This window comes from Saccostrea echinata, unplaced genomic scaffold (assembly GCF_033153115.1).
Source record: "Saccostrea echinata isolate AGI-Se365-2 ecotype Australia unplaced genomic scaffold, CSIRO_AGI_Sech_v1 ptg000027l, whole genome shotgun sequence".
NCBI classification, from domain to species: Eukaryota; Metazoa; Mollusca; class Bivalvia; order Ostreida; family Ostreidae; genus Saccostrea; species Saccostrea echinata.
In genome coordinates, this window is record NW_026889776.1 from 3,263,806 (window position 1) to 3,335,894 (window position 72,089).

General features: G+C 32.1%; 3 protein-coding genes across 3 annotated transcripts; 1 reads left to right on the forward strand and 2 right to left on the reverse strand.

Annotated features, from left to right (window-relative positions):
• Positions 1 to 4,807: 4,807 nt before the first annotated feature.
• Positions 4,808 to 15,881, reverse strand: LOC133193108 (receptor-type tyrosine-protein phosphatase kappa-like). The gene is made up of 18 exons (XM_061329082.1): positions 15,701 to 15,881; positions 12,856 to 12,993; positions 11,903 to 12,105; positions 11,639 to 11,726; positions 11,252 to 11,325; positions 11,107 to 11,143; positions 10,821 to 10,918; positions 10,402 to 10,530; positions 10,161 to 10,306; positions 9,775 to 9,910; positions 9,410 to 9,550; positions 9,193 to 9,286; positions 8,934 to 9,007; positions 8,573 to 8,707; positions 8,135 to 8,260; positions 7,790 to 7,929; positions 7,267 to 7,402; positions 4,808 to 4,879 (listed from the first exon to the last, which is right to left on the reverse strand). Exons 1-18 carry the CDS (start codon positions 15,879 to 15,881, stop codon positions 4,808 to 4,810), a joined length of 2,148 nt encoding a protein of 715 aa, XP_061185066.1.
• An 8,600-nt stretch (positions 15,882 to 24,481) lies between these two features.
• LOC133193109 (perlucin-like protein) lies at positions 24,482 to 26,737 on the forward strand. The gene is made up of 4 exons (XM_061329083.1): positions 24,482 to 24,644; positions 24,758 to 24,837; positions 25,386 to 25,470; positions 26,478 to 26,737. The coding sequence occupies exons 1-4, from the start codon at positions 24,482 to 24,484 to the stop codon at positions 26,735 to 26,737; spliced, it is 588 nt and encodes a 195-aa protein (XP_061185067.1).
• A 533-nt stretch (positions 26,738 to 27,270) lies between these two features.
• LOC133193110 (receptor-type tyrosine-protein phosphatase kappa-like) lies at positions 27,271 to 42,160 on the reverse strand. The gene is made up of 17 exons (XM_061329084.1): positions 42,112 to 42,160; positions 41,452 to 41,654; positions 41,233 to 41,320; positions 40,546 to 40,619; positions 40,410 to 40,440; positions 40,138 to 40,235; positions 38,826 to 38,954; positions 38,571 to 38,716; positions 35,504 to 35,639; positions 35,170 to 35,310; positions 34,959 to 35,052; positions 34,698 to 34,771; positions 33,373 to 33,507; positions 32,775 to 32,900; positions 32,425 to 32,576; positions 27,702 to 27,837; positions 27,271 to 27,342 (listed from the first exon to the last, which is right to left on the reverse strand). Exons 1-17 carry the CDS (start codon positions 42,158 to 42,160, stop codon positions 27,271 to 27,273), a joined length of 1,884 nt encoding a protein of 627 aa, XP_061185068.1.
• Positions 42,161 to 72,089: the final 29,929 nt, after the last annotated feature.

The following is a 72,089-nucleotide window of genomic DNA, read 5'->3' on the forward strand; positions in this document are numbered from 1 at the left end:
ATTGTTACGTTGCCTGTTAACCCCTGCTAACATTATTCCGGATACCTCAGAAAATGGATTGGATTATTTTGTCAGTGAAGATGGTAAAAATAATTATCTCCCTGTCTCATTTCGAAAATAACCAAAATAATGGTGCCATAAATAAAAGTTTTGCTGTTTCTGTTTAAAAAATAATAATTTCAGAATGTAGTGACGGTTGGTTCCGGTTTGAGGACCATTGTTACTATAACAACTTGACGGACATTAAGTGGAACGAGGCTGAGGTAAATCTTTTAAGTTTATGAATGAGGAAAGCCAAAGTTTCGAAAGAATAAATGTTGTGAATTACTTGTGGTATTTTTTTTAAAATTAACATTAACATTTTTGTCTTCTTTTTGTCTTCATCTTATTTTTCTTAACTGTGAATCGAATAGAGTTATATGTCATCCATTATTGAAAGAAATCAAACAATTTTTATATATTTTTTCTTTTGAAGTCAGAGTCGATTTAGTAAATCTTTGTTATTCAAAGCTTCTAGAAAGGAAGTATAATAAATTATTTTTGCTATTCAATTTTACTTACAGTTAAGTCAATAATTTCTGAATTCCTTTGCTTATGAAAATTTCGTAGTGTCCTCTACAAAAAAATTAGAATTTCTGCAATTTAAATAATTATCTCATTATTCTTTAAATTTCGCCCGAGCAACACTCAGGCTGTACTAAAATAAGACCATGTAGAAACTATGAACATCCTATTTTTCGCTTCAAGACCTCTTTTTGAGTTCCCTGACGATGCCGCTCACGGATTCTGTCAGCCACGATTTGCGTTCTGTCTACGAGTCTTATCAAAAAGATTTGAGACAAACTCCAGCCAGCGTTTTAACTTTTAATATGGAACTGACAAATTTTTATACAGGTCGGTGCACTCGAGACGGCTGTCCGATTCCGAGTGATCATCCAAAACAAATTCAACAGCATATATAACAATTATGGTGTGACATGTGTAAAAATGTCGAATATGACATTTGGAAATTAATAGATAAGACTTTGATACATGAGTAAACCCTTAAGATAATTTAGCGTCAGATAATCGTCCTTTTGATGTTACTTTGCCTGAAGATAATTTAACAATATCAAACGATGACAGGTGTTAAACCCAATTAGCTTGGATTACCTGAAATCTCCGATGTTTTAATTCAATAAAGATTAAGAGTCGTAAATACAATAAAGAAAATAATATGAAAAAGCTTAAGAATTTAGGAAGAGTTGTTCTAAAAACACTAAACAGTAACTTAAATTTAGAAACTAGAAAAATCTCTTATAACAGTAAAATTTTCATAGTGATAGTAGTATTTCTTTTCATTACCATTTTTCTTGGAAGACGGTATACAGAGTTGAAGTTTGAAGTATTTCACAGTGTTCGTACTGTGCACTTCCTCTTTTCTGCGATTGAAAAAAAATGCATGATGTGAAAATTTTCAATAAAAGCTGTTCAAGGCAAGGGAGATATTTTACTGGTGGTCTAATTTCATACGAGTTTACAATATTTCTAGATTTTTAATTTTTTAAAAAATTCGACAAAACGAACTAAAGAAAATTGTAATAAATGAAACTGATACTTTATCGTTTTACAACAATTATTATTAAGTCTTTCTGTATTTTCATGATTAACGGATTTTTTTTTTCATGCAAATATTGAAGTTTGTGTTTATTCTTTTTTTTCCTTCGTTTATATGGTAGGGTCAATGTCTCTTGAAGATGTACAGAGCCAAGAACTACAGTACTGAACAATAATATGCGTGATAGGTGTATATCAGTTAACTATTTAAAGTTATTGTTTAAGACAGCAAAACTTTTTGAAAAATCTATTATATAATACTTTTTGTAGAGTGTTTGCAATCATCATGGAGCTTACTTGGTGGAAATAAATTCGAGCTATGAAAATTTATGGCTTGATAGGGAATTACCTAACGGTAAGTGAGGGTGATTCTGAATTTTTAAATGTATGCACTGTTTTGGGTAATTATGAAAAGCTCGTCGACCGAAGAGATGGATTGTTTGATTGTTTGTTTTACGTCCCATTCGAGAAGTTTTCACTCATTTAGAGACTTTACCATATACCGAGGAAGAGCTTCAAATGTAGTCCTTAATCTCGGTGAGTTTTCGGCTCGACTAGATATTTGGTCTGACGCCTTCACCGAATCTCAGAACAGTTCTTCATAATTTACCTCTTGAAATTCAGCCCCAACTTCGGCCGGCTATAGCAAGAATTATTCACCTAGGCGACATTGTCTTCGCTTCACTTAAGTCAATTAGTTGTTTAATTAAATCTCCGTCTCTATCATTTCCACATTGCTTACCGTCTAGGCATGTTAGTCTTAACATATATAAAAACATTTACTGAAATCTCCGTTCAAAATATGGCTCCCCTGACGTAATTGTTTAACTCCTCGCATTAAAGAGCTCCTTTATAGTCTGTTTTCATTTCTATAAAAAATACTTAAAAGCCACAGTATTACATAAAAGAAAAGATACTATTGGAACTCTTTAATGCGAGGAGATAAACAATTATGTAAGGAGAGCCATATTTTGAACGGAGATTTTAGTGAATGTTTTTCAAAATTGATAAATGCTAACATTTTTCTTGTTCATAGCTGATCTATTGTGGATTGTCAAATTTGATTCGAAACGCATAATTTCATTTTACCATATGATAAATCATCACAACCAACCACATGTAAGCTAGGGTTACAATTGAAATGAGATAATTCAATTTGATATACACATAGATAAGTATTGAACAACGTCTATTTTCTAAGTCATTTTAGAGAGCATATCTCTGTACAGATTTCGGATTTTATTTTCCTAGTCGAAATAGTAATCCAAAGTTCATGGTCGGACCATACAATTGAAATATGACCTGAGAAAAGACGGCCCTACCTTAAAACGTCAGAGAAATTGATAAATTCTAACAATTTGTATGCATGTCATAAGTGACCAACTGCTTCTCCACATTTTCCTTCGAAACATACCATTTTAATTCAAATTCATTTTAAATAAGTTTACCATTAAAATAGATAACTTCGGATTGCAAGTAGAATGTAATAATCAAGTTTTTCTTTTAAATACCTGTTTCTGATGTCATATCTCTTTTCAGAGGAGAGACACCGCTGGATTGGGGCTACAGATATACTGACTGAGGGTCAGTTCCTGTGGAGTTTCTCTAATACAGAGTTGAATTTTGAGAACTGGAGAAATGGAGAACCAAATAATGCAAACCAAAAGGAACATTGTGCCGTGATAATGAAGGGTGGACGATGGAACGACTTTAAATGTTACTGCAGTCAGGCTTTTATTTGCGAGAAAAATCTGTTTTAGTATACATTTCCATGAAATCAATGTCAATTACATATACCTTTAGTTACTAGTTGTACATGTATACTTAAAGTTTAGGGTAGAAACTTTATGCATGGACATTTTCGTCAATTTTATATATTTTTGCTCCTTTCGCCCTCATCTTGAGCGAATTAAAACCAGTCCGAATTTAAGGGACATCATTTATACATCTTTTCGAAGAACAGTGTCTGGACAAATTTAAAACGGCGCGAAACTGTATGCAAGAGTAATTCGGCAAAAAAAAAAAAAAAAAAAAAAAAAAACCTATGTAAACAAGTCTTTACTTATACTGAACACTTACTATCTGTCATTTCTTTGGCAATACTTTAAAAAGAGGTCCCTTTACTTTATTATGTTTAATTTGAAACTCTATGGCCTTCAGTGATATGTCCATTTACATACTGAATTTGATTCTTGTTGTATAACATTTGACTTCCAACTCAGTGGGATGTTTTGTCCACTACGAGAGTAAATATGTATTTTTTAGTTTATAGCGTGCAGATATCACAACAAACCTGAAAATAATATACGAGAAAAAAGCAAAATGATCAATCTCAATGGAACACATTTAAATATGCCACTTTCCATACACGAATGAAGTGAACAAAAATTCAAATGATGAATAACACCATAATTTGTTAGCAGGTTAAAACATATATGAACAAATATTTTTGTGACCCTTACCCCAAATTCACTTTTTGATGCAAATATATGAATTCTATTCAGGATCATACATTAAGTTGTACATATTTTACTTTAAGTCAAGGGCACATTTGGGCGGCTCGCTTATGATCCTGCAAATTCATGGATATCGTATAGATAAAATCATCATTTTAAAAAAAGAAAAAGAAATCTCTGTGAAACATCTTGTAATTTACGAAGATTTCAAAATTACAAGAAATTCACTCAAAGTATTCTGCATAAAATACGAAAATTATTTCCACAATTATTTTTTTAATGAAACGTGTTAAGAAGCATATACCTACAACAATACAGTGTTAAGTATACAAAGTTTTCTTGCACAAGACGCAAGGATAAATATCATTAAGCTGATCATATCTGTATTAATAGCATATTAATAATGTACCGATTGAGTACTTAACATGTACACGTTTTGATATAAAACACTGGAAATCGCAAAACTTTCTTCAAATTATAAAAATTATAAAGATATAAATGTTTGAAAAAAGGATGAAGATGGATTATCTTACCCAAAAGGCTTTGTGTCAGGGTTCATAAAATTAGAATTACGACAACAGAGTTAAAATAAACCAAATGATTTGACTTAAAATTGTTTGAGACATTGTAATAGATAATACCTCCTTGAGAAAAACTTTTTTTACTTCTTATATGTACAAATACAAAGCTTTGATAAGATATTGTACTGCTTTTCTGTTCAACTATCTAGTCAGTTGGTTTTCTTTCAAATTTTGTTAAATATTGGCATAAACACTGTCCGTATTAAAAAAATCACAAACAGCTCTGAAACAGAACTCATATTCTTCCTGAAAAAGAATGAGAAAACATTGAATGTTGTCAATTGAACGTGAATTTAAGAACAAGAGGCCCATGGCCCACATCGCTCACCCTAGACACTGGCTAGGAAGAAGCAGAAATCAGTTCAGTATATTAATAAGTTTTAAGGGGGGAACTTAAATTTATACTACCTCAGGATGCTTCATTATCAATATTACTAATCATGGCTTTGCTGTTCTTAAACAGAAGAATTTTAAAGATTTTTTTTTCGTATGTATTCCTATGTAAAACTCTGATTGGTCATTGTGACCCCACCCTATCCACCGTAAATTTGAACAAAATTGAATCTACACTAACCTAAGACTGCTCCTATAATAATATGACTAGCCATGGTTTAGCTGTTCATGAGCAGCAGATTTTTTCAAGATGATTCCTATATATTCTTATGCAAAACTTTGACCCTCTGCTGTGCCCAAACTCTTAGGAGGACATGATTTGAACAAACTTGATTCTACAATACCTAAGGTTGCTTCTGTATAAATATGACTAATAATGGCTTAGTTGTTCCTGAGAAGAAGATTTCAAAGATATTTCCTATGTAACGTGTATGATCAGGTTCTTACAAGGAATATAAAGGTTTTCTCTTTAATCTTTCTTAGTTAATGACTGGAAAGATTATTAAGAAAACTATGTCTAAGGGTATATCACATAATACTTAAATTTTCTCTTCTCTGGGGATTAAGTAAGGTTCTACTTGCTCCGTGTTTCTCTCCTAGGTTCCCTTTGACAGAAAAGAACCAGTTACCTCAATCTTCTTCAAATTTACTACACCCAGAACTTAAGTACTCAACAAAAATTGCATTGATGTCTATGGAGCAATCTAAAAAAAAAAAATAAAACTTCAAATAATAAGAATGTCAATAAATACTTTAGTGAAAAATGCACTAAAACAAATAAGAAATAGAATGACAATTGAAAATGATTTATTTTACCAGGTAAGATTTTTAAAATTGATTTTTTTTAATTAATTAAAAGCAGAGGGACATAACTCTTATAAAATTTAAGGTCATAAATTAGGACACATCCCACCCTTACATGCTAATATAATAAATGGGAATTATGTCTAAATATACTGAGTATTCAACACCAACACATCTGTTGTGTATTCAATTTCCATTAAGATGGAATACCTTAACTTCTTTATTGCTGATTCATCATCAAACTTCTTCTGCTACCTTCTGAATGCCTAACTTTCCCATAGCTTATATACCCTTAGGCTAGTCCATTCCAAGGGTTGTCAGGTCATTCCACTATTGGAAGTCTTCAATGCGTTTTACTCCAATGCCCCTTAACCATTACACCTATATATTCATATATTAACCTTGACCCACTGTTGTGGCCCCGCCCTACCCCAGGGGTCATGATTTGAATAAAATTTAATCTACACTACCTGAGGATACTTCTGTATTAATATGTTTAATAATGGCTTAGATATTCTTGAGAAGAAATTTTTTAACGATATTTTCTATGTATTCCTATGGTAAACTTTGACCCCCTTGTTGTGGCCCTGCCCCACCCTCAGGAGTCATGGTTTGAACAAACTTCAATCTACAATACCCGAGAATACTTCTATAATAATATGACTGATCATGGCTTTGATGTTCTTGAGAAGAAGATTGTTAAAGACATTCGTTATATATTCCTATGGTAAACTTTGACCCCCTCTTGTGGCCCCGACCTACCCCCGGGGGTTATGATATGAACAAATTTGAATCTAAAGTATGTAGTGAAGCTTTCACATGTTTCATCTTTTCTGCCTAGTGGTTCTTGAGAAGAAGATTTTGAAAAGATGCCACAAAATTTTCACGAATTCTTAATTATCTCCCCTCGAAAGAGGGTGTGGCACTTCTTGTGAACAAACTTGAATCCTCTTTACACAAGGATGCTTTGTGGCAAGTTTGGTTGAAATTGACCCAGTGGTTCTTGAGAAGAAGTCGAAAACGTGAAAAGTTTACAGACGACAGACGGATACCGGACACTCTTTGATCAGAAAAGCTCACCCGAGCCTTCGGCTCAGGTGAGCCAAAATGTGTGTTTTTTCATAAATTAACTATATTTCTTTGTATTTATTCACAGAACAGAGAGTTTGCATTAAATATTGATTCTCAATACACTGTGTTATTATTGCAATATATTTTATATCAAAATGAAACTTAAATATTTTTGTGTTCTTGTATACATAACAATTTGTAACAAATCTTGATTCACAGAACAAACTACCATGTGTATAACATTGTAAATATATTATAAATATATAATTGTCTTTTTTTCAACAAAAAATCTTTTTTCAAATATTATGACTCTTCAAGGCCATCAGAAAATAACATACACAATACATGGCAGCGAAAGTATATACCTTGGTGGAAATCATTTCCGGTCTGCAACACTGCAAATGCTGTACAATGGTACAGATGTCTACTTCGTTGTCCTGTTGTAGCTGTTCTATTGCGTTATATACAGCCATGAATACACCACAACATGTTGCTCCGTCCCTGTATTAAGACCAATGAATATATGTTTACAGAACAAAATACAATACGAGACAATGATATGGAATTATGGATAGTTTTTATTGTATGTTGTTGATCACACAGAAATCGAATCTGTCTATTTATCTGTTGAAAATATTTGTTTTTTATCTGACATAAACAAACTTTCGTTTTTTTTATGTTTATAGTATTTTTGCATTGTGCACTTGCATAGTACTCTTTTATAATTAGAAAGTATAAGGCAGTGACGTTTTATAAAAAATGACAAGTAAAATGACAATTATAAATGTTTATTTATTTACTTTAAAATAAATTTATTTGAGCAACACATGATCAAGCTTAAAATATGGAATTCATTTTGTAACATATGACATTGTAATGAATACGTACACAGAGACGAGAGTTACTGGGCCATCTGGTTCAGATATTCGGTCAAGGCTGAACTGTTTGATTAAATTTACGAACGTGGATGTATCAGCCGGAAGTACATCACCGATGTTCCAATCAAGGCATTCATATAAATGAACATTCTGATAACGTTTCCCCTTTTAAACATAAACAAATAACACAAAAAGTGTACCTAGATAACCTTTTATCAATGTGTTTTGTTTGTTCAATCAAAAATAAAAACCTCCCAAGAATTATTTACACAATGTTGTATGAACTTTAAGAGAAATAATTAAAGCATAAAAAAGAATTAAATTTAAAAAGGAGAATCTTCCAAACGCTGTTAACCTTCTTCTCTTTTACTTTTAGATCCGTCTTTCTTATTTCATCTTTCAAAGTTGACTGTATACTCCTGATAATTTCATATGGACCCAGCTTAAAAATCTTCACTTCCTCATCAACCCAGTCTTTCATCTGTGTGGAACAAATGTAAGATATATAACACTATTTTTTTATTTTAAAGTATAAATAAAAAAATTAATGTAAAACATCATAATTATTCTTTTTATGATTAACTTGAAGTGCTTTGTGAAATTGATAGCAAAGTTTTCACTGATTATAATAACAATTTTGCTTGATTTTTTTTTTTTATTTTCGTTATTGCTTTACTTACTCTTCTTACTTTAAATTCATATTTTCTATAATTATTTTTTTGTAATTATCGGTATGAATAAGATCTTTTATAATAGGTATGTATATAGTTGGATGACCAACGAATTGCTTTACCTCTGTTATCCCAGACAAAGGATTAAAAGATATGAGGAAATGTGACTCTTGATCAACAAGCAAGCGAGCTAAATCAATGGCAGCTCCAGTAACCGGAAGTTGAGCAGAAATAAACTCACACGGTCGAGTAAAAGACTGCATTCGAAAATTAAATCAATTTTCTTTTTAAAATTCTTGACAGCGACTTTCACGCATAACTTTAACAAAATAGAGTACATTGATTATTCTATCCTATCATTATTTAAACAATAATGCAATTTTAAAAAATCTTGATAAATAATTACCAAACGATTTTTTTTAAAAATCATGGACTACAACTCAGAAGATATTCGCTTCAATGTAATAATCAATGAAAACATACAGACACAGTCACTGCATTGTAATAATAGTCTCGACCCCGCTCGTAAGACGTCAAATACACCAAGTAGTGGTCAACTGCGTAGAGGGTAAAGTATGGAGTCATTATTGCAGTATAACAGTTTATATGATTTCTAAACATTTAGTAATTACTTATTAAAATTGTCATTTAATTATTTGAAATAACATGTACAAGTATGTCTTTTTAAAGTGAAAAAATATTCAGGTCTTATTTATTTCCCATCCAATTACACGCTTCCTACCTGGTAAAACAGATTTTGCAGAGTTCTGTGTGGGATACTTCCTACCCATTTTAAAATCGTTTGCATCATAGGCTGGTTTTAAAGTTGAAATTTTCTAATAAATCAGAAATGAAGAAAATGAAAAAAAAATTTGCTGTAACTTAAAGCCATCTTTATGCTTAAAAGGTAACACGTAAGGAAAAGTTACAACGGAAAATAATGTGACTATGAAATTTACATTGAATTCATCTGCTATTTTTTTCTTTGTTTCTCGTCTGTTGCTATCGCTATAGCATTTTATAAATTCTTCACGTTTGATATACACTCCTTTTCTTCTGAAGAACTCGTACAAAGCCTTATATAGAAAAACGTATTGATCCTGAAAATCAGAAACAGTTTATCGAAGCTAGCTTTTTACAATTAAAAAAAAATCATTTCATTTATCTTTGAAAAGATTTAAAAACTCAGAAGGATTTTCTTTTTTCTTTTTCTTTCAAATTCACGTTCACGCAATATTTTAAAACGTGCTGACTGAAAATACTGATTTGAAGGAATACTCCTCTATTTTGTCAAGGAAAATACACTGTATAAACTTTAACTTACTGCATTCTGAATTAAAGACATTCTATCCTTACGCATGGCCTTGACATACTCTATGACATTGATATTGCCCGTAGCACTTCCATACCTAGTCAGAACATCAAAGGCAACGAAAGTCCCCGTTCGTCCGATCCCGGCACTAGAAAACAACACACGCACCAATGGATGTTTCTGATTACAATGTATGACAGCAGAGTTAATTCAAATTCAACTTTGAATTAAAAAAATGTCGCATACTGTTTATTTATAGCAAGGTTACATGAACGCTTTTTATAATGAGCACAAGTAACATTAACGATTTGCCCTTGAATGTAACACACATTTTCCTTGAAATGCTCTGATTCACGTAGGCAATATTGTATGAGACATTAGGATATTTTCCTCCCTACCTGCAATGTACGAGGATTGGATGCTGAGATGGGTTCATTTTGTGTCTAAAGTGTCTATGAAAGACGACAAAATTCAATGGATTCGGTGTCCCGTGGTCTGGCCATCGGGTGTAATGAAATTGTATGACCGTCCTGGACCAATTGACCTAGAAAATTCATCATTTCATCGAAGTTCTTAAAATTGGAAGTGTATTTCTGCTCTGATAAAATGTATACTTAATATAACTAATTATAAACTTACGCTGATTTTCTGTAAAGTCATTGTCCTTATCACATAGTTTGCATACAACATCTCTTCTTCTAAATTTATGAGAAAAGGGTCTAATTTTAATTCTTTGCCTTTGTCTGGCCAATATTGGTTACATTTGATCTATAAAGAAACAACTCTACCGTATACATGTATGTATTTAATGTTTCAAAAAAAAAAAAAAAAAAAAAAAAAAAAAAAAAAAGAGTCAAGAGTTGTAACGTACACAGTACGTATGCGATTTCGGAAAGACGTGCGAGGAAGTCTGTCACAAAAAAATATTTTGTTACAATGTATATGTAGATCTTTTTAAAAAATCAAGAAACCTTTTGGAATTAGAAAAAGCATGGACGCTTGCTAATCTGCTAAAAACTATGAAATATATAATATAGTCTCTGATAATTAATTCACACCGTTGATCCCTCTGTGAGATTGGTCAGCATGACAATACATTCTACATTCTCCTGCCAAATCATTCTCCAGTGGTCAATAACAGTGTTTTCTTTTGGTCCTAAGAAGTTTGATATTTATATTCAATCTGATTATCTTAAAAGAAATTTGTGTATTGTGTAAAAGTATACCTTTTAAAAATGCCTAAAAAATATTTTCAAACTTATGTTAAGAACATGAACTAATTACACGCTTCCTTTTACCTACCTATGTATCTATTTGCAACTATTTACAAGTCAATTTTCATACCTTGACATGCAATGTATTCAGCATTTCCTTCTATATTCTATAAAAATAAACATGCAGAGTGGTTTAACTTTTAAAAAAAATATATCAGGAAAAAATATAAATTTTCTTATAGGAATATTCATTTGCAAGCAATTGCTGTACATACGTCAATATAGTTTGCATTTATGTAATCTGAGGTAAAACCATCTTCTAGTGCTAGTTTCACCCTGGAATGGTCATCTGAAATGATTTTTTTTTTTTTTTTTTACATTTTAAAATACAAAATACTTCAACTCAAATGTTTATCTTTTATATTGCATTTGATTTTCTGCTTTGATTTACTGTTTTTCTTTCTGTAATATATATATATATATATATATATATATATATATATATATATATATATATATATATATATATATATATATATATATATATATATATATATATATATATATATATATATACCGCATAACTTCGTAATAATATAATAAATATTTTCTATTGGTAGCAGAAACTACATGCATGAAAAATAATGTAATACAAATCTTACAGGGGAATGTTGTTTTGAATCTGTTTTTAAGTAGATTGTCTTCCATTTTAGCTGTGGTACAGTCAAATCTTTCCCCATATGGAAGAGACTTAAACAATAACATAAAACAACACATATTACGAAATGTAAACATTGCATTTAATGGAAAATCAAATATATCACTATGAAAAAAGATCTTTTCTCCCTCATTCATTTGTTGTTATATTGACTTAAATTCTTGTTCGCAAATGAACATATTTGCTTATTTAAATTATTCAGAAAAACCTTGAATTCCTTTACGAAACCTTCATTTTTGTTAAACTCCTTCTCTCTAATCAGGTTAAGGAGGTTAGTCACAGCAATGTCTTTGGCGACGGTTAAATTACTGTAATAAACGGCTTCCTCTGGTTTTTCTTCTTGGGGGTCCTCGTCTGGATCTTGAATTATTACAGACTCTCCACCTTTGTTGCTGGAGATTTGACTCATATCTAAAACAGAAAAAAAAATATTCACCGAGTCTTAACAAAAGAAAAAACATTTAAATTCAATACTTAATTTTGTCTGGATTTGTATATACTGAATATTCACACATATTACACGAATTTCGGAACATTATGGTGTTCCTTGAAAGTTATAAGTAAAAATATTCTACATTTTTATTTTACATGCCCATTGCACTGTTTTTCATAGCCTTGTAAGAAACACTTCTCGTCGATATTGACGATTTTTTCCTCAACCTGAAATATAATGCCCGTCTATCAACTTTACCGAGTCATTTCTCTGTGTGCAAGAAATATTTTTTTTCATGATGCATGTACAAATGAAAATAAATATCCCTTAAATACACTTTTTTTGTTTTCCTTGTTATAAAATTCCATTCGTACATAATTTTTCCTACATTGATTGATACAACTTGTACAATTCCTACAAACCTGAAAATTAGGAGGGAAGTAACCGCAATTAATAAAGACAGAAGCCCACCAACGCCAGCCCCTAGATAGACTAACATTCTGGTTGTACTATGATCACCTCTGGTCACATCTGAAATGGTAAAATTTTCTATGAATCATCACTGTTCAAGACTTTGAGCTTTGGTGCACAGCTTTGTACTTCTTTCTATAATTGAGATAGAGTGAAAAGACCCATGACAGGAAGCAAATATTGAATGCTTCTTTTTGCCGTTCTACTCTGAAGTTAAATATCACTTCATTTATATTACATAATGAATTAGATCTTACCAATACTACACTTGTCACCAGCAAAGTTCTCCACACAGCCAGAAAGACATGTTCCATTGCTCGAAAAACAGGTGCCATTCAAACAATTTGTGCTACATTTCTTTTCACATTTCTGACCATAGTGTGTTGAATCACAGACTATGAAGAAAAAATAAAAGAAAGAATATCAAAATTATATTTTGTCACAGTGTGACAGAATATCAAAAGTTTGGAAAACTCGATATTTTCCGTCCTTTTTCGTTAAGTTTTGTAAAAAACTAAATACTCTCTTGTTTTTTATAACATAGAGAGGGTAAATAAACATTCCTGTCAGAGGCAAACACTGCTAAAGTTTCTCCAAATATGTACAATTCATGAGTAAAAATGCTTTCAAACTTACAATCGCGAAGCTATGACGTCTTAACCGCTTAACTATGACGTCATAGTCTATGCCTTTGAGTGAAGAGAAAATGAAGGAAAATGTAATAAACAGAAAATATATACATGTTACATATTACGACCGTGTTACATGCATCGGCCCTTTTCAATCAGTCGTGTTTAGTTAAATACATAGCATCACAACGTTGAAAAAAGAAATTGAAAAAAAAAATGAAAATATTACTGGACTAAATATTATATTTTTGCAATAAAAAACTAACGTATATCATATATGTTACTGCACTTTACAGGGTGTTAAATAAAACATTACTTATTAAAAAAAAAAACTAAACTAATATAAAAATTAAGACACACACATGTTCATTATATGTATTCAATTACAAAAATATTTCCTTTTGCTAGTGCCAAATGAGATATAAGAATTTAGGAAATATTTTTAATTAGTTAACACTAGAAAAATACGGTTAAATTGATTATTTTTTAGTTTAGAAGATCCGGACGGAGTTTATCGACTTCGAAAAGTTGTTTTTCCACTTTCCATCGTTTTCATTAGTTTAATTATGCATTTTTCACGTTGATAACGAAGGTTTCTATAGGTGAAGCAAATTCAGCGAGCATTAAAACAAATTTCTATTTTAAACTGTTTCCTTATGAGAGACTTTACAGCAACCCACGACAAACACATGTTTATTACCAAAACCTCTATACATCCCAATCCTTAAAAAAATTCTCTTCTTGACAATCGATATACACAGAAATCAATCTGGATAACACATTTAGGCTAAAAGAAGCACTCCACTACAACGTCATCACGTGACGTCTATAAATAGAAAAAATGCCTTAATGAAAAAGTAAAAAGTTCAACACTACCCCGGGGATTACTCAATTCTTTTTGTGAAAATAATAATGTAAAAACATCACTGGGTCATGAAAAGTGCTGCTAGAATCCTACTCTCCCGACACAGAAAAAAATATTCCGAAGTTTCGCATGAAACCTTACCAAAATTATTACATTTTGTACAAACGATCAAGGAATTGTCATCAATTCATGTTTATCACACGATTCTAGCAGCACTTTCCAAGTACTATAGAATACAAGCTTTCGATACAAACAAAAATTATGTCTCAAAGTATGCGGCGTAGTGTTGAACTTTTGCGACTTTTTTGTCATAGAACGACAGAGGAAAGGCTGATCGGGATTTCAAAGCACTGCCTGTGTTCATTTTAAGAAAACATGATTAGAATATATCAGCGTACCTGATTCTTAATCTTTAATTCCTCATGAATCACACATAACATTCACGGTATATGCTTTAAAACTCCCATTTTACATATTTGTTTACATGATTTCTCGTCAGGTTTAATTTTCACTCGGCAAATATTTGATCAATAGTTATGACGTCATGGGTTTGGTATTTAACCCCTGTGGTAAATACTTAGCTGTTTATACCACCCAAAAACGACATGATTTTGTTTATATTATGTTTTTGAATGATTCCATTCATTTCTTGAACCTGAAATTAAACTTTGAATATAGATATAAGAAATCATTATTTCTAAACTTCACGTCATACAGCTTACTATGACGTCATGTTGTCGAGGCAAGTAGTATATCTCTGGGTGTAGCCTTAACATACCCGCGTACGTGATTCTTGAACTAAAATATCAATTTTCATATCAAATCTCATTTCTGAAAAAATGAAAAAAAAAAAAAAAAAAAAAAAAAAAAAAAAAAAAAAATTAGGCAAATAATCAATGCAGCATGTATTTTTTATGCTATTTAATTTAAACTTTGAGTTCTTTAATACTTGTCAAATAAAAGTTTTTACAGCATTGTAAACGTTCCAAACCATCGAGCAGAAATATACCAAGCATGTCTTCTGTTTAAAATATATTCCTTGTCACCACAGAGTTGAAGTCGTGTCATGTAGTCGTGTAAAGGACGTCTCATTCTCGGAGTCCGTGTTTTATGCCCTCTTCACATATTTGTATTGTTTATAGATTTTTATAGATCGATCAATGTTCGTTATCTTTACCTTTTACATTTGTTAACTACAGTATATTGAAGATCGAAGCTAAGGCGTTTTAATGCTTGATCCAAAAAAAAAAAAAAAAAGAATTTGTCATTGTCAAATGAACTTACTTGTACAATTATCGCCTTGCCAGCCCTTTGAACAATTACAGTGGCCAGTATGTCGAACACATGTTAAATTGCATCCATCACCACATCGGAAGTTGCATAGATTACCAAAATGTCCAGGAACACAGCCCTTAGTACAAATTCCATCCTTTTCACATGCACCACCATTGCAGTTTTTGCTACATGTTGACGTACAATTTTCTCCAAAATGATGAACACTGCATGCTGGGAAAAAATGATAGAATGTAATTCTATACGATGGAATATAATTTTATTTGTCTTAACTTAATCTTTTAGTTAAAAAATGCTTATACGAAATGAACTTACTTTCACATTCATCCCCATCAAAATTTTGTTCGCAGCCATAAACACATTTCCCATTTTCAGGATTGCAGTTTTCATTGCGACAACGTGAACTGCAGGCTTTGGTACAGTTTTCTCCCCACAATTGTTTTTGACAACCTAAATAAACATTTCTTTTTGTTATTTTTAATTCTACTGTTCCCATTTTGAACCAAATGTAAGTCTCTCTCTTAGTTCTTTCAAGATTAAGTTAATTACCCGTGTTGAGTAAAGCTTTTTACCAAAATCATAGAAATTTTTGGGTAAAGAAATGGCAGGGACATACAATTGTAACAAAACTATATCTGTCACAGTGCAATAAGGTTGCATAATAATCTGTTGTTGAATTCGCTGTTGCAAAAGATTTGAAGTGAACTTAATAGTGGAGTATTATGAAAAGATAGAAATGGTGAGTGATGAAATTAGGATTTTGTATTCGAATGAATTCAAACTCGGGGATGCTGCTGCTGAACTACACGACCCGTGTAAAAACAAAAACATGACCCCCTTCGAATAATGAACAGTAAAGAAATAAGGACCCCTATCGAATGATAAGCGGTTGTCAATTTTCAACAATATTGAAGGTCTTTATTCGATGTCGAAAGGTAATTTCCTGTTATTATTCTATGTAGAAAAAAAATTGCCTCGTATACGTAAAGCATGCCAAAACACTATACATTAATTATACCTGAAGGAAAATGACCCACATAGAGTAATATCATTTTAATTTTTATTTTGGATGTTTATTTCTTTTGTATATGTCTGAGTAAAATAACTCTGAATTTCATATATACATATATTGAACATAAAGCAAATTGATGCCAGTTTGCCAAAATGCTCATTTGAGCAAAATTGACCAAACAGAGTTGAGATGAAGCCTTATCAAATCTTCCTAATGTCCACTCCTTAACCTACGAGTCACTTGACTCTTGGTAATAGATAAATAAGTTCAAGTACATTATTAGAATGCTTCCTTATCGATTTGACAAAATGCTTCCTTATCCTAGATATGTCTGTATGGAGTTTTTCTAAATTGACATAGGTGTAAAAGTTAGGAACCCTAACGCACTCTTGTAGTAACATTTTGAAAGATATTTCCTTATATATAGCTACTACTTTAGATTATTGACTTATGATGGGGTTCAAAGAACCCAAAAACTGGAATGAAATTGAAATAAACACTTTATAAATGTCTTTTATAGATATTTGACCAACTTATATATCAGTTTTTCTTGAGAAAATTTTCAACGTCACTCTCTTATATATTCCATTTTAGGACCTTAATTCTGGCCACAAAATGAGCACAGGACCAACCATTGAAAGACATTCCATATTTCGAATATAGTATTCTTATTTATCCGAGTAGCTCATTTATTCAGAGTAGTTTAATCATTGTAATGGTTATAAGACAGCATCATATTAGTATTTATACCATTTTAAAATCTCTTACGAAGTTTTATGTTTTATTTTTTAATCAGAAAAACTTAGTTTTCCTTTCGTAAAAGAACTACGAACGATAGTATTGTTCTCCCGCCTAACTCCAAGTCAATTTTTATAAGTTAATATATTTGAATGATTTTTCATATTTATATTGACAATGATTTGAATTTTCAACCTGGGTATTACTCCTTATATATAGCTTGGATGCACGCTGATGGACACAAATTCCAGTTTACATAGACTACAATCTATCATAAATCTCGATTTATATGCAAGAGTTCTTAAACGTCATTTTTACAATCAAGATGCTAAAAACACAATATTTTGACGTCATTTACAGAATGATTACGTCATACAAAATCAAAAGTGAAGTTCCAACACGTGCATATTTTTTTTTTTTTGCTCTTCGTTATGATATTAAGATTTTATTTCTGTACAATGAAATCGTTATCAAAAAATTAAAGATTGACTTCAAAGTAATAAATAAACGAAGTATTTTAAAAGAAAATAGTACAATTCTCTTTTCTGCTTGAATTTTCAGTAAGGCGTGACATTCTCGGCTATACATAATTAGCGTCTCTCAAATAATGACATAGATTCTCACTGGTTGCCAGATTAGCTCATCAATACTGAAATTTACACAGCTTTTCATTCACGGGTGAAATACACATGGGATAAAATGGTTCAGACGTCAACTAGTGATGCAAGAAGCTAATTACATCGTTTCTTACAGTAAAGAGGTGTGGCTTATGCCATGTCATTGTTTGTTAACAACAATCTAAAGTTGCTAATGTTATAAATTTCTCAACCAATGAGAATCTAGGTCACCATTTGAGAGACGCTAATTATGTATCTCCGAGAATGTCACGCCTTACTGAAAGTTCAAGCAGAAAAGAGAATTGTACTAAACCCCCAAGCAAAGTCAATTTTACCAAAAATCTGCACTTCACAAATTTCCAGCACAGGTCCTGATGAGTTTGTGTCTGTGTCGTGATATTCTGTTTGTATAATTATATACCTGGCTACCTGCTTGCAGTTTATATCCGTAATATTTGAGGGATAATCTGGAAAAGTAGTATTGTCTGTGTAACACCTGAAACTCTTCTCTATATCTGAATCAGACACCGAGGAGTTGGAAACATCAAGATGGAATTGTCGAAATCGCTTTGGTCGCCATTTTTTGCCTATTGATAAATGTTTAAGTAATTTTTAAAGCACTTTCAAAACATCGTAAGTCAAATTTAAAACTATATGTTTCACCTAGGCAACGAACATCTTCTTTGATTAAGCTAGACAAATAATTTTTATTATGTTCATGTAGGAGGGCTGCCAATATTGTTTTGGTACGCAATATGTATATCTAGGATTAACAAGTTTGAAAAAAAAACTTTCATTGTCCACGAACTTTATAAACAACCCTCGTATGTCATTAAATCTAAATTTACTTTGGAAAGCATCTTCATAACAATTATTTCATTTTCATTTTTTTTTTCGATTATAAGAAAGGAAAAGCAAACTAATTCTTTCAATTTATATTTTGTCTCTATATATATGTTTTATATGCAATGAAAACATTCATTATATAATATTTTCTCAAAAAGCTGAAACATACGAAATTAAGATAATTTAGAATCATAATTTTTATTTTTTAAAATTCATTGTTTATCTAAAACTATTTGTCATTTTGTCATATTTATCAATATTTCCATGAAAGTTTCATTTTTCTCTGAGAGTAGTATTACCTTCATCTCTATAATATATCTTTATTTTGTCTAGACGGAAAGTATCGCTTAAATCAACCTGATACCATGCAGATTCGTTTTTATCTAAGGCTGTATGTGCGCAATACTGCTCGATTTGCTGTGTATTTCCGTCAATCCCATACGAAGCATTTCGATTTTTGTATGTTGAACTCTGGCTAGCTTTTGTTGTTCCTCTTCGACTTAAATTTTCTGTTTAAAAATAAATAATAGTTTTAATAATAAAAAAATGAGAATAATCATTTAAAAAAAAGAAAACGAAATTAACAAAATTAGATAAATCAAAACAAAAATAACGTTATCAATAACGTTATCAGGGTACTAATTGGAGACTAATTTTGTCGCCATGGCGGCTAAAATTTTTGATTGGTGCCTAAAAATTCTTCATAAGTCGCCACATTGACGACCATAGAACTTTTACTTGATGGCCATTAAATACCGGAATTATTAACAATTTCCAATTTTCCTAAAGAGCCGAAAATTTAAAAGAAATGAAAGTTGAGCATTTTTTTTTTCAGAAATAGACATTTTTTTTGGTTACATTTATTATTTGTTTTGTCAGTCAGTGCACGTGCGTACGAAATTTATTGTCGCACAAAGAGCACAGATAGATAAGACCATGGCTGCTCCCTTTAATTCTTGGTTCCAGAAAATGGACAATTTGTGAATTGCATTAAATTTTACGTATGATGTGGTCAATTGCCAATCAAATAAATCTCACTCATTACAAATATCCTCTACACATGAGTGTTAGATCGTAATTTTACAGACGAGAATAGAATTCTAATCATGTAAACAATTCTCGATATTATTACAGTTTTAAAGAGTATTTGATTAGATCTAGCGTTCTTTATTTCTCTCCCTCTCGATTTGGAGTTTACAAGCATGCATAACATGAAAACCTTTTTGTTTTTAACTGGTTTATATTTCATGGTAATTTTTTTTTCACGAGTTAAAAAAAAATTAATTAATCTATTTTTCAGCTAGTACATTGATTGCGTGTGGACAGTGAAAAGATTAAGGGGCAGTGTGTTATAAGCATGTAAAATATATTTGCAAAGTAAAAAAGAAAACATTCTTTTTACATTCTACATTGAACATTTTCTAGTTAATGTATCTCCAACATTACTATTCCGACTGGAAGAGGTTGGGGCACAAAGATACTCACACTAGACACCTCCTCCAGTGTCTACCCCAATCAGTCCCTATCTTGACTCATTATCAGCTCTTATAATTTGATCCTAAGAAAAATTTGCCTCGCAAATAAGAATTTACATTGACGACAATTTATTTTATTAGAAATCAGATGGCGACTAATTTTTAGAGGTCACTTACATGTAAATGCCATAACTTATGGCATTTTTTAATGGAACTGTCCATCTTTACTATCCGGAGTCATCCCCGTTTTTCTTCCATTTAAATTTCTGTATGTGTCTCTAATCGAAATTTCTCGGGCCTCTCCGAGAAGTAGAAAAGCAACCTCTAATGGCCAGAATGTGTTACGTAGGCATATATGACAACCCCCTTTGAAATAAATGTAGGGAAACCTCTGTTCTGTAGAGTTTGGAGCTCATCTTTATTGAATGTAATAATATTAAATAAAATTTTCTACAGTGACTTTGAACACTGGGTGATGTTAATACAATAAAGGTTGTTTTCCCGACCTCTGGCGAAAATACCCGAGATGATGTGATTGTATGTGTCTTTTCTAAGCTAATTCTCCTTCAAATCCTTTTACCTGTAATATATACCTCAGATTTTATAATTCAAATCTGAATTCTGGTGCACTCGGTCTTTTCTGTAGCTGGAAACAATAAGACAAGTCATTTAACCTAATATTTAAACTCATAAGACACTCCTGTGAATGTTTCATGTATTTTTAATTCAAAAAACATCTTCTCTCTTGAGCAATTTAAAGGTAGTAGCTAGGTTAGAATCAGTTTTCGGCGGTAAACAGAGAGTTGCTATAGATTTTTTTTAAATAATATGATGGAAAAAGTCTTTTACAATGACGTTTAAACTAAAAATACATGTTTTTCAAAATAGACCGTTTTCTACACAACAAATTTTACAAAAGAATATAATATATAAACTGAGATATTTGAATAAGTTTACAAGTAAGAGAGAGAGAGAGAGAGAGAAAGAGAAAGAACATTTAATCGACTGATATTGTAAAGTTGTAAAAATGTATGGTAATATAGCGTTTTAGATTGTCTTGTCTCCACGTGCTAGTCAATACAGCAATACACTCTAGGTATATTTCCTTGAATAATTTACGTAATCAATATTAAGAGCTGGCATTATTATCCATCTGTTCAGAGCAAGAGCTGCTGAAAAATCCTCGGGTATCATAATATGTTGAACACCGAAAAAATCCCAACAAACGGTATCAAAATTCAGTTTCAAGCGGTTTGAATATGTGGTTTGACATGAATACATGTCTATATCATCTAGATATTTTCCTTAACTTATAGTGCTTTGTCAAGAATATTTTCAGTAACAAGAGAGTATGTTCTCATTTGCTTACATAATGATTAAATAAATTAAAAGTGCAAATAAGGAAATGAAAAAAAGAAGTTAATGTTTACACATGTGGTCCTTGAAAATATTGATTTCATTACCTTAAGCCACAAACAGTGTTATCAATTACGAAACATTGAAATAAATTTTCCTATTTAATAACCTGCTGTTCTTGATTAGAACATTAATAACTTTATCCGCAATCCAATCTTAAAAAATTATGACACCTATTGTGAAGCATAACAACTTCATAATTTGAATACTGTGAAATCACTACTTTTCGTGAGGGTTTAATTTTCAATGAATCCGTGGTATGAAGAGACTTACGAATTCATGTCTCCACAAATTGTAGAATTTTGAATTACGCGATGCAGGAATTATAACCATCATGCTACAATGTATGTTACGAAGTTTTCAAAAACTTTACTTGGATTTAAGCAAACTTCTCGCTAGAGTGTTTTCAACACATCTGTTAATCTTTAAGTTATAAGCAAACTTTGAGGAAGATGAATTGTGTAACTAATGTGTAACTTATGTTTTTCCTCAAACCTCGAAAATTTGACCCCTCGGAATTATGCTGTTGCAGTATACACAGTAAACAACCAACCCGGGATCTTTTTCATATTAATCATTGAATAATTTTGCATTTGCGGTTACGCAATTGTTATTCGGTCGCCAATTATTAGAGTTTAAATGTATTTAAACTACACAAAATAGGACGCGTGCATATAAATTTTATTAAATATGACCTTTCTCCTTTTGACAAAGTAAATTTCAAGACTTCTTTTCCATCGCAGAAGTTGATATGCTATTGTAATTAGAGTAAATGATTCAAGGAAACTTGATACTACAAGTAATATAGAAAATGTATATTTATATGAAGGTTTATTTATTTGTCCCAATGAGTCTAACCTAAATGTACCATGACATATGGAGATAAAGAACAGTATTCAAGCTCAAAGTCTATTTAAACAACAGAAATCGGGAGCAGAGGAAACGCGGACCTCCAAAAACATAAAAGGTGGAATCACGTGCCATAGAGGAATGAGCATCCCCCTACCGACCGGTCACACCCTCCGTGTGTTCCCTGTCATGATCGGGAAAAAACGGAAAAATCCGCATACAAATCAGTGTATAAATAATGGCTTACAATTAATATGAAAAATGTCAGTCAACATTAAAATTAATAATAAGTTGTATTTGCTGCCAAGATCATTGAATGTACCATAAAACTTCAGAAATGATGATTCGAAGGAGACTGTTAATATTCTTGTTTTCATCAACTTGTTTGTCAAAAGCTTACCTCTTTTAGGAAATTGTTCATACGTAGAACATGCTCTTGCTTATCAAATCAACTGAGAGTAAATTATCTATTATTCATTTCACCCCGTAAATGTGTATGATTCAGTCTTGCATTTGCATTTGTTATGAAAGTCTTTGCAATATTTGATTCCGTGCTTAGGTGTTGGATCTGATAATTGCGTAAATCTGGAAACATCAATTGACAACCAACTGACAGTAAGCTCTAGAAATGAGCGGACAACGGACATATTTCAATAAAACAAAATTGCATTTGAATGGTTGGTCAGATGAGCTAAATTCATAAGAAAATCTAAAACATGCAGAATTGTTGAAATTTTTATTTATACGCCGAAAGAGGAACGAAAATGACATGCATTTAAAATAAGTCTTAATAAATCACACGTTATTCAAAGGATTTGAACGAGTGATAAAAAGAATCTTACTGTATCAAAGTAACTACATTAATCGTATTGACACATCCATTATGATAATATTTGTTTCTGAATTCGAATAAAAAATGTGCATGTTTCATGTTACAGATTAAGGTTAACTGAAGCATTATATTAGTATTAAAACCATAAAAAGAAATGTGATGAAAACCTACCAGATCCGTTATTGACTCCAAGAAAAAAAAGAATATAAATCATGTGTATGCCTAGGGTAGCCATTGCAGGTAGCCGAAAGGAAGTTAAATGAAATATTTCCCTGTATGAGTTTTGGAAAGCAAAATAATTTATTTATATTAGTTTATGTTAATTCCTGTTGATAGATGGATTCAAAAGTTTGATAAAAGGAATGAATTGTAACTTAAACCTTAGAGCATGTAATAAAAAAAACTACCCCTTTCTCCTCGAGACCAAGTCCAGGGCATCATAAAAAATCTTCCTAAAACCTTTCTTGTGACATTTATGCATCCAAATGCCTAAAATTATACCTTACTAGCTCACAATTATCCAAACATCACTCATTTTTTCTAACAGGTTTAATAGACGCTACAAATGAGCCGTTCTGTAAACACAATAGGCATTTGACCATGATTGCCACCTGCGATGTCAGAGCAATGGCGCCTAACATCAAAATAGGCATATTGAGAAATTCAGACATTGAATACCTGAAACATTAAGAATATTAATTTTCTTGCAAATAATTTTAAATGGTTGATTTTAATAGCGTGTAAACTTTGTCATATTTAAAAAAAATGAGACATGATAAAAATCCTTTAATTATTCTGATAAAGGAATCTAATGAGGAACGAGCGTGTTTGAAATTAATAAGTAATAAGTTACAAAGATGGATGTAAAGACGAACAATATGGTACATATTACCGAACAACATGTACATTGACATTATTCTATGTCCCGCAGTGCATGATGACATAATTAATTATCATTGAATGCAGTATAATCTCGAAATTAAAAGCACTCAGAAATCTTGAATAATTAATAGAAGTATCATTAGGATATTCATCTGGTTCTATTCATTCATTCATGATTGTATACGATATTAGTTAACACACCACCATACAGTTATAACTAGCTTCAGGAGTGAAAGAGGTACATAGCATTGCTCAGTGATTACGTTGTGTCTTGGACTATTTTTCCTATATATCATAATCAATTTTGTCATTTTCTTAAATGCCAGTACCGTTTCCCAGTGCAAGAAAAAGACATTTTTCAGACCTTATCATTTTTCAGTCAAACAGCCAAGAAAATATTACATGTATATTTCAACCGTGCAAGGAGGCATGGATTATTGTGTTTCAGAGTGTGTGAGAGACCCAAAGTGTTCGTCCGTTCTATATAATTCTCCAAGTCAGTTATGTAAATTGTTACGTTGTTTGTTAATTCCTGAGTACATTATTCCAGATACTTCAGAGAATGGATGGGATTATCATGCCAGTGAAAATGGTAAAAGAAATTCAATTCTCTTTCTCTCTCTCTCTTTTTCATTTTGAAAATTACCAAACTAGTGATGCTATGAGTAAAAATTTTACTGTTTCTGTTTAAAAATATAATTTCAGCATGTAGTGACGGCTGGTTCCGGTTTGAGGATCATTGTTACTTTAACAACTTTACGGGCAGTAAATGGAACGATGCACAGGTATTTTTTTTTTATTATTTATGAATACGGGAAAGACAAAGGTCTTGAGAGAACTAATGTTATGAACTGCTCGGAATACGGTAAAATCACTCAGTTTCGGGGGGATTCAATTTAAGTTCGAGGAATGATTAGACCCACCAATTCATGTCCAACTCGAATTGTGAAATTTTCAGTTATGTAATATCATAGCACTTCTTCATCCACAAAATCAAATCCCCACTAACCATGCAATTTTTTCCCTCAAACCACAAAAATTTCACTCCAAGAAAATATGGAATTTTACAGTATTTTAAAGAGAAATTGTACATGAAAATTTATGCCTTCCTTTTCTCTTCATCTTATTTTCATCTTATTTTCCTCGTTTTGAAGCGAAAATTGTTTCATGTCATGCATTATTGAAAGAAATTAAAGAATTCAAATACTTTTTTTCTCTACGAAGGAAAAATAGATTTTGGTAGTTTTTGTTATTCAAATGTGCTTACAGTAAGTCAATAGTTCGTGAATTCCTTTGGTTCTGATAATTTTGTAGCATTTTTTTTTCATTGTAGAGTGTTTGCAATCAACATGGCGCTTACTTGGTGGAAATTAATTCGAAGTACGAAAATTTATGGCTTGATAGAGAATTAACTAATGGTAAATGAGGGTGATTCTGAATTCTTAAATGCAGACTTTGTTGAGGATAATCGAAAGAAAACTTGTTGTCTGGGGAGAATAAAATATAGATAGTGTTAAAATATCAATAACAGTGGACCGGTCTCGGTAGCTTAGTCGTAGGCGCTCTCTTCGTGATCGGGAGGCCCGGGTTCGATTCTCGTTCGCCGCGCCGCGTCAGACCTAAGACGTACATATAGGTTCCTTCCCAAAGCGCCCGGCACTAGAAGTGAGAGTCACGGGTCTTTCGGATGAGACCCTAAAAACTGAGGTCCCATGTCACGGTAGGCGTTGGCACAATAAAAATCCCTCACTGCTAAATAGCCCTGAGTGCCGAGTAAAGGTCTAAATTTGAAGCCTTTCACCGGCGTACGGTGACGTCTCTATATGAGTGAAATATTCCTCGAATTGGACGTTAAACAACATACAATCAATCAATCAATCAAACAATCAATCAAACAATCAACAACAGTATTAAAACTTAACATTAAATTGTTTGTTCATAACTAACCTACTGTGTATTGATAAATTTTATTTGAAACACATAATTTGATTTCACCATAAATCATCAAAATCAACTACACTTGAGGCAGGGGTGGTATATAAGTAGAATTAAATAATTCTTTTTAATATGCATGCAGAAAAGTAGTTGAACAAAGTCTATTTTCTACAACATTTTAGAGTATATATATAATTCTGTACAGATTCAAGATCTTATTCACTTGCCGAAATGCCGAAGTTCATGATCGAAGCATAAAATTGAAATATGACGTGGGAAAAGATGGCTCTACCTTAAAAATGTCAGAGAAATTGATAAATTAAAACATTTTTTGTATATTTCACAAGCGACCTACTACGTCTTCACATCCTTCCTTTGAAACACCCAATTTTCATTTCGAATTCATTTTAGGTAACGTACCACCGTACCCTAAAATAGATAAACCTTGATTTGCATGTAGGGAAATAATAATCATGCTTTTTATATACAGGTTTCTATTGCGGTGTCTCTATGTGGCATCTCTTTACACACGAGAGAAACCGCTGGATCGGAGCTACAGACATAGTGACTGAGGGTCAGTTCCTATGGAGTTTCTCTACCACTAAGCTGGATTTTCACAACTGGAGGAATGGAGAACCAAATAACAGACGCAAGGAAGAATACTGTGCCGTGATAATGAAGGACGGGCAATGGAATGATTTGAAGTGTTTCTGCAATCAGGGTTTTATTTGCGAGAAGAATTTGTTTTAGTTCACATTTCCTTGAAATAAATGTTAAAATAAAGGGTTTGAATATGGTATGACATACAACTTACTAGCTCTGTACTTGAGGTTTATTGTAGCTACTGTATAAATACTGTATATATATATATATATATATATATATATATATATATATATATATATATATATATATATATATATATATATATATATATATATATATATATATATATACTGTATGGAAGGTTTATATCAAGGAAGTTTTATCTATTGAAATTTTCCAAGAACATTTTAATTCCAAAATAATTATTAACATGCTTAATTTTAACATTAATATTGTATGTCTAATTCATCCGCACAGCATTAATACGCTTTTACAGGTACTACAGATATGATCAATTTAATAGTGAGTGATTTATCCTCGACCTCGTTCTTTCGTTGAGTTTCTTCTGATATGTACATATACAAAGCTCTGACAAAATATTATATTGCTTTTCCCTACAGGTCCTTTCTACTCAGTTCCGTATTAAACACACAATTTGGTTTTCTTTTTGTATTTTGTTAAATATTGGCATAAACGTTGTCCGTATTCAGGAAATCACAAACAGCTTTAAAACAGAATGCATATTCTTCCTGAAACAGAACAAGAGAATATTGAATGTTGTCTATTAATAAGAAACTTTTTGATGAATAATCTTTCTAGTAAATTCCTTTGTTTTTATTTATAGAAGTAGAATTTTGTATCAGATGATGATTCTCAATATTAATGTTGCAATATATATTGATATCTTGGATAGCAAAAATGAATCTAAAACATTTTTTGTGTCCCTGTATACAATGTTCAAATTTACAATAGCGATTCACAGAAAAAAAAATTACCATGTGTAAATATAGTACCAAAATATATTATAAAATATTTTATCTTCACATATTTTGTTTTTTAAGGTCTTTAGGAAATAACATACATAATCCATGGCAGTGAGAGTTACTACCTTGGTAGAAATCATTTCCGGTCTGCAACATTGCAATTGCTGAACAATGGTACATATGTCAACTTCATTGTCCTGGTGTAGCTGTTCTATTGCATTATATACAGCCATGAATACACCGCAACATGTTGCTCCGTCTCTGCATTAAGACCATTGAATATACATACAGGACAAAACAAGTTCTTTATTGTAGTCATTTTCTATTTTGCACCGTTTTAAATTCTTAATTTATCACTTAGAAATCGAATGTGTCTTTTTTATCCTTGAAAATTTAAGAGTCATTCTCTGTAATGACTTTAACTTTTATATAGGAGCTGTGGCACGCATAGTCTCAGAATTTCTCCAAACTCTCTATGATAAAAGTCTTTGATGCTGTAAACTAAAATCAGGCAAAAATTGGTTGCTACGTGTCATGGTTACCATAGCAACATGTCCTAAAGTTTGAAAAATGGCATTTTTCAACATGTTCAGAGTCCCACAGTTAACGTTTGCAGCAAAGCAAACAACTGACAAGGGTTGTTTCTGAAAGTTGAAGGCCTGATGTCTTAAATGCATTATAAACATGTTTGGTAAATCAACTATTACGTACGTTACTATGGAAACAAAGTATTCAAAAGTAATAATTTTGTTCATTTAATTTTATAAAGTCGTACACTTAAGAATAAAAACAATTATAGGTTGAAATGCAAGCATATAATAGACAAGAGATACATGTAACATATACCAAGGACGAAATATGATATTTCTTATAGGTTGGCAATGGTTGCCATGGTTTTAATACCACAAAGGGATTTTAAAATTACTCTCTTAGTGTTTTGATCTTATCCTATCTTTTTAAAAAGCATATTTCTATATAACTGATGATCAATTTTTAAAGGCGTTTGTGTGACCCTAATTTTCACATTTCAAAAAATTCAAATTCAATTCTTTAAATAGAGCGTTGCTATGGAAATTAGCCGAAAAAATATTCATAAAAATCTGAAAAATATTCTGTTTCCTTGGATACGTACCTTTGTATGTAGATTCCCAAAACTTTTATGATTGATATACATGAACAACTAACCTGACTTTCAATTTTGACTACCACCCAATCTCTAACTGGATGCAAAAAGCTGGCACATAGGATATAATATTGATATAAAATTAACAAAATCGAACATTTTCCCTTCTTGGTAACCATAGCAACAGAGTTGTATTTTTCAACAAACTTTATCAATATATGATATTCAACTTTAGTTCTACCAGATAAGTACTATTCAAGGTGAGAAAATGAATTTGTTTCTATATTAATTGGTAAGTAAATTACTAAAGCAGCAAACAAAATATCACTTTAAACAACTGGTATGTTGTTTCCATGGTTACATTGCAAAGCAACAATTAATCCCAATTTTTCTTATGTTGTCGGTGTTGCAAGGTCCTAAGGATGTATATGTGCCAGTCATGAATTTTATTGTTTTACCAAAAAATAGTAGCATTAACCCAATCTTAGCAACAGATTTCGCATGGATACACTGTGTTACCATGACAACCATGAAAGTTATTTATAGAATAATATTGCCAATACCTAATTACTTAAGGTCAAGTAGTTTTATTGTTTTTCTTTGGTTGTTGATTGAGTTTGATCCTGTAACATCTATAATTAGTGAATATTGAGCATTTTTCAGCATTTTTCAGCATCTAAAATGTATTCCAAATGTATCCATGGTTACCACTTACTTAGAGATAGATTCTAAATAGTTTCTTTATAGCATAAGTGGCAACAAGGTACAGTCCCTGAAACGTTCTACTTTCCAATTTTTCCGTTCGCTCACCGTTCGTTCACCGTTCGTTCAGCGTGCGTTCACCGTTCGTTCACCGTGCGTTCACCGTTCGCTCTCCGTTCACAGTTTTGCGTTCACCGTTCACCGTGCGCTCGCGTTCACCGTTCACAAAGCGTTCAGCGTTCGCTCTTCGTTCCGTTCACTTTGCGTTCACCTTGCGTTCAGCGTTCACCTATCGTTCAGTTTTCATTGTCATTCGGAACTCGGAAGTGAAAGGACTTATCTTTTGGTAGTTAAGGAGTTACAGGTTTTTTTTTTTTAAATTTATTAACTAACATATCGTGTTTGAAGAATCATTATTTCATGAGGAAAAATATCTACGATATATATTTTTATTATTCTAACTTAGCTGTTAGGTTATTTATTAAATTACTCTGGAAAATAAATGTTGTTACAAGCACATTCTGAAACCTATGTAGAACGATGCTGAAATATTAAATTTAACTAAGGGCAATGTGCAAATACTTCAAGCACTGCAACATTTTGTTGTTTTGTTAAAGACGACAAATCATTAATGGAGATATAATTATTCAAGTCAAATAATTACGCAGCAAAATTACGAAAATATTTATTTCTAATACGTTTTTTTTTTCAATTACTACGGAAAATATAATAGAACTAGTACTAGTTCTGAGAGTTATACATAGTACTGCGGATATCCTGTTAATTTATTATCTTCAGAACGAATTAAATTGATTGAGTGGTTAAAGGAACTATTTATTTAAAATGTAATGCACTACAGAATTTACTGTAATATGTAAAGTCTATAGTTATAGAGAAAAAAAAACTTTCTTCACCGTAACTTTATATGTTTGCCATTCGATATGATTAATACCCCCTCCTCTTTCCCCCTAAATCGGTGACTTAGTCAGTACCGTATTTCCAGAATATTTTAATTAACATTTAAAAAAAAAAAAGCTACGGTCTTTTTTAGAACAAAAATTTCAGTCTCAAAACAAACATGCATCTAAAAAAGTCACAAAACAATAGCAGATCAAAATGTACACGTGTCGGCGGTGGTATTTGAAATTGGCAGAGAGTGTGTTTCACATTCAAGTGTTAATGCCCAATGTATTTTACAAATTTATTATTCAAATGTTGGAATCAAATCTAGAAATGATAAAAATAAATGTTATAACTTGTTGGAAATACTCGTACTTCGTCTTCGATGTGACGAAACTTTCACACCTGCACAGCGTCGAATGATTTTGATTGACAGGACAAGCACGTGGACTTCGTGTGAACTTGAAGCAGGAAAATAAAAACGATTATGACTGTCAAACAAATGGATATGATTTGTTGATAAAAAAAAAAAATACTTTCACTGTCTGATATATTTAGAAATTTTTTTTGTGTGTTTTTGTGTGATATAGGTACAAACATTTGGTGAAGCCTGAAGGAGGGGGGCTAAAACTGAATATTTCTCTCACTCTCTCTCTCTCTCTCATTTGTCTGTTTAATAAAAACTATAACACCATATTACTTAAATATCAAGTTCTGAAAATTGAATTTATAACAAATAATATGGATATGTATCTTTGTATCATCATGATCTTGTCCGAGTATAATCACGGCCATCTAGAGATGCATGTAGACATCTGCTCAATAAATCATAATGAAAAATAGAAATGACACATAATATATTATTGTATTAAAAATTTAAAATACGAGCGTATAAATGTAATTAATTTTTTTTCATTACTTTACACGAAATCGCCTTGACACGGAGACACACACACACACACACACACACACACACCCTCACACACATATATATATATATATATACATATATATATATATATATATATATATATATATATATATATATATATATATATATATATATATATATATATATATGAATATAAGTTACAACCGCTTTAATTCATTCTATAAATCATAAGTTTTCTCTGATTTGTTATCAACTAAGAATAAACATTTTTATTTTCCAACTAAAAACAATATCTTTTATACTTCAGCGTTCGGCAACAACTGCAATGTTTTAATGCGATAAAAATCGTGTGATTAAAAACTTAATATGCATGCATCGTCTTTCTGAGGACAATTTTGGAGAATTTGTTTTATTGACTTAATTATTCATTCATTTGTTTTTTGCACCTGACATTATAATACAATAAAATAGTTTCAATGCAAGGAAAAGATCAGAGGCATTCCGAATATATCGTTCATCTTGCGTTCACCGTTCGTTCACCGTTCACTTTGCGTTCGCGTTTGCGCTCCGTTCGCGTTCTGCGTTCGCTCACCGTTCACCGTTCACACATCGTTCACCAAGTTGCGTTCAGCGTTCACACATCGTTCACTCACCGTTCGCTCTGCGTTCGTTCAGCGTTCGTTCACCGTTCGTTCAGCGTTCGCTCACCGTTCAAGTGGGAAAGTAGAACGTTTCAGGGACTGTATCATGTTTTTGTGAGAATGGTTTGTTTGTTTCTTTTAGTCTTTATTAAGGCTTAATAAAGATTCAAAGTAGCTGAAAATCTTAATTTTTTCAACTTTTCTGGCTGTTACCATGGCAACCAAGACACATAGCAATGAAATTTTGTTTGATATATGTTTCTGGTGTCAAGTTGTAATAATGGGCAAAGTTTCATCAAAATCGGTGACCATGCGTGGCAAAGAAGTTTAAGTGGTTACAGAGAATCACTTATTTTTTCCCATCATTCTTTTTATATTTTAAAAGTATTTTTCCATTGTGCCTTTGGATTTTCATAGCCACGTTTTTTTTTATTAGAACACACAAGGCAGAGACGTTTGAAATGACAAGTAAAATGACAATTATTTTTTTTTTTTTTAAAGTTTTATATCAATTTTTCAAAGTAATATATGACGCAACTTATTATTTCCACTTGCATATTCTTACGTATAACATTATAATAGATACGCACATGGGGACAAGTGTCAATGGTCCATCTGGTTCAGATTTTCGGTCAAGACTGAACTGTTTGATTAAATTTATCAACGTGGATGTATCAACAGGAAGTACGTCATCGATAATCCAATCAAGGCATTCATATAAATGAACATTTTGAGTTTTTCCCTTCTAAACATAAAAAAAAAATATTTCTTTTTAAATTATTCTTAAAAACTGTTTTGAAAAACTACTACCTTTTCTCTATGCATCTTGTTCTTTTAAAAGAAATAAAACAACAAAAACGTAAAACTATTTAACAATATGTTTTATGAACCATAATATTTTGATTTGTGAAAAAGTTATTATCTTCTAAACACAGTATACCTTCTTCTCTTTTATTTTTAGAGTTGTCTTTCGTATATCACTGTTCAAAGTCGACTGCACACTTCTGATAATTTCGTATGGGCCCAGCTTGAAATTCTTCACTTCCTCATCAACCCATTCTTTCATCTGTACGAAGTAAATAGAACATATATGACGCCATTTTTCAACATATGGACAAATAAAATATATGCAGGACATTATAATACATTTTTCACGATTTTTTTTTAAATACTCTTTGAACTTAATGCTATATTACTCACAGGATATTTTCATTGATAATAGTTTTTGCTATGTTTATGGTTTTTTTTTTTAAATTTTCTTTTTATTTTTAAGGATTTCACCTTAGGCTTGACAATGCATTGAATCAAAAGTGTTAAAAATTACCTTTCTACTTTTAAAACACATTTGTTGATAACAAATTTTTTAAATAGGTATAGTCCTCTAGGAAAAATTAGAATTTTTCAATTTAAATTTGTAAATGATACAAATTTGAATTGAAAAATTCTAAATGTTTGTAGAGGACAGTATGGATGAGAATTCTATGGATGAATGCACATGTTCTTATTTACATGCAGATATGAAGTACAAATTGCGTTACCTCTCTGATGCCTGACAAAGGATTCAAAAATATAAGGAAATGTGACTCTTGATCAACAAGCAAGCGAGCTAAATCGATGGCAGCACCAAACACTGGAAGTTGAGCAGAAATAAACTCACAGGGTCGAGTGAAAGACTGGATGTGAAAAAAAAAAAATCAACATTCTTTTTTTAAATTCTTGACAATGACTTTCACATTAAATTCTGGGATAACAACAGTATTCAAGTTCAAAGTCTATTTAAAAAAATACACAGCTAGGTTAAGGCTGTCCGAAGGCTTAATATGCATTAAATATATACTATTTTATATTGAGCAATGTTTAGATTTCAATTTGTAATCTATGTATGCATACACAGTTAAGTTGTAAAGAAAGTTGAATAAGGTATTAGAAAAAAGCGTTTTTGTGATGTCACATGACTGTGTTGATCACGTGACGGACACTTATAAATTTTCTTAAATGTTGCACAAAAATCGCATCGGCACAAGTGAAATACAAAATTATTGTAATCGGCTTGTTACATAAACCAATTAAACGTATTCTTGGGTATATATAAAGTGCTGGGGGCAAGTCTGAATTTTATTTCATTAGAATATATTTCACGAGAAATTCAACTTACCCATATACAAGGGGTCATTTTCCACTCTTCATCGCAATTTATACAAAATAGGATAAATTACATACAATCCCCCAGCAAAATTCAGTTAGAGAACATATTTCTCTAGTAGATTCACACAGAATATCTTCAATAAATCCTTATTATTCATTTGTGCCAGTCTAATATATATAAGATTTATAGATTCTAACTCTCTCTATAGACACGTAAGGGGGAAATTTCACATCCCTTTTTTCAATTGTTTGAATACGTACATGTTAGAAAAGAAAAAGTAATAACGATATTATACTGCAAATATTCACCATCATTACAGCCTTAAAACAACAATTCAGACACACGAATTAAACATCAACATAAAAAAATTCTACATGTGATGTGAAAGGAATGTAAAAGTTATGACTCTTTCCCCGTCATGTCAGCTCAAGTATGCATTGACTTGACGTCATATGCCATTATGACGTCATATCTAGGTAGTTCAGGGAAATTACTTCGACTGGTACACTGTGACATTCTTCGGACAGCCTTATCCTAGCCGCGTATATAAATAACATTTCAAACAACATTAACAAACAGAAAACCATGTATTTTCGTGGCCTGTTATCATTCAAACAATTATGCAGTGAATGAAATCTTGAATTGTATTTTTATGATTATTTTAAAATCATTCACTAAATAGTAATCGTTTTAATGTAACTATTCATGAAAACATACCGATAAAGCCACTGCGTTGTAATAATAATCTCGACCTCGAACGTAAGACGTCAAATACACCAAGTGCTGGTCAACTGCGTGAAGTGTAAAGTATGGTATCATAAATGCAGTATTGTATAATTTCTAAATATTTATATAATTAGTAATGTTGTTAAGCATTGCCGTTTAGCACAATTTCATTTTATAGGTACAAGTGTGTCTTTTAAAAGAATAAAAAATACAAGTTGTGGTATACGTATTTATTCCCTTTGCAAACAGTACCTGGTAAAACAGATTTCGTAGAGTTCAGTGCGAGATACTTCATACCCATTTTAAAATCGTTTGCATCATAGGCTGGTTTTAAAGTTGAAAGCTTCTATAAAATCACAAATGAACCAAATGAATCGATTTACTGTACGTTAAAGCCATCTTATGCTTAAAAAGTAAGACAAAAGAAAAAACTAACTGAAATATTTAAAACTATGAAATTTACGTTGAATTCATCTGCTATTTTTTTCCTTGTTTCTCGAGCGTTGCTATCGCTATAGCATTTTATAAATTCTTCACGTTTGACGAACCCTCCTTTTCTTCTGAAGAACTCGTACAAAGCCTTATGCAGAAAGACGTATTGATCCTGAAAATCACAAACGGAAAAAAAAGTATCATGATTTTTTTTATCTTTTACCTTATTAGCATTTCCTTCTTTTTCTTTCTTTTCAAATTTCCGTTAATACAATGACTTAAAACGTGCTGATTGAAAAATGCTGGTTGAAAGGAATGCTCGTATATTTCATTTAAGAAGATACTCTGTAAACACTCAAACGTACTGCATTCTGAATTAAGGTCATTCTGTCCTTACGCATGGCCTTGACATACTCTATGACATTGACCTTGCCCGTTGCATTTCCACAGCTAGTCAGAACGTCAAAGGCAATGAAAATCCCTGTTCGTCCAATTCCGCCACTGGAAAACATAACAAACTTTATCTTGAAATATAACGAATAGTATTCAACTTAAAAGTCCATTCAAACAATACAAATCAAGGGCAGAGCAAACACGGACATCTAAGACATCAGAGGTATGATCAAGTGCCTTGGAGGAGGCCCACCCGCCATGTGCTCCTTGTCATGATCGGGGAAAATGGCAAAATCCGTCGACAATTCAGTTTTAAATGAACAATTGATATGAAAAACGTCAGGTCAGTCAGCATTTGACTTCATGATAGATTGTACTTTCTGACAAGGTCATTGTATCTACCATGGAACTTACTATTTCTGATTACAATTTTTGAAAGAAAAATGAATTCAGTTTCAACTTTGAATTAATAAAAGCCCCGTGTTGATTAATTAGCAATTTAACTTGAAAGCTTTTATAATTGGCATACGTTATGATTATAACAAAATTTCTTCTAAATATAACCATATACCTTAACGCACTTTCTAAGCAAACGCTGAACATTGATATAACGATATAGCCTTAAGGTAGAACCTATGTCGAAAAAGTCTTTGTCACAAGACTTTCAAACTTTTCAAACTGATAAATTAGCACTCGCTTATCAATAAATTAAAAATATATGGTATGTTTCCTTGTTATTAAATGTAATACAGTCTGTGCAACTTGGAATGATAACTTAGGCTGCGAATACATATTTTAAGACTTTTTAATTGGTACTGGTCATAAAGAGAATATAGAAAATCATAAAAATACTTCTTCAAACATCGTCGTTTATAGACTTTATTAACTGAACCGTATCATAAGCAATATTATTCAAGAATAATTTTTTTTATTCAATTGACATAAAAGATTAAGTCCACATTTCAACGAATATAGGCAAATGTGCTCAATACTTTTTGACTCAATAAAGCATCTAAATTTGTAAATATTTTTCAAGTCTTTGTCAGAATCTTTTCAATTTTTAATATGATGAAGAACATACCCAAATAATTTAATTTTGTTTGTATTCTAACCTCTGATTGGTTAATATCCAAAAAGGAACACAAATTATTTCTGTATAACCTGGTTTGGTATGGGGACACCCCCCCCCCCTGACAACCAGCTGAATCATCTGTATCCATACAATCCTCTCATTTCCAGTCCTTGGGATTCATGGAAAATTCCAGATTTAATAAACTTCAAACAATAATTCGATCTTACCACATGTAAACAAACAACAAGGCTGCTAGGCCTATGTATCAGTTTTTACCTCCCCTTGCTTCCCATCACTTCCGTTACTTCCGTTACTACGGTTGTATTATTGAGCGACAAATTTGAACTAATAAAAAGTAACGAAATTTTACACCCATAGTTATTTAATGATTTTGAAATTAAATTATAAGGAATGACTCTAATTCTTGGCCAAATTATTCGAGTATAACCTGGTTTGGGTCAGTTTACGCTGTTTTATAATCCGCTTCGCGGATTATAAAGCGTAAACTGACCCAAACCAGGTTATACTCGAATAATTTGGCCAAGAATTAGAGTCATTCCTAAAATAATTACAAAAAGTGATAAAAATATATACTTTTCCCCAAAAAACTAATAAGAGACACTATTTATCAATACTTCTTTTGTTGACCTTTTTGCACTTATGCAAGATAATTATTAAATGACTGTTTGGGATTACATTCAGATTTACAATGTGAATATTTGTCAAAAAATGTATTTTTTTTTATTTGAAAAGATAATATTTTAGGGAAACATTACTATTATACATGAATGATTAAATAATTATGAAAAGGAAAGCAAGTCATTTCATGATAGACATTACAAAATTTACACACAACCCTTAACAGATCTTATCCCGGGAACAATAATTCGCAAATCGGTGATTTATCATATCCTGGTGAACTTGAGATAAAAGATACCACAGAGTCTGACACATCTGTTTCATATCTGGATATTTTACTTGAAAAAGACTTTAATGGTAATCTAACAACCAAGCTTTATGATAAACGTGATGACTTTAACTTTTCAATTGTCAACTTCCCTTACTTATGCAGCAATATACCTTCATCACCTGCATAAAGAGTATATATCTCTTAGTTGATTCGATACGCAAGAGCATGCTCTACGTATGTACAATTTCTAAAACGAGGTAAATTATTGACAAATAAGTTGATGAAACAAGAATATCAGCTGTCTCCTTTAAAGTCATCATTTCGTAAGTTCTATGGTCGATACAATGACCTTGTCAGCAAATACAATTTATCATTGAGTCAAATGCTGACTGACGTTTTTCATACTAATTGTTAGGCCATTATTTACACACTGAATTGTCGACGGATTTTTCCGTTATTTCCCAATCATGACAAGGAGCACACGGAGGGTGTGACCGGTCGGCAGGGGATGCTCACTCCTCCGTGGCACCTGATCCCACCTCTGATGTTTGGAGGTCCGTGTTTGCTCTGCTCCTATTTTGTATTGTTTAATGGACTTTTGAGCTTGAATACTGTTCGTTATCTCCATATATTTCATCTAGAGATTTTACGTACATTAAAGAACAATAAAAATAGAAGCGAGTAATTTTATTTCGCGAGAGATGCTTCTTGCGTAATTACGCGATTTATTCCTCGCGTATATATAGGAATCTACAGTAATTATTGATCTTGATGCATTGACCTTGCAACTCCTAATTTTAGAAAAGAATCCCTAGTATTTGTTTTTAAACCTTGAATACAGGATTTAGTAGAAAAAATATATATGTTACTTTCTATGATTTTTTAATGAAACAAATTTTAGGTATGAAGTATAGTATGTGACTTCTCTTTTGACCTTTAATGGTGCTCTTGAAGATAACATATATATTTTTGCTTGAAGCACTCTAAAGTTTTGTTTAATCTAATGACAATATTTTTCTTTTAGCAATAATGCATGAGAAATGATATTTTCTTCCACCTGCAATGTACGACAATTGGATGCTGACTTGGGATCATTTTGTGTCTGAAGTGCCTATGAAAGACGACAAAATTCAATGGATTTGGAGTTCCATGATCTGACCATCGGGTGTAATGAAATTGCGTGACCATTCTTGACCCAGTGACCTAAAATCCATAATTGTCATTATAAATCTTTAAAAAAAAAGTAACGAATTAAGTGAGTATTTGCTCGTAGAAAATGTTATTATATAAAAATTAGCACTTATAAACTTACTCTTTTCTTCCGCAAAGTCATTGTCCTTATCATATAATTTGAATACATCTTTTCTTCCTCTAACCTTATGGAAAAAAGGCCTAAATCTAATTCCTCTCCTTGGCCTGGCCAATATTGGTGACATTTGATCTGTAATAAAACGCCTCTTCTTAATCTGTATGTGTTAATTCTTTCTAAGTAAATAGGAAATTCAGTTAGTGGCTTTGAATTGTCTAAATGTTTTCTTTGAAATTAGAAAGTGTTAGAGGTTTGTTGATTTAAGCATTGTGAACATTTTAGAAATTATTTACTAAGTAAGTATATAAAAAAATGAAAATTCCAAAAGCGCAATTTAAAAAATAAAGTTAACAAAGCCGTATTTCGCCAAGTGACTTCTACTGAAAATTTAATAAAAATTGAAAGCAAAAAGTTAATGTACTTCTCTACAACACACAAAATAAAAATAGCGCGATACCCTTTTTCTTATCTAATTTCTTACTAATGGTTTTCCGAAAAATACATAGTTGAATTTTGAATCATGAACACTTGGATCTCGAAATGTTCTGGTTATGTTGACGTTATTTTTGAAGTTCAAACACCTTATTCTATAAATATTTAACGCTTGATATTTCGAATTTTTATTTGGTGCAATTGAATTGGAGATAAGGAGGTTCAGGATTTTGTAAGCATCCACGTATTTTTAGACCAATTTATAATAATGGATACAATGGAATTATTTTCTCAGACATCAAATATCGGGACGTCGGATTGCAGTTTGGTTCGTCTCCCTAACCAGCACCTTTTGTGAGAATAATCTTTGTATGTTTATCTGATATGGACTTTTTCATATAAAAGTATTCCCTCAATTCGTTTAGAATACAAATTTCTCATTAAATCTAATTTTCCACATCCAATGAAATAAGATTTCTTTCCGTTTTATCCTTTGCATTCCATTTATTTTCTTTCTTTTTCTCTTCCCCCTCCCGTTTGAAAAACTTCACTATATCCGTCTAATATACCTGTACAAAAGATGAAAACGTTAAAGGAGTAGGTATCTCTCTTCTGAAAATGTCCGTCGAATACATTTAAAACTTTGCAATTATCGGAAAAATGTGGACCTGCTATTGAGTGCCTATAGTCTGAGTAAAAATAAAGAGATTTTCCCAAGACGTCACTGCTAAATTTGAAATTAACGATGATTTATAATAACGTAAATTCTAATTATAGTTAACGGACCTCATTACTGTGAAAGCATTATTAAAGGTGCAAGCCTTTTAGAGTTTAGAATTTTATTCTCTATAAGCATCAGTAGCCTTTTATGATAAATGCGCACCGTTGAACCTTCCTGGAGATTTGTTAACATGACGATGTAATCTACATTCTCCTGCCAAACCATTCTCCAGTGGTCAACCACTGTATTTTCTCTCGGTCCTAAGAATTTATATTATTATTTCTGATCTAATTATTACATTAAAAAAAGAAAGCCTGTAATACTTAAAGAAATAATTATTTTCAAGCAAATGTAAATAAAAGGAATTAAACATACGCTTTATTATCTATTATTTTATCTACCTTGATACAATTATTTGAAAAATATTTTCCTACCTTGGCATGCAATGTACTCAGGTTTTCCCTTCTTTTTAAATCAAAACAATTAACATTTAGTTCAAACATTCTAAAAATTGTCAAATTAATTTTCAGGTTATTAATTTTCACGTTAAATCAATTGCTACATACGTACCTCAATAAAATTTGCATTTATATAATCCGAGGTATAGCCATTTTCAAGCTCTAATTTCACCCTGGAATGGTCATCTTAAAATAATTTAATAAACATGTAATTTAATTTTAGTTGTAACACGTCATTTGATTGGATAAAATATTAGTCTATAATCGCATGACCTGTGTTGCCTACGTCACAATGACTTACGTCAAAAACGTATCAATCCCCTAGGCGTTACATTTAAAATTTGCTCAATTTGAAGGAATTTTTGAAAGATAATTTGACTTAATTTCAAAACTTCATAATGGAAAATTGAATTATTAGGAATGGATTTAATAGCTACCCAAGTTATACTGGTATAACCTGGGTTGGAACAGTTTACGCTTTAATATAAACTGCTTTGCGGTATATAAAGCGTAAACTGCCCCAACCCAGGTTATACAGTGTAACTTGGGTAGCTATTAAACTCATTCCTTAAATAACTGAAATTTTGATACAAAACTCCTAGCCTTATCTATAGTCATGGTTTTGGTTTAGTTCTTTAATTTTCCGGTAAGTTTTTTTTTTTCTTTTGGTTCATTATTCTTAAAAACCCAGAAGGAATACTTCATTAATCTTTAGTTATTAATCCGATGAATAATCTTCAATTAAAGTAGAGAATAAAATGCATGCAGATAAATGAATGGAATACGTTATATTTCTTACAAGGAAAGGTCGTTTTAAATCTGTTCTTAAGCAAGTTTTCTTCCAATTTTGCAGCGGTACAATCAAATCGTTCCCCACATGGAAGAGACTGCAAAAATTTTGAAATTGTTAACATTGTATTCAGTGTAAAGACTTATAGCAAGACATTACAAAACATGCAATTATTGACTTTTACTTTCTTTCTGTATGATAATATTTAAGCAAATTATTTTCAACAACCTTGAATTCCTTTTTGAAACCTTCAGTTTCGTTGGATTCCTTCTCTTTAATTATATTAAGAAGGTTAGTTACATCGATGTCTTTAGCCACAGTCAAATTATTGTAGTAAACAGTCTCTTCTGGGTTTTCTTTTTGTGGTTCCTCATCTGGATCTTGTATTATTACAGACACTGTAGATTTCTTGTTGGTCATTTGACTCATATCTAAAACAGAGAAAGTCCCCCTAATGAAACATTATGAAACAAGATGTGTTTGTGAAACACTATGCACCCGGCGGCAACAAAGTTCGAAAAAGCTATTTTTAGCGTATAGGTCACAGTCAAGGTACAAGGTCATTGACCTTGGTGTCATTTGAAAGAACTTAATTAGTGGAGTATGCATACCAAATATGAAGTCTCTATCTCCTATGGTTCAAAAGTTATGGCGAAGGTTAAAGTTGATAACAGACAGACAAACAGACAAACAGACAGACAGGACAAAAACAATATGCGCCCCCGATCTATCGATCCGGGCGCATAAAAAAAGCACGTCTTAATACGATACTAGAAATTGTCTGGATTTTTTTTATTATATAGTCCATATTGATACTTATATTTCACGAATTTTATAACATTAATCGGATGCTTTGTACGTAAAAAAATTAAGATATTTTTCACATACCCAATGTACTATGTCTCATAGCCTTGTATGAAACACTGCCTGTTGACATTGCCACTTTTCTCCTTGATCTGAAATTTTATGACTATCTACATATATATAAACTATGCTAACATATTTTCTGTGTGTTATTTATTTTTCCTTGTTTGGATAATAAGCTAAAAATACAATGCATACACTCTTTAAAATGACGTTTTTATTGATAAATTATTATTGATTTGAATAGCAACTGTACAACTCATACCGACCTACAGATGACAGTTGAGGCTAAAGTAACAATAAGTAACAGAAAACCTCCAACTCCAGTCCCGATATAGACTAATATTCCGAATATATTATGATCACTTTTAGTTACTCCTGAAATAAAATCATTAATTGCATTCATAAGAATGTAAGAAGGAGTATCCAAACTTTTATACAAAATAATCCAAATTGAACATTTGTTATAAATAAGCATGCAATGTAAATTATATAAGTACAGAATTACCAATCTTTGTAAAATTCTTTCTCACAGTAAAGATAATTGATGAATTATAACTCAGAATTTGTTATGCCGACCCAAATTAGTTAACAAATTCGAATAACAAGCAAATTCAAAGAATTGTGGTCCCCCGTTGTCGGTGTCTTAGTGGGTGAGATGCCATTATTATGGCATATTTTGTCAAATATGAACGCTCTATCACATGTCATTCAAAAGTAATCATCAAAGTTTTTTTTTAAATTAGGTCAAACATGAAGGTCAACGTCAAGGGGTAAAAAATCATAGCAAGCTCGTAAACATCTTGTCACAGGTTATGCACACGTCAAATATGAAAGCCTTATCTCTTCTCAATCAAAACTTGTAAGGAAAAATAACATTATGAAAAGTAGGTCAAACATTAAAGCAAGATCACTGGGTCAAAAATCATAGTGTATTTAGAAAGGTCTCGTCACAGGTAATACACATGTGTAATATGAAAGCTCTATCTCTTCTCATTTTAAAAGTTATGACTAAGGTTAAAGTATTTGAAAAGTAGGTCAAACTTCAAGGTCACGGGTCAAAAATCATAGTGTATTTAAAAGAACCTTGTCACAGGTAATGTACATGTGTAATATGGCAGCCCTACCTTTTCTCTTTCAAAAGTAACGGTCAATTTAAAGTAGTGTTATTTTCTTTGAAAAGCAGGTCAAACTTCAAGGTCAAAGGCACGGGGTCAAAAATCATAGTATATTTGAAAAGGTCTTATCACAGGTAATGCACATGTGAAAAAGGAAAGTCTTATCTCTTCTCATTCAAATGTTATGATCAAGGTTAAAGTTTTTGTGACAGACTGACAGACGAACAGACGAATGGGATTTAATGTTCCCTAGGTTTCGCGAAAGCGGGGGACAATACGCGAAAGAGTTATAATATTCATCGGTGTATAGAGTCGTTCATTTAAATTTTACTCGTAAATATTCTTTATGAAGAGTTGTACAGACTGCTTAAAATAAAACTTGAGACATATAATGTAATTATTTCAAGTAAACGTGTTAAGAAAATAGAAGTTTAAAAAATCTCAACGATTTGATAATGTCTCCTAGATTAAACTTGTGGCATTGCAAATCGAGTTTGTTATGCTAGTTGACATATGTATTGGAAAAATGTATTGAAACTGTATGAGTCAGGTAATAGTCACGACCAACATCGTAAAGTAAACAGTTTTGTCTCCGTAAGAACAATGTCCTTTTCTGTGCATGCATGTAACTCTAAGTAATTATAATGATTGATCTTTTTTTCTAGTTTACTGTGTTCACTTATAAAACTGTTGTATAAATATATATTTTGACAAATGCATGAAATTATCCAGAAAAAATAAAATGATTTAAAATAAGTACCCATCAAAATTTTCTTCGCAGCCATAAACACACTTCCCATTTTCAGGATTGCAGTTGTTATTAAGACAATGTACACTACAGGTTTCGTTGCATTTTTCTCCCCAAAATCCCTTTACGCAACCTTAACAAATATTTAGAAACTTCGTACAACTACTACATAAAGTAAACGTAATTGAAGTTCAAGTAAACATAATTGAAGTTTTAAAAAAGTTCGAAAACACAACAGCCTTAAAAAATGAAAAACATTAAAAGGGTCACACCTCTCTTGTAGGTGTCATAATTTACGAACCTTTGATTGATGAACATAACGATAGAAATCATTTTCAAATATTCACAAAGATTAAAAATTGAAAAATGAGCAAAGAAATTCCATTGTAAAAAAACAGATCTTGGATAAGGTGTTATGGAGGACCCCCCACCCCCTTCCCCTTGTTAATTTGCACTAAAAATAACATTGCAAGAATTACATTATCGTATGGATAAAAAAGTTTAAATAAACGACATGTTTTATTTGTACACAATGTCTTTTTAGTGACCATTGAAATATTTATTTTCAATATGATGTTGATACCCTAGCAACATTTTCAGAAGTCTAGCTTTCATATTTTACACTTTTTTTAGACTTAGAACATGCTCCTGATTAATGATATAATTGCGAGACATAAACCTCCAGAAGATGATAATGGTATACATGTTTTGGTTTATGAATAATAGGAATAATTCAAGGTCAAGAGTGTTCTACATGTTGACTTAAGGTCATACTTGTATCTAAAAAGTCAATATTGCTTTAAAGAAGGTGACACAAAAATTTGCTATAAGACATGGTTTCAGATATACCCTTTTTTAAAATAGTTTTTAAACTTAATTGTATAACAAAAATAGTGTACGAAAATCTGCAGATTGTCTTATTGAAAAAAATCAATTAAACTACAACCCTAGAAAATGTAAATTCGAGACTAAAGTGATACTTACCATAAACTTCTACTTCACAGATTTCCAGAACAGGTCCCGTTGATTCTGTGTCGTTAGCGTAATACTCTGTTTGTATTATGATATACCTCGCAGTCTGTGTGCACTTTATATCAGTTATGTTAGAAGGATAATTCGGAAAGGTGGTATTATCCGTGTAACATCTGAATCTTCCTGTATTATTTGGGTTAGAAGCTGAAGTGTTAGAGACATCAAGATAGAACTTTCGAAATCGAACTGGTCTCCATGTGTCTATTTTTTCACCTATTAAAAATATATATATTTAAAATAAAAATATAGTTTTTGTGATACTTTTACTTGCAATAACGAAAAATGCAGAAATTCAGTTTGAGAAGATTCTATAAAAAGTTTAAATGACCTGCATTATGGAGAGTTAAATAACTTTGTAAAAGATTTAAATTACCACCGAAGACAAAAAAGTAATAACTAACTAACTAGCTAACTAACTAACTAACTAACTAAATAAACTAGAAATATATCCATAGGACATGAATGCCCCGCCCACGGTTCATTAGTAATGCAACATGAAAATTTGTAGTAGTGTACTAAGCTTGATGAATATACCTTGAATAGTTCCAAATACACAATATAAATATTAAAGTAAAATGTCATTGGGAAGGTCAGGTAAAAAAAGAAATAAATACAGTTGACAAATTCTTATTAAAAATGTATCAGTGCTTACAAATAAAATATCTAGAATACTTTCTTTGAACACAAAAACAAATTTGAGAATATCAAGGTGAAAGGAAAGGTCAAGGTAAAAAAAATCTTGGTGAAGTTGAATAACTCTCCTCAATATGTATCGGCATATCAAATTTGATAAAAAATATCTTGATTTGTTTCTTGATTAATTGATTGTATGTTGCTTTACGTCCTGTTCGAGAATTTTTCACTCATATAGAGAGGTCACAATATAGCGGTGAAGAAGCGCTTCAAATTTAGACCTTTACTCGGCATTCAGGGTCATTGAGCAGTGGTTCTTTATCGTGCCAACTCCTACCATGACATGGGGCCTCGGTTTTTAAGATCTCATCCGAAGGACCCGCAACTTTCACTTTAAAGTGCCGAGCGCTTGGCGAAGGTACAGTAGCTACCTATTTTTATCGACTTAGGTCAGTCGCGGCCGTGATTGGAACACATGACCTCCCGATCACGGAACGGTTGCTCTACTGACTGAGCTACCGTGTATTTAGATTGATTCTTTGAAACTATTCTAAACAAAACGTTAAAATCAAGGTCAAAGAAAAGATTAAGGTAAGAAATGTTGATGCAATTGAATAGCTGTCTGCAATATGTATCAGCACATGAAGTTTGATAATCTAATATCATTAATAGTTTAGGTTTTCTTTCAAACTTAGCCAAAACAAAATTAATAAAAAGAAAGCGAAGTCAAGGTCATAGGAAATGCCAAGGTAAGAATGTTGATGAAGTTGAACAATTATCATCAGTTTGTATCAGGATATAAGGCTGGATAAAACTATCTTGAAACTTTTCTTTGAAATTAAGCTAAACACAAATTTGAAAAATAATCATATCAGAAAATGAATTTTGAAAAAAAACTGTCTTGAAAAGTTTCTTTGAAACTGAGCTAAAAGCAAAGAAAGACGAGAGGAAAGATGGAAGGACTAACGGGCGGAATGAGGGAAAAGGGACATGGGTATGATAAAAGTAAAACATAAAATGATAGAGTAGAAAAGTAATGGTCTAATTCAAAAGAGTTTTAAAAGTAGAAATCGGGTTTATATTTCTTACTTAATATTTCCTGAGATCAAAACACGCGAAACTTTCGAAACAGAAGTAGCTTTTTGTTTTGTAGTTGTGCAAAATTTAAAAAGGAGTTCTTATTTCATTTGGCTTCGCCAGTGTAATCACCTTCATCTCTGTAATATATCCTTATTCTTTCTAGTCTGGAACCATTTATCAAATCAACTTCATACCACGCGGATTCACTTCTACTTAAGGCTGTATGTGAGCAATTCATCTCATCCTGTGCTGTATTTCCATCAATCCCATACAAAGCAGTTTGATTTCTGTATACTGAACTCTGATAAGGTACTGTTGCTTTCCTTCGACTTAAATTTTCTGCAGAAAAAAAATTATATACTGTTTTTGCATTCATAAAAATATCGAAAAATTATTTTTATCCTAAAATAATGTAAAGTAAGAGAGTACGTCTTTCTTTCTTATTTTGATACAAAGACCGTCGCAGAACAATTAAGGTGCCCAATGGAAATGTTGCTGATTTAAAAAAAAATCATATTCTAAATCAGGATGTAGATTCATTTAACTGATTACTGGACAATTATGGTTATTATCTTTATATTGAGGACAATTTGATTTCTTTTCAGACTTGGCAGTCACGTGATTTAGCACATATACTTGCAGCATAGAGGTCACCTTTACATTCAAATAGTGCAATGACGTACATAAGTAAAAACTCTAAATATACTTTATAAATATTTTCTACACCCATCTTTGTTTGTGAACAGTGCCGTGAATATACAATTTCTTAGTTTAAATCATATTTGTATGACTGAATGCTGCATATTTTGCTGGTCAACTGCATTAAATATAGAAATAATTAATTCATTTTCAAGATTTCACCAGTATTACTCATGCAGCACATTTAAATAGCATAATATTTCTAGAGTTTATATGTAAAAGCTTACAATGATACATTGAGTGAATGCCCTTGCACTAGAACGATTTATCAAGACCCTTACTTTACCCACCATGTACCTGAATACAAATACTCGACAGAATCAAAATAAGGAGAGAATGTGAATAAAATCATAAAAAAGATTCTGCATCCAAGTTAATAGCCTCATAAATATCTGCAAATAATATTCTATTCAATTATTTAATACATTGTTTATTGCAATAAATTTCTTGATCAGCCTCTCCCTGCATACAAACTATGTTAAGTTTAAGGAAATGACACCACATCGATAAGTGCATCGCAATCAGTAGTTTGTTTAATATTTTATTGTGTGGGGTTTAAACAAACGACAAATAGCGTGCTATAATAAGTTGTAATGTAGCTTAATGCTACTGTACAGTTAAAAATCGAAAATCATTTCATTATGTGGTATTTAAAAAATTGTAAGATTTGTGTGATGTCATAGCTTATATATTCGGTACAAATTAGGCTGTGTTTCCTTTTTTAGCCTTAACTGTGCTGCGGTGTAAATGTGTTCCATAACATCATCTTTCCTTTCAATACTTATGGACAATGTCTATAAAGCGCACGTTCCGAGTCGCTTTGAAGTAAAATTGCTAGTCTTTTGAATGAAACTTTGACAACTTAGGCAACCTAGGCTCCGGTCAAGGCAGCCAATGGCACGATATATATTCCTTACTGCTCATTGGCCCTGAGTGCCGAGTATAAATTCTAAATCTACAGCCCTTCAACTGTATCTGGTGACGTCTCTATATAAGTGAAAAATTCACAACAAAACAAAATACAAACAATCAGTCAATCCTCATTTATGTATGCCGCAATGTTTATATCATTTTAATCTTTGTTGTAGGCAGTAGAAGATACCCATTGTGTAATCTGTTGCACGGAACGAATTAACAGGTCACTATAGATTTATTCTATTGAAACGCATAAGAAAAAGGGCTATTTTATTTAAATATAACACTCCAAGTGTGTCTTGTCAGACAAATCATTGTTAGATATACAATGTAGAAATTGTTTATTTACACACGTCATTAACGTTAAAACTACGCATGCATGTTTGTTAGAAAAGAACCTTAATACACATTGCATAAAAAAATAGGAAGTTTGAATCGGGGAGATACTGGACAACTTTATTAATTTTCTTATATTGTATAGATAAGAAAACCGTAAAGTGATATGGTTTGAATGTTTATTATGTCTTATCATATACTTAGTAGTAAATACACAGGTTCTGCACTATGCGATACGGGTGACGTCACAATACCCAGTATCAAGGACCGGTCCGAAAATCCATATCCCGGCGGGCAAAAATCCGTATCAAACCGGAATTAACGTTTGTTTAAAGTTTAAAACTTAATTAACTTGATTTTATTTAAATACACATGTAAAATATTTCTTTACTAACATCTGTGGACTTAATTTGTTTTCAAAGACCTAAAATTTGCTTTATTAGATTTTAAAGAAAAAGGTAATAAACATGCACGAAACACTCTTCAATGATATTATGTGAACTAGCATATTAAGTATTTTAAATATATGATAAATAGAATACTACATACTGAAATCCATATCATATGTACGAAAGTCCAGAAGGCTCATTCGAGATTCGAGTTTCGAAATACGAGATTCGAAATTCGAGTTTCGAGATACAAGATCCAAACTAACCAATGAAAAGGCGGTTTAAGATTCAATTTGCTAAGTTTTGACCTTCTAGAAATCGTTGAATATATTCAAACCGAAGAGGTCATTTGATTATATTACAATGCAAGAAAGAGTGTTATATATATCAGAACGAAATTAGAAAAAAAATATTGGGTTTTTGGACTGCAAAATATGCTTAGATTTATTATAACTTCTTAAATATTATAATAGATTTATATCAAGGATATCTATACCGTATTATCTACTTTGTTTAAATGTTTGGTGTCAAAATAATAAATATTGTTAATCGGATTCAAAGAGCAAAGGGGGGGGGGGGGCGTATTGTAGTCGATGAGAATTATTAGTGTGCAATAAAAGAAGTGACTAGTGATTATTAATTAATAAATAGTAATACGGGTTTCAAAGTGGATATACATGTGGTTTGTGACAAGGTATTAGAAAGTGACCAGTGACTTATACGGGTTTCAAAGTGGATATAGTTTGTGACAAGGTGTTAGAAAGTGACCAGTGACCAAGTTTGAGAAACCAAGAGACAGCCCCATAAGTACGGATGGCTGAAATATACATGCTTAATAAAAGTAATGATTTCTCTTTGTTCAGGTCCGTAGGAAATAATTTTAAAAAGTCACTGTAAAGCCCCCCCCCCCCTCCAAAAAAAATGCAACAGGGGGTTATCACGGTTATTAGACGTTATTTTTGAAAGGACACAAACATAAAGTTGCTATGCTTTCTATAGTATATTATATCGGTAAAAAATATAAGGGGAATGTGTGAGTGTGGAGGGGGGGGGGGGGGGTAGAGACACGTGCCCAGGGTCCTATGGCTATGTTGTTTATTTTATTACAACGGTAGACAAATGTTCGGTTATCAACATTTAGTGTCAATCTTGCAATGCATGGGTAAAATAATTATATATTCGATAATTATTCATAAGGAAACCGCTCAGGTCTCGCAAGATACATAACTAATCAATACACAAGTTTCAATACATGATGTAATGGCCAAAAAAGGGAAAAAAAGATATAAAAGTATTTGATAATGATAAAAAAATTAATTATTTTAACAAAACAATGGACCCTCTATACACCTTAAGGACTTTGAAAAAATCGTATAGCCTAAAGCAGTACGTATTAAAATTACTTGGTTCATGTGCACAGGAAATCTTAAAGACATCGTAGTCCTGATAAAGAAAAATCGCGTTCGCTTTCCCGATGGTGTACATTCCATATAGTGTAAGCCAATGACGACACTTTGGTTGATTTCAAAGTTTATTAAATAAATCCAAATTCACAGTAATAGTATAGTTTTGATCTGAATAAACCAATACTCTGTTTATTTCGATGACACCAGGATCCGTCCAAACAGAAAGAGTTGAAGGCTGAAGTCCCAAAAGAGTTGAAGGCTGAACTCCCAAAAATAAATAAAAGTCCAAAATAATGATTCTCAAAAATAGAATGAAATAATGAGAGAGAGAATTGAGAATCTGAGATGAGAAAAAGAAAGAAAAAGACAATGACGCCGATTTCTGGCAAAACAGGGTATTTTGTGCTCAGAGGGTATTCATGGTCCCGGATATAAAAATGCATTTCATTGGCTAACCCCTCCTTACTAACCACCTACGCTTTGTCCGTAGGTCTGTCCGTTGACCTATGAACTCCAACATGGCACCACCCTCAAATGCAAGTAAACACTCATTACTAATATTTATGGGCTCAGTCCCCATCTCTACACCCCAGGAGTTCTAGCCCTAAGCTCTTTTACTTATTCAAACTTCCCAATTTCATTGCTCTTGGTCAAAAATCTTAATAATACCATTGCATTTCCGTTCGAATTTTATTACTTACTATCGATGGGCTTGATTGGTCTATTCGGATCAATTTCAGTACAAAATGATATACCAAATTATAGTACATTGGAACAACAACAAAATCCAATTTGTTTTAACAAGATAATAATAGTTCATAAAATTAAAGTCCTTTTTCCAATTATAAAGTCACCGAATTTGAGGTACTAATAATATACATTCTGATTTAATAAACTTTTATTTCATTTTAATTTCACTACTAATAACTAAAAATGATTATGATATTAATATTGTCTAAGTTTAAAATGTTCAAGTAATATGTCTGTGCTAAACCCTATAGGTTTACAATAGGCGAAAAGGCTGTAGCCTTTACATCATTTTCTTGATGCAAAAAAATATTTATTTATACATGAATTTGGATGAAAAATGGGGTAAAGTTGATCATAAATCTTATTTATTTACCAGTTACTAGAATATTTTTTATCAAATGCAATAAAAGTATTTTTAGCAATCCACACTTTTATGCCTATTCAATTTTTACAGTATACACAACTTTCGATTTTTATAGCTGGTTAAATCTAAAACTGAAATGTTACCTTGAAGTCGATATCAGACTATTAAAAAAATGATAGCAACAGGAGTCTACGATTAGGACAGGGAATAGAAATTAGGAAATATGTTTGGGTTAGTAGGAAGTCAAATATAAAACAATTTAAAAATTATATTAAGATTATTCAGTAAAGAAGTTTCCATAATTTCCAAATACTATGTAAGGATTTTAAAATTTCTCAATTTTATCAAGAGTGGAGACTTTAATTTCTGCATCATAAAAATATGTTTAAATGATTTATAATTATATTCACTTGAAAAATGACAATGATAGATGTCTCCAAGATCGCAGAAAGTGGTCCTCCAACCCCAACCCCCCCCCCCCCCAACCCCCTCTATTGAGAGGGGGCGACTCCCTCTTTGCCTATCCGCAACTCGGCAATGATGCGCTTTAGGTGAAATATGTGACTTCACATTAGCCTACACATTATCAGAAGGGAATATACACCAATGTTTCCCAATAGGAGAAATACATAAAAATTAAGTTTTCAATTATTTATCTTGGTCTAAGGCTATGAATACTTGAATTAATTAAAAATTATATACATGTACAATACAGACTTGAATTTATTTTATTCCATATCAAATAGTAGATCAGTCTAAGTGCACAAATGCACCCTTAAAAGTAATGAATTGTATCCTTATTTAAAATACTGTGCAGTTTAAAGACGGTCCTTAGTATTTCTTATAAATAATAATTTTCTCCCTCAAATAATTTATCGACCTACTAATTTCGCAATTCAACTAAAAGAGCATATAATATTCTAGAGATGTATCTATTGTTTTGTTTAATGAGGAAAATAAGATTCTATATTTTTTTTTTCAAAACGTTACCCAAAATTCATTTTTATTTTGTTTTGATACATATAACATTTTTTCTTGAATTATTATTTAAGCAGATGACCCATTTGTTATAAATATATTCAGTGATTTCTTGATAGTAAAAACTTAATAAAGGGAAGTAATCAATTATTGATTCCGCCTTTTGATTGGTTAGTTTGGATCTTGAATCTCGAAACTCGAATTTCGAATCTCGTATTTCGAAACTCGAATCTCGAATGAGCCTTCTGGGCTTTCGTACATATGTCATATCGGCCCTCGGGCTGATATGGGGCCACTCGGGCTGATATGACATATGATATGAATTTTAGTATGTAATATTCTCTATTTAACATGCTGGTGTCAATATTTTTGTTTTGTTTGTTTGTATGTTGTTTAACGTCCCTCTCGAGAATTTTTTCACTCATATGGAGACGCCACCACTTGCCGGTGGAGAGCTGCAAATTTTGTCCTGTACTCGGCACTTACGGCCAATGAGCAGTGAGGGATCTTTTTCGTGCCAGAACCTACTGCGACACGGGACCTCGGTTTATACGGTTACATCCGAAGGACCGGTCTCAACGCCCAACAGTGGGATTCGATTCCGCGACGTAAGGATCACCTCCTTACTCCGCGACTCTAGAGCAGACGCTCTAAGCACTGCCCATGCGGGCGACTCAATAATTTGGACAATATGAGGTCTACTGTAGAAACTTTTATGAAGTGCTTTCTTAATAATTACGCCTGAAAGGCCATTTTTGCTTAATTTCTTTTGTTTGTCGGGGAGTTTTGCTTGATAGTTCCTACCTGTCCCCCTCCCCATCAATAACTGATATTATTATATATTTGTTATATAATACAGGATTTTTGCATCCCTAATATGAACACAGGCTCGCACCCTGTATTACACACCCTGTATCAGCACCCTTTATTTCACTCTTTATCACACCCTTTATTACACCTTTCTGGAACATCTCTGTATTTTTCATTTGGAGTACCTCGGATCTTTTCCTATTCCTTTCCAAAGTTTATTCAAATTGTAATTTTATTTCATCAGACATATTATGTTATTCAAAATAATTATTTGTTTGATTTATAATAATTTCATTTCGTATTGCTGAATGCATTTGTTTGCCTTTAAAAAAGATTGAGAAACGGAAATTCAACAAAAACAGAACACATTCAATTATTAAAAATTCAGTAATTAATTTACAAGTTTATATATGATTTGTAGGACACTATTTTCAAATATATAATAAAAACAACAATACAAGACAAAATCTGTATCACACCCCATATCAACCCTCGACCAATATCAGCCCTCTGGCCTTCGGCCCTCGGGCTGATATTGGAGTCTCGGGTTGATATGGGGTGTGATACAGATTTTGCTATGTATTATTCTCTATTTATTTCATGTGGATCTGATATATAATTACGTCCTTGCTATATTTACTTTATTAATTTACCTGATCACTTCCCAGTGTCACATTCTTTTTAATTTGTTGTTGTCTAGTCAAAGTTATAAAAAAAAGTAATCAGGTATTATAATTTGCTGAACATCAAATAATAAAACGTTTAAAAAACTCTCGAGCATTATCACATTTCAATTAGTAAGGCCGTGTAAGTACATTCTTTAATATGTGTATGATAGTTATTTTCCTTAATCTTATTTGATTTGTTTGTACCGTTTTTGATAACAAGATATTGCTATCCTATTTGTTAGCACAGAAATAAAAAAGTCAATGAGAACACAAACAAGGAAATTTTCACCGGCCTTGAGAATATTCATTTCACTGACATAAGCATAACATTGTAAATTTAATCCCACAATCATTGATAGCAAAATATACCTGGGTTATATTTCTGTTCATGGATCATAGGTATAAAGATATTATCCGATATTTTAGGGTTCAATATCAAATATAATAATAATACTCTCTGTTTTTTATGCTTGAGACTGAATTTCTAAATTAATTGAGAAAAAGCAACTCCAATTATTACAGCTTCATATCCCTTTTGTGGACCCATGCAACTTTTTTTTTAAATTTAATTCAAACTGTCACCGTTTTAGCTTTCCAATATATGACATTTATATATTAAATTAATGAAACATGACCATTTTGGTTTTGAAAGAGTCTTTTCAAAGATTATTAAGATTGTCTTTGTAGGATAACTATATGCCTGTTTTATCACATTTTTACCATTTATCTACATCACATAATGAGGGGGTGTGATTCTTAATTGTACTGGTTTGGCATTGTGATTTATTCATTGAATAAAAGTGATATTCTCTCAAAGTGTGAAAGGATACAAATGTGATACACAGTGTGACAGGTAGTAGGTAGGTAAAATATAATTTCTGGCCTGTAATAAGATTGATAGTAACTACACCATCTCAATAGAGACTAAAACTGCCAATTTCTCCCAAAATATGTTGCTAAAACCAAATTTTTTTTTAAATTTCACAACTGCTAGGCTATACATCTCAACTGCTCAACTATGACGTTACAGTCTAATGTGACACTGTCTTAAGGTATTCAATGTATAATGAAGGGATATTGAACAATTTTGAATCATTTTAAACTAGTTAAATATGTATCACTAGATAACGATGAAAGTGAAATGGACCAAATTCACATGACTGATTACAGATAAGAAGCTGGTCATTTTGCACCTTAAAAGTTTTTGAAGAGTTATGTGCCTTTGATGAAAAGAAGAAAATTTTTTATTTTGTCAAAATATCTGTGGTAAATGACTCTTTTTATTTCATATTTTAATAAAGAGAAAGTTTGTGCATATTTTCACCAAAAGATTTGTTTGAATTTCAAATTACTTTTTACAATATCTTCATATCATATGCGCTGCCCATAGACTTCAATGTAAAATTGAAGGTGCAATTAATTGGACAATAATCAAAATTTTGTAATTTCCTTTGGTGGAGTATTTTTATTTGATAACACCTTCAATATGCTATCGTGATTAAAAATATCAGACCATTCATTTATTAGGTACAAAATATGGTCGTTATACATTGAATACCTTAAGAAAAGACGTAAGCAAAGAGAAAATCAAAGAAAACGCAATAAATAGAAAATTCATTGTTTTGTAGTTAGATATGGAATTGATTTCACTTGTGAGACATTATGTTTTTATATTTTCACTTGTGCTTCGCATTCATGAAAATATTGAAAAAAAAAATCCTGTCCCACTCGTAAAATAAATTTTATGTCCAAGTACAAAGCATTGAATATCCTCTATTAATCTGAAATCATCAATCGACGGACAGACAGCAAAGCAGTCAGTACAGATATATAGTTATAATGTATCTGATCTTTGGTTAATAGGGCCCAAATCGAAAGACATCTTAAAAGAATAGTTAAATTGCATGTGAAACTTTATAATTCCAGCTATAGAAAGACCAAACAAATAATATGAATTTAAAATAAGCCTGAATAAATACTAGTACACTATTTAAAGGTTGTGTTAAAGATTGATTTTAAGAATGTCATGGTTTCAAAGTAAAAAATTGAAATTTAAAAGAAAGAAAAAGAAAGACATATAATGGTTAGTGTATATGAAACAAAAAGTCATTCTATATAACTATTTAAAATATGTTTGCAGACAAACCAGATCCGTTGATAACTCCAGTTGCAATAAAGAACCAAACCAAACGTAAGGAAGCCATTGAACTAGAATGTGATAAATGAATTGTTTCCCTGTCAGTTTTCCTAACGCAACCAAAAAGCCCATAGACAAACAACTGTATTTTAAACATATAAAGGATGGAGTGAGTTACAGCTTTATTTAAAAAACAATTTAGGCTATTAAAGGCGTTTCCATGCAAATTAGCCAATAACAACGCTGATGAGGTATATCTATTATACAGAGAAGTTTACATTCATTTCCGTACATATATTTATTAGCAAAGAAATGTTATATCCAATTTACATTTTGATTTCGTATTATGACGTATTTTTTCTTTACTATTTGAGGTATAAAAAAAGTACACCAAAAAATTAGCTTCAGCCTAAAGACATCTTATTTAATTTTGCATAAATAATGTATAATTATAAGAAGAATGTTATAAAGATTAGTAAATTTTTTGCACAAATCCCAAGCTCTTTCTCATTTGATCCTACTTTAAAAAAACCTAAATGTCGTTTTTTTAATCCTGTTTCAACTCAAAAAGTTTTAAAAAGTAACTAAACAATTAGCCTGTCGATATTTGTGCAACAATTCCACCAACCCTTGGGATATTCTGATTCTATTTACATCTCTTTCTGTCAAGTAAATTAGCGTATCCTCTAGCGCTGATGTTATTTTCTGATGCTCTTCATCACCTTGTGTAATAAAGAACAACGACGTCATAATGTGACGTCATAATGCGTACTGGCTATCATATGTCGTGCATACCAGGGGTGCGTTCAAGAGCATAGCGGCTACGAAGCTTCTATGTAAAGATCTTGAACGAAATGCTACCCTTGCCGCTACGTAGGGAGAGCTGCCCATAGCATAAATTTTGATGCTAAATCCCAAATCCAAGATAGACTCCTTCGTTTCCACTTCGCAGCACACAAGATTTTAACAAAAAAGCGGTTGTTTTCTACGTCTTTGGGAATCAAATGTAAATTTACATATGTATTTGCGCTTGAAATGAACTCTCTTTGTTCCAGAAATAAGTTTTTACTGATATATTTTTATTCCAGAATTTAACATTTAGCGGCAACGCTAGCTGTCCGTTCAATAGAAATAAATATCTACCACCTAGCTGCTACGTTAGCTACAACGATCTCGAACGCAGACCAGGTATGTTTTTAAAATGAAATACTCATTCTCAAAGGAAAAAGAAACGCAGGTTAAAATTTGCAATTGATTTAATGTTTTTCCGAAGGTAATTTTTCAGTATTGTCGTCTAACACTTAAACTCATTTTTAATCAACAAGAAAGCTAAATCTCATTTGATTTTGACCGATAATAGAGACTCTGGCTACATTTGACGGGGCTTTAAAGCTGAACACGCTTCGTAAAATGTATTTGTCCGCCATATTCAATTATTTACTCGCTATACCTGAGGGCCCCTATATAAAGCCGCTCACTTAATCACTGTTCAGTGTAATCAGTCGCACCAGTGTAGACGGACGCATGCTACACAGTCCCGGTAGAGACAAAAATAACCATGTACTTCTAATGCAGGAGAGTAAAAAACCGAAGAAACTTATAACAGATGCACAGGTCAGTTTAGTGTACAAACATTCACAAATACACCTAACTGCAATAAAATGTAAACAAAGGTAATGTACATGTAAGATAATCAGCACGAACACGTGTCGCCATTCCATACCGATACCCTTGACAATAAAACAGTCAGGTGTAATGAATGCGAAGTGTAAATCTCGGCGCTGATATCGTAGATAGTATGATCTAATATGGCGTATGTCTATTTACGAGTCGTGATCAGCTTTAATGATGAACAATTAGCCAGACGACGCTCGCGAGTAAGAGGAAAACAGAAATCACACAATGTCTTTTTTTAGGTCACCTGAGTCACTCAGGTGACCTATTGCTATCTGTTTTCGTCCGTCGTCGTCCGTCGTCCGTCGTGCGTCGTGCGTCGTGTGTTAACATTTGAACATTTTCAGCTTCTTCTCTGAAACCGCTGAACCAATTTCAGCCAATTTTTGCATGTGGCATCTATGTGTGAAGGGGAACAAAATTTGTGAATTTCATGGTCCCTGCCCCCCTGGGGCCTGAGGGGTGGGGCTAAAACCATCAAAATTAATGCAATCTTTAAAAATATTCTTCTTTACTCCTGGACATCAAGCAGTCAAACTGTTGACATGATTGTAATAAGCATTGAGCCCTCTACCAAATTTGTGAAATTCATGGCCCCAGGGTCAGGGGTTCTGGTGCTAGGGCCGGGCTATATAGATCATATAGTGAAAGTGCATTATTTCTTTGAAAATCTTCTTCTCTACTCCTGGGTATTATTGAAACAAATTGAATACATAGTTATGATAAGCAAGGGTGACTCTACCAAAATTGTGAAATTCATAGCCCCAGGGTCAGGGGTTCTGGTGCTGGGGGGGGGGGGGCTCTATTGATCATATAGTGAAAGTGCATTATTTCTTTGAAAATCTTCTTCTCTACTCCTTGGTATTATTGAAACAAATTAAATACATAGTTATGATATGCAAGAGTGACTCTACCAAAATTGTGAAATTCATAGCCCCAGGGTAAGGGGTTCTGGTGCTGGGGGGGGGGGGGCTCTATAGATCATATAGTGAAAGTGCATTATTTCTTTGAAAATCTTCTTCTATACTCCTGGGTATTATTGAAACAAATTAAATACATAGTTATGATAAGCAAGAGTAACTCTACCAAAATTGTGAATTTCATGGCCCCTGGGTCAGGGGTTCTGATGTTAGGGCGGGGCTCTATTTATTATATAGTGAAAATGCATTAATGCTTTAAAAAAATCTTCTTCTCTGCTTCTGGGTATTATTTAAACAAACTAAGTACATTATTATGATAAGCAAGGACACCTCTTCCAAAATTGTGAAAGTCATAGCCCCAGGGACAGGGGTTCTTGTGCTAGGGTGGGGCTATATAGCTCCTACAGTGAAGGTGAATTATTTCTTTGAAAATCTTCTTCTCTCCCCCTGGGTACTATTTAAACAAACTATGTACATTGTTATGATATGCAAGGATGCCTCTTCTAAAATTGTGAATTTCATGGCCCCAGGGTCAAGGGTCCTGGTCAAAAGGTGGGGGGGGCTCTATTGATTATATAGTGAAAAATCAAAATTTCTTTGAAAATATTCTTTTCTGCTTCTAGTTAAAAAGCAAAGAAGCTAAGTATATAGTTATGATGAGCAAGAGTGCTTCTTTCAGAGTAGTGAATTGCATGACCCCTGGGTCAGATGTGCTGGTATAAGGGTGGGGCTGTTGATAATGTAGTGAAAATGCATTAATTCTATTAAATAATCCTGTCTGCTCCTTAATGTTAAGCAAAGTGATAACTTATGATGAGCAAACTTGAAACTTCTGGTCCCAGGGTGAGAGGCTCTGGTGTTTCTCAGTGGTGAAGGGGGGGGGGGGCTCTATTGATAATATAGTGAATCTGTAGTGAAAATGCATTATTTCTTTAAAAATCTTCTCTGCACTTGGGCATATCAGAGGCAAAAAGTGTAACAGTTGTAACAAGGTAGGGTATTTTTACCAGATTTTTGAACATATGGACCATTTGGTCAAGTGTTCTGGTCCTAGCCAGGGCTCAATTAATTTGCATTCTACTGAGAGGAGTTATTCCCCTTTGCCGTTTACTTTTGATAATTAATCATTGTAAATAATGTACTTGAAAAATTAATAGAATAAGAGAATTATGCAAGAATTTTTATTGTATAATACAAAAAGTATTTTCATAGTTTTAATGATCATGTGGACTTGTAAGTAATAGATAAATAAAAATGAGACAAAAATAACTTGTCTTATTATATAATAAATGTTCATCAAAGACCAAGAGAGGCCAATGTAAGAGATTACAACAAGGAATTAAAATAGTACAAAAGCACTGACAGTTTGTTAATATACTGTATGGTGATAGTGATAAATGGGGAACAGATTAGAACCTAATCTATGAACTGTTAATGAATAGTAGACTAATTATTTTGTTGATCCTGATCACCCTATTTTTCTTGCTTTTGGGCAACAAAGCTTCACCTTTCATTTCATTTTAATACTCTATGGATCCTCTAAATTGTTGTATTCTACTCAGGTGACCGTTAAGGCCCTTGGGCCTCTTGTTTTTTATCAGTTTTATATTGAATGTAACAACTATGATTGACTACTGGTTTCAGTAGCACTGAGGCGAAGATTACACAGGTGAGAGTATGAATAACCCAATTTGATGTTGCGTTTATTCGCGCCAATTATATCGTCACGCTTAGTTGGAAACTCTTCCAGTTCCTATCTGACGATGGATTATACGTTTTTTGTTGAAGAAATTCACAAGAAACTTGATAACAACATGTTGTTGCCTTTTTCTTTACTGAGGAATGCGACATCAAGACTCATGTCTTCCGGCAGCCTTACCCTAAATAAGAAAAAAATTAGATTGTTTGAAAAGAAGGAAAAACGATATGTTTTCTCCAATGTATCAAATTATACTACAAGTTGTATTGGCAATCCTGTCATCTTAATAATGCACGTTTTCTCACTTTCCCAAAGTGGCAACATACATCACACGGTGGAGTATTTTTGACACACAATAACCAGTCGGTAATTCATCAAGAATATTTGTATATTACAATACCCTGCATTTAATTCCTTTAACTTTATAATACGTATGACTCGTATGAGATTTAATCGGTTCATTTAGAAATAAGATATGATTAACCGGCAACAAATGTATGCTTAACCATAAGCATATTGGTATGCTTAACCATACCAATATAACAGTATAATAGGAATATTAAAAAGAGATTAGTTGAATTGGGTGCTATATGTAAATGTGGATAATGACAAAGAAATTTTGATGTTTATTCAAATCAAGAGGAGATGAAATACAGGCTTGATGGAACGCCCATGTTAATCTTAATATCCAACGTTCATAATTTTCTGAAAATTGACTTAAATTAAGGATTAAAAAAAACAAGTTCAATATGACAACAATCCTAGATCTCCATTTACTTGACTTCATCATAATGAGAGGGTTGACTTAATTGTCCAAGTTCTTGGTAGCCTGCGTTATCTTCCTCTCTGTCGTCTACAACTGGGTTTGCGGCTCTTGTTGAATTCTGGTGTATCTTTACTTTTTTTGAGATTTCCCTTCTATAGATAGTTTGTCTAACATTTCTGTAACATTAGAATGTAAATTAAAACCCTAGTTAATGGTTTCCAACAGGAAAAAAGACTAATGCACAAGGATATTCAGTATTCCAATTCTGTTGTGATTTTTGTATAATGATTTAATATTTTAATAATGAGACAAGTTAAAACTCACCGTACAAAAAGGAAAATATTTAGAAATACACTTATGATGAAAAATGTGATAATTCCGTACAGAGTTGAATAAATTTTTCTCTGTAGATTGCTCTCTGCTGATTGATGGGTTTCTTCAATAGAATAGAAAATATCCATGAACATAAAAAACAGGAGAGATATACCCGTGTTATTGAAATTTACGATGCACCAAGGAACTCGGGTTCTATTTCTAATCATATTCCTATTATATTGTAAGTGGTAACTTACGAAGGTAAGCTGCTTTGTACATTTCTGTTTCAAACTAACTTATTTTTCGCATGATTAAAAAAAGATATTTATTTATTTCAAATTTCTTCATAATAGCATGAAAGGGACAATTCTTGAAAGTTTCCTCTTCCGTAAATATTTTAAATGAATGTATCTTTATTATAGACTGAAAATAGTGAGAAAGTCTTTGCATTACCTTGAATACTGTTGTCTTCATTAAAGTTAGCATTTCTGTCATATTTACACGACCCGTTGTTTGAAAAACAGGTTCCATTTAAACAGGATGGACTACATAGTTGATCACATCGAGGTCCATAATGAGTTTGTCTGCATTCTACTCGTAGATATAGAGAGGTAAATTCTTTAATAAATATTAGGAAATTGATGTTCTATTTTCATTTGTCTCCTAAAAACCTTCACAATAGTTCATTATTTTAAGTCCCTGTTTCAATTACCTAGGTTATAAATGGTACTATATTATTTATTCAAACCAAAAATAACAAGATTGAATTTATAGCATCTTTTAAATGTTTCCATTCATTTGCAGATCTTTACATAAGCTTGAATTGTTTTTGTTTTTGACTTCGTTTCAATAGCATTAAAACACAATTTTACGATTATAAGATGTTCCATTTTGATTCTTTGCGTCGCCTTTTCTATCAACCCATTATTTCACGCGATTTTTTCATATTTTCACAGTTTGCCCAATTTATAATTCTTAAGCTAAATAACGACAGCCCATTAATATGCGAACATTTAATTTTATATTAATCTTTGACTTATTTTATATAGAAAATAACTATTTAAATCCGAGTACTTTTTTCAAAGCTCTATCATTTTAACACTGGTTGTGTACACCATTTGCGACATTTTAAGAAAAAAAGTAATTCTTAGGAAAAATACATTTACACACAAAAAGAAAACCAAAAAAAAAAAAAAAAATGAAAAATGAAAAAAAAAAAATCGTTACATGGATTGGTTTACCATTTATTTTGGTATACGTATTTCTAGGTCTATTCAGTATGACAAAAAACATCATTGTCAAAGAACTTCATGGACAGCCTTCTTGTCGCTAAATCTTAAACTGAATTCCACAAAAAAACTTTTTAAATCTAAATATTTAAGTTTGATCACTTCCATTTAGACAGATGGAGCATTTGCAAGATGCAACAAACTAAGAGAATTTCCAAACTCTTTCCAAAGTCTTACTGTTGATGTCAGCCATTGCTGTCAAGTGATAATGTGTAAAAGTATGTGGAAGTAATGACTACTCCAAGAGATCATATGAATGTGACCACCAAAAATCGATTCCAATTGTGTACGAGGTAAACTCAAAGGGAAACCAAAGACGACCATTAATTAAGGCTGTGTAACAACCTCTATTGATAAAACGCCGCTTAATGATACAAATATCATTAAGCGTTGCAATTGCAACGCTTAATGTCATAAATTAGTGCATTAATAGTTGACATTCTCAACTGCTAATGCTAAATCGCTGCTTAATGATAGAATTATATCATTAAGCATCACAAATGCAGAGCAACATCGACGCTTAATGAAACAAACAAATATCTACAAAATCGACGGTTAATGATACACACTAGTATATCATTCATTAAGTTGCAGTCGCACCCTTTACTGATACAAAAATTTTATCCCCCCCCCCCCCAAACCGGGATCTTGGAGTCAAATGCATTGTTATTTGACTGTGTGAATGTGTGATATATATATATATATATATATATATATATATATATATATATATATATATATATATATATATATATATATATATATATATATATATATATATATTTATCCTTCTTTTTATTATTTTTTTTTATCTAGCATATTTCATTTCTAAAAGATCTTTACTGGTTAATATATTTTACCGGTGTTGTAGAGTAGGATTTCCCCCATAGCCAGCTTTCCCCCCGGAAATTGTACCCTAAAGTAGGATATCCCCCGAAGGGAAATCTCACACTAGAGCCAAATCTCCTCCTCTTTCTTTCTCAGAGTAGGATTTCCGCCCTAGTTATGGAGTCAATATAAACAGCAATATTTTTGTAAAAAAAAGATAAACGACACACTGACTTTTAAATGAAAAATGAATGTTTTTTACTCATATACTGTTCAATTGTAGTAAGAATTTTCTTAGCATATTTTTCCAATCATGGAGTCTGAACCCGAATATTAAGCTTTCAAAAGAAATGTAAAACTCCTAAGATTCGAAGCATAACACCTCTAATGGCACAGCGGTACTTGTATTTATCACATATTTTTAATGTGCAGTATATCAAGGCTATCTAAAGTTTAAAGATTCAGTTTGCTTTCAAAGAAAGTAATTTATGTATACCTTTTACTACTTGTATGTTGTTTGAATCCGATGAACAAAAGAATTGAGTTAGTATCGCGTTTAAACCAATACATTATTTCATAACGAGTTAGATATCTCCTTATAACCAGATATTTATCCCCTCAAAAGGATTTAATTATCCAGTGATATCGAGTTAGTTGTTATCTCGTTATATTTAACATGAAAAGAATAATCTTTTAATGCTTTAAAAATTGGTTGGACAAATGTTGAGAAAAATGAAATGTAAAATTTTCATTTTTCATTTCTTCGTATGTTTCAATGCATCTGGAAGGCCGTAACGGTAGCTCAGTCGGTAGAGCGCTCGCTCTGTGATCGGAGGGCCGTGAGTTCGAATTTCGGCCGCAACTGACCTAAGTCGATAAAAAATAGGCAGCAATAGTATTGTTCCCTCGCCAGGCCTTCGGCACTTTGAAGTGAAAGTTGCAGGTCCTTCGGATGAGACCTTAAAAACCGAGGCCCCGTGTCACGGCAGGTGTTGGCACGATAAAGCTCCCGCACTGCTCAATGTGCACTCGGTACTCGGCACTCAGGGCGAGTGCCGAGTAAAAGTCTAAATTTGAAGCCCTTCACCGGTATATGGTGACGTCTCTATATGAGTGAAAAATTCTGGAATGGGAGGTAAAACTACATACAATCAATCAACCAATACATCTTGTCACCATTTTCAAGAAGGGACACATGTAACAATGTGTCGCCCCTTCTCCCTTATAACATTAGTACAGCCGTAATATTTTATTGGGGGAAAATTGGCTTTTGGGGAAATTGCACTCTATAACCTCTACACAGAGTAGGATTCCCCCGGAAAATTGAATCTGGTGTGGGGTATGCCTAGGGGAAATCCTACTCTAGAGTCATTTTTCCGTAGGGGAAATCCTACTCTAGAGCATATTTTCCGAGGGAAATCTTACTCTAGAGCCAATTTTCCGGGAGGAAAGATTTTAGAGGGGGAAACAAGACCGGTACCCCCCCCCCCCTTCTGATAAAACCGGATACTGCGGGTCTTATACAGTTCAATTCGTTTGAATTATCTTGCGATGTTAATCTTGTTTTTTGGCATATCTTATGTATTTTAACATGCGCGAATGTAGAGGGGGGGGGGTATACCTCCCTCGAATTTTCAGAGTTATTAGATGTATATCCTAAAGCAACTTAAAGTGTCCTTGGACCCCCCCCCCCAAAAAAAAAAAAAGAACACGTGGACCCCTATTAAGTTGGTATGAAAAGTCAAAAGAATGAAGCTTAAGAAGTAACGCCCTTACAAAAATTTACTATAGTTAACTATAGTTTACTATAGTTAACTATAGTGAAAACTTCGATACTTTGATTTACTATAAAACTTTACTCTGGAACTGTTTTTGAGATTTCAAAACTTAAAATCTCTAAAATTCGACAACAGTTATGTAAAATTTGGAAATAATGTGTGAATATACAAATAATATTTCAATGTAATATAAAAAATGTGCATGTATGAATTGAAGAACAAAAAATATCACTGAAATCCATAGTAAAAATACAGCGATTTACTATAGTGAAAAAACTTTGATACTATAGTAAACTATAGTAAACTATAGTTAACTATAGTAAACTATAGTTAACTATAGTACTTTTTTGTTAGGGCGGCTACAACCCCCTCCACACCCACAACGCCCCCATCACAACCACCACCACCACGAAATATAGGTTTTTCACACTTAGGAAAGGAAATAATGTTCTTTTGATCTTTCAGTATTTTTTCTTGTCAAGAAGAAATTTCTGGGTTGGATTTTTTTTTTGGACTGGGGTGGAACCCCCCCCCCCCGCCCCCACCCCTAGTAAAAAATTCCTGGATCTGCGCATGTTCAAGAATATTCAGAATGTAATATATATCTTAAGTACTTCGAGTTTGTTTAGAATGTATATATAGTATTAGAAAATATAATTTATATAATTTACCGCTGAGAAGGCAGTTTAAATTTAAGTTCAGAAATGTACTCTCAAGACAAGATAGTAAAAAAAAAAATAATAAACCGGTGAATCAACATCGTAAATACGTATGTTTAATGTGCTACAGAATGAACATCCGGATCGATCCTACAGTGGTGATAGGTCACGATGCAGTGGTCAGGCGAACAAAAAGTATATATGCAAAAGATTTTTTTTTCCATTTAAAAGGACATAGACAATGCACATGCACATAAACTTTACAATATACCTTTTCACTGATAATTTTCCAAAAATACTATTAATTTAAGTTCACACAATTAGTACCATCAGATTTTCTTTTAGTTTTTGAAAGAGAATTTAACAAAAATATAGTTTTAACTGGTATTTTTATAAATTTGATTCAGAGGAGGTGTATAGCATTACCAGGCATCCAAAAATTGCACAAAGGTTCTTCAATTATTGTAACTCTTAAATTATACAGGGAATAAGAAATTAAAAGTTCATAACTACGTTATTTCCTTAAGGTAAAATTGTTCTCTACTTTTCTCCTTTTTTTTTCTATGCCACCTTCTATTGAGTTTTCCCTTTTTTCTTACCCTAGATTATGTAAATGCCTAGAAAGCATAGCCAAAGTTTGAAGACTATTGCAATCCGGAAAATTCTTTCATGAATTTGTTATGTCTGTGGCTTATCTAAGTATATTATACAGAATAAAAACAGAACATTGTAATTTTAACAACTCACAATACAACTTCCTCTTACGACCCATTTCAAATATTTTAGGAAAATCCTCCCTTGGAGCCTAGCGCACAGGTTCAGAATCTCTTATTTTTGGCCATTACGCATTTTTTCGCTACGGTTGTGGGATGGATATATGCTTTCAATTGTATTTTACATATGCTTCTTTGATTAAAAAATTAGAACAAATGCTTTTGTTGCAAATAAGAAATAAGAGCTTCAAATGTGTTGACAATTAAAGCCTAAAATAAGTATCAAATAAGATAGTCAAGAAGAGTCAGTTAAACTTTTTTACTTAAAATAATGAATGATTATGAAATAACAGTGACGTATCATCGTTTTTGAAAGGGGGAGAAGGGGGGGGGGGCAGCCAGAGAAAACAAATTTCAACTTACCTGACAATTAAAAAAAGGGGGGGGGGAAACTTGTTCAAAGTTGAAAATCGAAAATCCTGTTTCGGGGGAGGGGGGAGGGGGGGCTGGGGGGTAGGCAAACTTCTTTCAGTACCATTTTTTCCCATACATTACTGCCCTTATTTGATTATGCTACAACAAAATGTGGGGGGGGGGGCTTTCCATGAACATTTTCAATAGTAGAAAGTTATCTGTGGAAAAGGAGGGGGGCAGCCCCCTCCCCCTGATGCTACCTGTCCGAATAATAATTTGATAATACATGTACCTTTTTAATCTGTGGAAAAAAGTGTTACAGAAACATAAAAGAAATAATTTACAATCATGTTTTATAAAAGTGTCATGTTCTAAATCTTGAATTTTCTAAAGTGGAAGTTAATACAAAAGTACAACATGACAACAGCTATCTTGGTCTAAATTTTATATTTACTCCCACCCGGTAACTTCATAAATAAGAACATGTCAGAAAAAGGATTTGAAAAGAAATCGCAATAATCGAGCCAAATTCGATCGAAATCAAGGGGCCGACTGGGGTTTTCATTGCGCAATACTTCGCGCAGCATAGTAAAGTAAAGCGTTTTACTCTTTTAAAGCAACTAGTTTTACATAATTTATAAAAATTAACAAATTTAGGAATTCTAAGGTTAAAAAAATCTAATTACGTTTTTGAATAATTGATTTTTAAAACGATTTTTCAAATGCTGGGTAGATAGACATCGTAATAGCGTGTTTTTGACGTTATGAATAACCGAAGTTCTTTAAGCGGGGTCATTAATTATGTCATAAAAAGTATAAAATAGATGCTCTTGAAATTTTAAACACAGGAAATTGAGATTCTCAAAATCATTTTTATAATTTTTTATGTAAATCTGTTGTATCTGTCATGTTTTGTTGTACTCCTTAAAAACAGGTAAATATAATGATTTTTGGCATTTTGAGATGCCCCCTCTGGAAACCAGACGGTAGAATTTTGTGTTTCTTGCTTAAGATGTACAATATAATACTACCAATCAGATAATATAATTTGAGCAAAAAGTCTATAGTAGCATTTGTATAATTTTCTCCGAAGTGCGAAAAATTGTATTTTCCTATATAATCCTATAGTAAATGTACCTGTTTTTTGAAATGATCCCTAAAAAATATCCAGACGGTAGATGTTCACTAAACTTGGCATGTATACTGAAGTCAATGTAAGGTACATATGGTTTAAAATTAATAGTAGTTTTCACACAATAAAACCCCAGTCGGCTCCCTTAAATGATCCGGACTGGAAATATATTTAACAATTTCACTTTCACAATAAAATTAGACTCTTTGGCTGCAATATGTTTTCAAATAAGTTTAACTTTTTTTAAGCAAGTTGATTTCTCCTTGTTAACTACATTAGAATGACAAAATTTGCTGATGTTTTTATTTTGAGTTAATTTTATCAGGTTAATTTCATTCGGGATGAAAGTGCAGACTTGAACATCAGAATTTTTATCAAATATCTCAATTAAATCAAATTAAAGCTATATATGGCGTATCTGAGTTAAAAAATAAAAATACGAGAATATTGAATGTAGGTACATGTAAACATGATATATTATTTACATTCAAATTTAAATTTTCACCGATTTTGAACTTGAATAACCCCTTGTTTCCATAGTTAAATTGACTTTAAACTGTGTCTAAATGCGGAATCGGTAAATAAATCGGTTATTGTTTTAAAATTCTAATACCTTTGAAACGTGATTGATTTAAATTGTGTAATTTACAGGAAAGTCCTACATGTATCTTTATATAAAGTAATAAAACAAATGGAAAGATCTTTTTAATTTTATTTAGTCTGAACTTATCAAAAATACGCCATATATGACTTTAAAAAGAAGGATTTCCCAACATTTGTTTTGTACGAAAGCCGGATAGATACTAACTCGTTATAACAAGATAACTATCTCGTTATAACGAGTTTTTTTTATCTTGTCAAAAATGAACCTATCCGGCTTTCGTAGTTATGTATACATAAGTATAAAAAAAAATAAAATAATAAAAAAAAAACCTTATTAGATGTCTTCATTTATATTATAAAATTGGAATGGAAATTGACGTCTTTCAGAAAACCATCGAACAATCACACTCTCTTCGAATGTAGCATGCTTAAATTTGCATGATGTATGTCTTTTTTGTCGGATGACAAAATTTAAAAAAAAAAAGGGGGAGTTTATTGGTCTGTAGAGACGACTATAAAGGGTTGGGAGGTGGATAAAATATACAGATTGGTTAAAAAGTGTCTAGAATAAGGGAGTATATAAGGTAGTTGATTGACCAATCATATTTTCATAACGGGATCTGTAGCGTCATGATCAAAGACTAAAATATAAACCATAACGCTACAGTTCTGAAACTACCACAAATACTCAAATTTAAATATATGTGCTAAGAAATTTAATTTTGAACCAAAAGTCTAGGTCTAGAAAATGAAGATCTACGGTTACCACAATCATAATTACAATACTAGTATTTAGAGAATTAAATGATCGTGTACTTGTTAAAACTGTTCGTAAACTCAGATATCTGTCTTGCCCCAAAACATACATGCACTTAGAAACGCTGGTGAATACAAAAGATTTTTCATCTGCAATTGTCTACAGATTTTAACAAAATATTACCGACTTATAAGCGGGTAAATGACTAATTCCTCCGAACTAATCTGAAAAATGCAACCGACTTATAAGCAGACCAACCTACAGACGCGTATATACGGTATACCGAAATGGTATGGTGTACTGACATATGCAGTAGAGACAGACTGAAATCTTTCTAGTACATGTAACGGACCCGTAGAAGGCGGGGGCCGGAGGGGGGGGGCACTTTTTTCTGAGTGTAATATTTTGCTAAAGTAAATATTCCTTAAGATGCTGGTTGCCCCCCCCCCCCTTTTGTTGTAAGGTCGAGCACCGGCAAATTCCAGGATTTGTACAGTAAATAACCTTGTCTTTGCTTGTAGGATTCTTTTGGGAAGTTGCCCCTCCCCCCCCCCACTTTTGAAACCGTTGCTAGGGGCCTGTGTAACGAAAAGAATTAACCACGTTTGAATAATATAAGAAATAATTATTTCTTATTATTTCTTATTCATTATAGTATAATTATAGTACAATTCTCTGATATGTCTGGACTTTCGGTATATAAGGCTTGCAATGTTCGACAAGCGCTACACTGTACATTATTAGCGTGTCCTAGATTCTTCTTGGTCGCTAGCTCATCTGATTCAATATTTATAAAGTACCATAAATGCAAGTAAAGAAAAGAAACACAGAAGTGTTTGAACATATCTTTCTGTCAGTTTTTGCTGTCTAGTTTGCAAACATAAGCACGAGTAAGAGTTTCTATTGCAATGACATTTATTTAATTTATACAGGTAACTCTCGATACCTCGAAGTTCGCAGGACCGAGGAAAAACTTCGAGAGATCAAGAATTCGAGTTTTCAAGAGTCCGGAATTTTCCGGGTTGGTTGACAGGTTTTAAAATTAGTCTTAACGGATGTGATGATTTTCCTTCATTTCCATGCAGTGCTAACCTTGTACACGTGGTTTTCATAAAACAACGATATTTTTTCGTATTTTAGGTGAATATTTTATTAAACTGAGTAAAGCAAAAATTGTATATCATCATTTCATGTGTATTTATTTATTCTATGTAATACGAACATCATACTACGCATTCGTTAAATGAAAACGACATTTTACAGCGTCGTACATAGCATTGACTATTTGTACGTGTTGATACCAAACATGATCTGTAAGCATTTGTCTAGGAATAGTCGTCATATTGACATTGAGGCTGTTTTGCATAGTTTCTTTTTCATTTCTCATCTAACTTTGACACTTACTCGAAATAAAAATTAAATTAGGTTTTAGCTCGTCTTGTAATCAATTCTCCTTTTCGCTTCGTCTCTTGATTTTCGTGAGTCAGTCGATGTTTAATTACTTTAATAGCAGATAGGCAAAATATGAATAATTATAAATCAATTATTACCTTGCAGTTTAAGTGTCACCTGAAAAAAAAATATCCCCGTTCCTTGAGTACCGCGTCCTTTGCCTGGGGCCATTTAAATATCCGGGTAAATATGTTAATTATGTAACTTTGTATACACATAGGCACTTCGAGGTATCAAGGGTAAATTCCAATAGAATATTATGCATAACAGGACTGCATTTTGACTTCGAGGGATCAAGGGTTTTGAGAGATCAAGAGTTCGAGAAATCAAGAGTAAATTTGCTTATTTATATAGGGGAAAAATTCGGGGCCGGAGACTCACTTCGAGCAATCAAGAACTTCGAGAGATCGAAATTCGAGCCATCAAGAGTTACCTGTATATATATTTTTTCGATATCAATAAACAATTCTTTGCGTGGAAACACTTAATTTACATGTAGGACCCTGCGTAACAGATGTAAATTTGGATATCCGGCCAGAGCTTTAAGAAGTTCCCTTGACTAGTAAACATGGAAAAACTCCAATAATGACTATATTCCATAGCACAAGGGCATGCAGAAATGTTCTTGCAGGTGATGAAAGGAAAGGTGGATGCATATTTCTCTTAGTTATTGGCAGCCATTTCTAAATTTTATATCATTAAAGCGTGCGACTGCAACGCTTAATGATATACTAGTGTGTATCATTAACCGTCAACTATGTAGATATTTGCTTGTTTCATCAAGCGTCGGTGTTGCTCTGCATTTGTGATGCTTAATTATATAATTCTATCATTAAGCGGCGATTAAGCATTAGCGGTTGAGAATGTCAACTATTAATGCAATAATTTATGGCATTAAGCGTTGCAATTGCAACGCTTAATGATATTTGTATCATTAAGC

Coding starts and splice junctions, on each gene's coding strand:
- LOC133193108 (XM_061329082.1), bottom strand. CDS start 15,881: ATGGGAACAGTAGAATTAAAAATAACAAAAAGAAATGTTTATTTAGGT. Junction 11,727..11,902: donor GTTTCGTAAAGGAATTCAAG/GTTTTTCTGAAT, acceptor TTATTGTTTAAG/TCTCTTCCATATGGGGAAAG. Junction 11,144..11,251: donor TAAATGCAAACTATATTGAC/GTATGTACAGCA, acceptor TTATTTTTATAG/AATATAGAAGGAAATGCTGA.
- LOC133193109 (XM_061329083.1), top strand. CDS start 24,482: ATGGATTATTGTGTTTCAGAGTGTGTGAGAGACCCAAAGTGTTCGTCC. Junction 24,645..24,757: donor TTATCATGCCAGTGAAAATG/GTAAAAGAAATT, acceptor ATATAATTTCAG/CATGTAGTGACGGCTGGTTC. Junction 24,838..25,385: donor GTAAATGGAACGATGCACAG/GTATTTTTTTTT, acceptor TTTTCATTGTAG/AGTGTTTGCAATCAACATGG.
- LOC133193110 (XM_061329084.1), bottom strand. CDS start 42,160: ATGTCAACAGGCAGTGTTTCATACAAGGCTATGAGACATAGTACATTG. Junction 38,955..40,137: donor ATCTCCAGGAAGGTTCAACG/GTGCGCATTTAT, acceptor GTTTTATTACAG/ATCAAATGTCACCAATATTG. Junction 33,508..34,697: donor ACAACGCAGTGGCTTTATCG/GTATGTTTTCAT, acceptor TTTCACATCCAG/TCTTTCACTCGACCCTGTGA.